The sequence below is a fragment of the Oncorhynchus kisutch genome, linkage group LG8, assembly GCF_002021735.2.
Source record: "Oncorhynchus kisutch isolate 150728-3 linkage group LG8, Okis_V2, whole genome shotgun sequence".
Classification (NCBI taxonomy): Eukaryota; Metazoa; Chordata; class Actinopteri; order Salmoniformes; family Salmonidae; genus Oncorhynchus; species Oncorhynchus kisutch.
The window spans coordinates 31,465,319-31,537,407 of NC_034181.2; the positions used below are offsets into that span (position 1 = coordinate 31,465,319).

At 40.3% G+C, this 72,089-nt stretch overlaps 5 protein-coding genes across 5 annotated transcripts; all 5 read right to left on the bottom strand.

Annotated features, from left to right (window-relative positions):
• Positions 1–6,124: 6,124 nt before the first annotated feature.
• On the bottom strand, positions 6,125–10,403 carry ankrd39 (ankyrin repeat domain 39). The gene is made up of 4 exons (XM_020489914.2): positions 9,769–10,403; positions 9,561–9,664; positions 9,241–9,444; positions 6,125–7,272 (listed from the first exon to the last, which is right to left on the bottom strand). The coding sequence occupies exons 1-4, from the start codon at positions 9,866–9,868 to the stop codon at positions 7,126–7,128; spliced, it is 555 nt and encodes a 184-aa protein (XP_020345503.1). The 5' UTR covers positions 9,869–10,403; the 3' UTR covers positions 6,125–7,125.
• A 139-nt stretch (positions 10,404–10,542) lies between these two features.
• On the bottom strand, positions 10,543–12,443 carry LOC109894901 (progonadoliberin-1). Its single transcript, XM_020488559.2, has 3 exons — positions 12,233–12,443; positions 11,993–12,115; positions 10,543–10,556 (listed from the first exon to the last, which is right to left on the bottom strand). Exons 1-3 carry the CDS (start codon positions 12,372–12,374, stop codon positions 10,543–10,545), a joined length of 279 nt encoding a protein of 92 aa, XP_020344148.1. The 5' UTR covers positions 12,375–12,443.
• A 794-nt stretch (positions 12,444–13,237) lies between these two features.
• kctd9a (potassium channel tetramerization domain containing 9a) lies at positions 13,238–19,339 on the bottom strand. Its single transcript, XM_020489913.2, has 12 exons — positions 19,135–19,339; positions 17,382–17,503; positions 17,234–17,277; positions 17,059–17,155; positions 16,868–16,926; positions 16,643–16,771; positions 16,412–16,479; positions 16,230–16,325; positions 15,975–16,124; positions 15,782–15,887; positions 15,545–15,678; positions 13,238–14,341 (listed from the first exon to the last, which is right to left on the bottom strand). The coding sequence occupies exons 1-12, from the start codon at positions 19,180–19,182 to the stop codon at positions 14,225–14,227; spliced, it is 1,170 nt and encodes a 389-aa protein (XP_020345502.1). The 5' UTR covers positions 19,183–19,339; the 3' UTR covers positions 13,238–14,224.
• Positions 19,340–22,448: 3,109 nt separating this feature from the next.
• Positions 22,449–27,050, bottom strand: LOC109895865 (beta-centractin). The gene is made up of 11 exons (XM_020489912.2): positions 26,848–27,050; positions 25,918–25,982; positions 25,722–25,797; positions 25,423–25,548; positions 25,126–25,250; positions 24,620–24,836; positions 24,390–24,482; positions 24,078–24,252; positions 23,894–23,955; positions 23,717–23,757; positions 22,449–23,627 (listed from the first exon to the last, which is right to left on the bottom strand). The coding sequence occupies exons 1-11, from the start codon at positions 26,893–26,895 to the stop codon at positions 23,525–23,527; spliced, it is 1,131 nt and encodes a 376-aa protein (XP_020345501.1). The 5' UTR covers positions 26,896–27,050; the 3' UTR covers positions 22,449–23,524.
• A 28,209-nt stretch (positions 27,051–55,259) lies between these two features.
• On the bottom strand, positions 55,260–70,416 carry LOC109895112 (neuropeptide Y receptor type 1-like). Its single transcript, XM_031830120.1, has 2 exons — positions 70,355–70,416; positions 55,260–60,196 (listed from the first exon to the last, which is right to left on the bottom strand). The coding sequence occupies exon 2, from the start codon at positions 60,021–60,023 to the stop codon at positions 58,905–58,907; it is 1,119 nt and encodes a 372-aa protein (XP_031685980.1). The 5' UTR covers positions 60,024–60,196; positions 70,355–70,416; the 3' UTR covers positions 55,260–58,904.
• Between the last annotated feature and the right edge of the window lie 1,673 nt (positions 70,417–72,089).

The window sequence follows — 72,089 nt, forward strand, 5'->3', positions numbered from 1 at the left end:
TTTGTAGGTCTGCCCCTGAACAGGCAGTAAACCTACTGTTCCTAGGCCGTCATTGAAAATAAGAATTTGTTCTTAACTTACTTGCCTAGGTAAATAAAAAAATGATTGCTTTTCTTTTTTTACATTGAAAGTTTATGCGCCAGCCATATCGCTGTGTCACGTAGGGATTGATGGCTCTAACCCGGGGTCTCATCCTCTGGTGGTGCAGTTCCTAAAGGCTTGCGTTGGCTCAGAGCAGTGTCTAAGCCTATGGTACCGTCCTGGGCTCGGTTTCCCAAAAGCATCTTAAGGCTCTGTTCATCATTAGAATCTTCGTAGGAGCCTCTTTAAATTTCCAAGCAGTTTCCCAAAACAGTCCTTATTAACATTGCAATCGCTTGTAATCTAATGCCTGCCTCAGACCACTCGTAGGACAGATAAGTGCATCATTTGATCACCATTTGCCCTCCTGCGTCACTTTACTAGCAGAAAATCTCTGTTAAATATAGAATGAAGATGTTTATTTGTCTAGCTTTGACCATTGAAAACGTATTTGTTGAATATAGACTAAAAAGTTTACAATGTTATAAACAAGCGAAGCAAGGACACATTTATTTGTATGAAAACCATATTAACCACATTATTTAATATCTAGATTATTAGGGTTGACATCACTTTCATGTACACTGAATGTACCAAACATTAAGGACACCTGCTCTTTCCATGACAGACGGACCAAGTGAATCCAGGTGAAAGCTATGATCCCTTATACGTTATGTATTGATGTCAAAGGTTAAATAAGGATTTTTAAGCCTTGAGACATGGATTGTGTATGTGTGCCATGAATCCGTAAGACAAAAGATTTCAGTGCCAATGAACGGGGTGTGGTAGTAGGTGCCAGGCACACAGGTTTGTGTCAAGAAGCTGCTGGGGTTTTCACGCTCAACAGTTTCCCGTGTGTATCAAGAATGTTCCACCACCCAAACGACATCCAGCCAACAGGACACAACTATGGGAAGCATTGGAGTCAACATGGGCCAGCAGTCCTGTGGAACGCTTTCGACACTGACAAATTGAGGCTGTTCTGAAGTCAAAAGGGGGGCGGATCTGAGCCGCTTCAATATTAGTATCTATTAGACCTTCATCTAAAAGTTCACACATTTCACAGCAGCCTAACCAATAACCTAAAGGTCAACATATTACATATATGGCAACATCGCTTAATTTGCTACTTGAATTATTTAATTGTAGAATATCTGTAGGCTTTACTTGAAGCCCAATTCTTGCCTGCCAATAGGCTACAATGATTTGTTGAGCAGTTACAAAAACCTCTGTCATCCTTTTTTTTAGGTCACACTGATATTTTCCATAGCGAACGAAGGAAAGCGCGACTGGCTTTATTAATTCTTGCTCACAGTTTACACAAACTGAATGCAGAATTTACATAATCAAACATGAAATACAAAATAGCATGAGAAAACCCTTAGAATAAATAACACATGGTAAACATATAATACAAACATTTAAATACACAATAGACTAAAGAACATTTCTCTTGGTGGAAAAACGGTATTTTGTCAAATAAAAATAAATAAAGATGAATTTAGTGGCCCCACAGGTCTGGTGGGGGAGTATTGTTTTCCTGGGGCCCAGAGTTTTTCCTAGGCTAACCTAACCAACTCCGGACCCTAGTTGTAGCGTATGACATAGTAATAAATCAGCTGTAAAAAAAAATATATATATATGGGATTTGATATGGACTATGATAGGAGCAGAATATTTTTCTTATCACGTGACATGGTAAAAAAAAAATCATCCTGGAAAACCTCTTGGCCCTAAGGAGAATGATAACATTAGAACCCGTTACACAGACAGAGACAACGGCGATTGGACAAAAATATACAACAAAACTAACAGGGCTGAACTCACTATATGCAGGGTTGCAATGTGTAGGCCTTCGCATCTGTAAAAAAAACTAAAAACTCTTACAGTATGACATCACAATTGAGTTGATTAATTCCAGTCAATCATTTTTTATTAAAAAGACCTCTAGGAAGCCTAGCACCCGAAGTGTGAATATAAATCAAACTTGATCACATTCACATTTTCTCAGAACACAAATAAATTGGTTCTTTTAGGCTATAAATACATACAGTGGGGCAAAAAAAGTATTTAGTCAGCCACCAATTGTGCAAGTTCTCCCACTTAAAAAGATGAGAGAGGCCTGTAATTTTCATCATATGTACACTTCAACTATGACAGACAAAATGAGAAAAAAAATCCATGCAATAATTTGCATGATATTTATAAAGATGAAGCCTGGTTTATTGTAATGTTGTAAAGTAGGCCTACTGTGCTTTTATATTCGTGTGAGAGGGTTAACCATTCATTTTTGATAGGCAAATGTTACTTGATGAAGACATGCTGTTACAGCAACACTGTGCTTTTATATTGAAGCTAAAATTTTATGTGTAACCTACAGACAAGAAAATAAACCCTTTTATTTATCTGCACATTTTTTCTACATTGTAGAATAATAGTGAAGACATCACAACTATGAAATAACACATATGGGATCATGTAACCACAAAAGTGTAAAACAAATCAAAATATATTTTATATTTGAGATTCTTCAAAGTAACCACCCTTTGCCTTGCTGACAGCTTTGCACACTCTTGGCAATCTCTCAACCAGCTTCATGAGGTAGTCACCAGGAATGCATTTCAATTAACAGATTTGCCTTGTAAAAAGCTATTTGCGGAATTTCTTTCCTTCTTAATGCGTTTGTGCCAATCAGTTGTGTTGTGACTTTAGCGGTGGAATACAAAAGATAGCCCTATTTGGTAAAAGACCAAGTCCATATTATGTCAAGAAGAGGTCAAATAAGCAAAGGGAAACGGAAGTCCATCATTACTTTAAAGACATGAAGATCAGTCAATCCAGAAAATGTCAAGACCTTTGAAAGTTTATTCAAGTGCAGTCGCAAAAACCATAAAGCGCTATGATGAAACTGGCTCTCATGAGGACCGCCACAGGAAAGGAAGAAACAGAGTTCTCTGCTGCAGAGGATACATTCATTAGAGTTAACTGCACCTCAGATTGCAGCCCAAACAAATGCATCACAGAGTTCAAATAACAGAAACGTCAAAATCAACTGTTCAGAGGAGACTGCGTGAATCAGTCCTTCATGGTCTAATTGTGGCAAAGAAGCCACTACTAAAGGACACCAGTAAGAAGAAGAGACTTGCTTGGGCCAAGAAACACGAGCAATGTACATTAGACCAGTGGAAATCTGTCCTTTGGTTTGATCAGTTCAAATTTGATATTTTTGGTTCCAACCGCCGTGTCTTTGTGAGACAGAGTAGGTGAACGGATGATCTCCACGTGTGGTTCCCATCGTGAAGCATGGAGGAGGTGTGAAGGTGCTTTGCTGGTGACACTGTCTGTGATTTATTTAGAATAAGGCACACTTAACCAGCATGGTTACCACATCATTCTGCAGCGATACGCAATCCCATCTGGTTTACGCTTAGTGGGACTATAATTTATTTTTTCAACAGGACAATGACCCAACACCTCCAGGCTGTGTAAGCGCTATTTGACCAAGAAGGAGAATGATGGAGTGTTGCATCTGATGACCTGGCCTCCACAATCACCCGACCTCAACCAAATTGAGATGGTTTGCGATGAGTTGGACCGCAGAGTGAAGGAAAAACACACAAGTGCTCAGAATATGTGGGAACTCCTTCAAGACCATTGGAAAAGCATTCCAGGTGAAACTGGTTGAGAGAACGCCAAGAGTGTGCAAAGCTGTCATCAAGGCAAAGGGTGGCTACTTTGAAGAATCTCAAATATTAAATATATTTTGATTTGTTTAACGCTTTTTTGCTTACCACATGATTCCATGTGTTATTTCATAGTTGTGATATCTTCACTATTATTCTACAATATAGAAAATAGTAAAAATAAAGAAAAACCCTTGAACAAGTAGGTGTATCCAAACTTTTGACTAATACTGTATATATATACATATATACACACACACACTACCGTTCAAAAGTTTGTCCTTGTTTTCCATGAAATCATGCATGAATTTCGTTGCAAAATGAATAGGACATATAGTCAAGATATTGACAAGGTTATAAATAATGGTTTTAATTGAAATAATAATTGTGTCCTTCAAACTTTGCTTCGTCAAATAATCCTCCATTTGCAGCAATTACAGCCTAGCAGACCCTTGGCATTCTAGTTGTCAATTTGTTGAGGTAATCTGAAGAGATTTCACACCATGCTTCCTGAAGCACGTCCCACAAGTTGATTTGGCTTGATGGGCACTTCTTAGCATGCGCTCCAGCAGGTGTATCTCACTGATCATCCCTAAAGCCAACACCTCATTTGGCCGCCTTTCGATCCAGTTCTCTGCTGCCTGTGACTGGAACGAATTGCAAAAATCGCTGAAGTTGGAGAATTTTATCTCCCTCACCAACTTCAAACATCTGCTATCTGAGCAGCTAACCGATCGCTGCAGCTGTACATAGTCTATCGGTAAATAGCCCACCCAATTTTACCTACCTCATCCCCATACTGTTTATATTTATTTACTTTTCTGCTCTTTTGCACACCAGTATCTCTACCTGTACATGACCATCTGATCATTTATCACTCCAGTGTTAATCTGCAAAATTGTAATTATTTGCCTACCTCCTCATGCCTTTTGCACACAATGTATATAGACTCTTTTTTTCCTACCGTGTTATTGACTTGTTAATTGTTTACTCGATGTGTAACTCTGTGTTGTCTGTTCACAATGCTATGCTTTATATTGGCCAGGTCGCAGTTGTAAATGAGAACTTGTTCTCAACTAGCCTACCTGGTTAAATAAAGGTGAAAAAAATAAAGTACCATATGGTCAAGTTGCTCCCACAACAGCTCAAGAGGGTTGAGATCCGGTGACTGTGCTGGCCACTCCATTATAGATAGAATACCAGCTGACTGCTTCTTCCCTAAATAGTTATTGCAGTTTGGAGCTGTGCTTTGAGTCATTGTCCTGTTGTAGGAGAAAACTGGCTCCAATTAAGCACTGTCCACAGGGTATGGCATGTCATTGCAAAATGGTTTGATAGTCTTCCCTCTCCAAGATCCACCAAAGCACCCCCAGACAATCACATCGTCTCCACCATGCTTGACAGATGGCGTCAAGCACTCCCCCAGCATATATAAATATTTTTTTGCGTCTCACGAATGTTCTTTGTGATCCGAACACCTCAAACTTAGATTCGTCTGTCCATAACACTTTTCCCCCCAATCTTCCTCAGTCTGTGTTCTTTTGCCAATCTTAATATTTTATTTTTATTGAGATATGTCTGAGATATGGCTTTTTCTTTGCAACTCTGCCTAAAAGACCAGCATCCCGGAGTCGCCTCTTCATTGTTTTGTGGGTACTATTTAATGAAGCTACCAGTTGAGGACTTGTGAGGCGTCTGCTTCTCAAACTAGACACTCTAATGTACTTGTCCTCTTGCTCAGTTGTGCACCGGGGCCTCCCACTCCTCTTTCTGTTCAGGTTAGAGCAAGTTTGTGCTGTTCTGTGAAGGGAGTAGTACACAGCGTTGTACGATATCTTCAGTTTCCTGGCAATTTCTCACATGGTAATAGCCTTCATTTCTCAGAACAAGAATAGACTGACGAGTTTCAGTAGGAAGTACTTTGTTTCTGGCCGTTTTGCGCCTGTAATCGAACACACAAATGCTGATGCTCCAGATACTCAAATAGTCTAAAGGAGGACAGTTTTATTGCTTTTAATAATCAATCAGACAACAGTTTTCAGGTGTGCTAACATAATTGCAAAAGGGTTTTCTAATGATCAATTAGCTTTTTAAAATTATAAACTTGGATTAGCTAACACAACGTGCCATTGGAACACAGGAGTGATGGTTGCTGACAATGGGCATCCGTACACCAATGCAGATATTCCATTAAAAATCTGCCTTTTCCAGCTATAATAGTAATCTACAACATTAATGTCTACACTGTATTTCTGACCAATTTTATGTTTATTTTAATGGACCAAAAAAAAGGACATTTCTAAGTGACCCCACATTTTTTTAAATGTAGTGTATATACGTTTTATTGTCACATACACTGGATAGGTGCAGTGAAATGTGTAATAAAGATTTTAATAATATAACGAGTGTTTTATTCAGTTTAATGAATGCTAGAGAGAGGGATGTTGGCCAAGTAGCTACTGCCAAGTCCAGACATATAAGATGGAATTTTTCCCTCTCATGTCCATAAACAAACATAAATCCATTAATTTAGACATTATACAAGTCTTATCCATCATAACTGATCAGAAAAAAATCGAGATTTTTCATAATATAAATAATGTATGTGGTCAAACTAAAGCTAACTCATTTGCTTGATTAATCCTATTTTTGTTGAGGCTGGCGCTATTTCCTTTGTCCAAGGAAAATCCATAAGCTGCAGAATTACTTCCTCCCCACAACACACTCATACACATTTCAGTCTCACACCATATGGAATGCCCTTCCACCATATGGAAAGCCTCTTCAGTTTCACGTTCTATGAAAAAACAGTAGAACAAGAAGCAAACTACTGCCAGATTCATTTTTTACCACGTAATCAGTTTTTCAGTACATCTTTTTCACAGACGTGCACTTGCTCTATGGCTCAAAGCAGCTAGGACAGACAAACAGGCGCGTGCTACTGCAGTTATCCAAGGGCCATCCAGACCTAGCAAATTCAGGGCCAGGATGTCAGGATCAGCATGCCATGGAATTTTGTGAGTGTGAACATGCAGAAACAGCTAGTTGACAAAGTAAACCAATTGCTGGTAGACTTGCTCCCCCTGCTGGTTGAGAAAGAACTACACCAGATAAAATCAATCCCTTACCAGCCAGTTTAGGTGTGGACCTTAAACCTGTCTAGGACATACATCCCGCTAGGGGAACGTTTGGCCGGAAATTGCCTGATATGTCATTATTAAAAGTAGGGGGGTAGCCTTAATAGGTTTAAGAAAACAAACACAAAACAGCAGAACACAAGTGACTGCCTCACAGATAATCTTCTAGTTAACCTGATAAGTAATGTGTTGTGTTGACTTTGGTTAAGCTGGGTGTCCCTGTGTTATTGTGGGGGTTCCAGGAGCTCCTTCAGATGTCCATCTGGTGCTAGCTGGTAAGGTACCTGGGACTTCTTGTTTGTGTGGCTCCGGAGGGAGGGACAGCACTGGAGAAGGAGTCTGCAGACATCTTCATGGCTCTGCTCTGCAGCCTGCTCCCTTTGTCAACACACACCAGCGTAAGTGATACAACTACAGCAGGGATGGGCAACTTTGATGGGGTGGGCCCCACAAAAGATCTGAACACATGATGGGCTGCAGTGGCTCACAAGTCTGTGTTCCCACATCCATAACCCCACATGCATTCAGAGCTAGCCCGTAGTTACATTTAGTTGGCGAGGAGAGAAAATAATTGTAGTTTTACAGCTAATTTCATGCAATTCTACATATTTTGACATATTTGCGGTTAATATCATATCTGAGTGACAGTGACGAATAAAATCAATGGAGGCCCCCTGGCCGGAAATAGCTGGCTAGACTAACTTACCAATCTAAAACCTGGGCTAATTGAGTGACTGTAAAGACTAATCTCTCATGGACAGATACACGACTTTCGTGGGAATTTTTATTCTGGGTAACCGAGATTAGTCAGTGACTGACATAAGAGAAAAATTGCTGATGCACAACAAAATTCGGTGTTCACATCTTATTGGATTTGCAACATTGCAGAAACAAATAGCATTTTGTCAACTTTATTTTCTAAATAAAAAATTATAAACTTAAGACAAAATGGCATAGACAAAGTGATTGGCACCGTGGAGCTAGTATTTGGTTGCGCATCTTTTGGTCAAGATAACTGACAACAAATGCTTCTTGTAGCCATCAAATAGCTTGCTGCACCGTACTACTGGCAATGTGGGCTACTCTTCAGCAGCAAACTGCTCTAATTCTTAAACTTCTATTTTAAGATCTCTCCATAGGTTTTGGATGTGATTTAGATCTGGACTCTTCGCTGGCCACTCCAGAACAGTCCAGCAGTTGGTAGAGGGACCACTTAAACATGACAGGTAGCCTAGTGGTTAGAGCGTTGGGCCAGTAAGGTTGGACTGTTCAAATCCCCAAGCTAACAAGGTAAAGATCTGTCGTTCTGCCCATGAACAAGGCAGTTTAACCCACTGTTCCTAGGCCATCAATGTAAATAAGACTTTGTTCTTAACTGACTTGCCTAGTTAAATAAAGGTTAAATAAAAATAGCTCAGGGGTGCCAATAATTTTGCCCATGCCCAAACTTAAGTTTTAATTTAAAAAATGTAATGTTTTTTTCAATGTTGAAAATCCATTAACAACGTACGGTGAAAAAACATTTGTTTTTCATTTCAACTTATTTGAGAAGAAATAGGAAATGATTTAAGTGCAAGGGTGCCTATATATTTGGCTCCAACTGTCCTCGGATGGGTCCACAGTGTCTCCTGACCCCTCCTGTCTCAGCCTCCAGTATTTATGCTGCAGTAGTTTGTGTCGGGGGGCTAGGGTCAGTTTGTTATATCTGGAGTACTTCTCCTGTCCTATTCGGTGTCCTGTGTGAATCTTAAGTGTGTGTTCTCTAATTCTCTCCTTCTCTCTTTTTTTCTCTCTCTCGGAGGACCTGAGCCCTAGGACCATGCCCCAGGACTACCTGACATGATGACTCCTTGCTGTCCCCAGTCCATCTGACTGTGCTGCTGCTCCAGTTTCAACTGTTCTGCCTTATTATTATACGACCATGCTGGTCATTTATGAACATTTGAACATCTTGGCCATGTTCGGTTATAATCTCCACCCGGCACAGCCAGAAGAGGACTGGCCACCCCACATAGCCTGGTTCCTCTCTAGGTTTCTTCCTAGGTTTTGGCCTTTCTAGGGAGTTTTTCCTAGCCACCGTGCTTCTACACCTGCATTGCTTGCTGTTTGGGGTTTTAGGCTGGGTTTCTGTACAGCACTTTGAGATATCAGCTGATGTACGAAGGGCTATATAAATAAATTTGATTTGAACTGTATTTATAAAAAAGAAAATCGAAGGAAAATTGATCCGTGGGCCACCAGTTGCTCATCCCTCTAATTACAGTATTGCCTTACAACATAATGCTGCCGTTATTGCTTTTGTATTATTTTCCTTTTATAGCCATTGACTAGTACTGCACCTTATGTAAAGGGGAGGATCCATCACCATCACATAGCTGGGGATCTGCCCCATGGTGAAGCAACAGCTGGACCACGTCCAGCTGTCCACAGTAGGCAGATCGGTGAAGAGGAGTGGCCCCACCTGGCGTCTGAGGGTTGGCACATGCCCCGCTCTCCAGAAGGAACTTACATACAGACTTATGCCCACTGCGGCTGGCATAGTGCTGAAATAAATCACAACCATTACACATGGTTGGTTAGGAGGATCAGTTCAACTCAGCCAAAATGTGTTACCAAATATAGGTGAAATTATAATTTTTGCCTTTTGAGACATCCTCACCAGAGCAGTGTAATTGGCTGAGTCTCTTAGGTTAGGGTCTGTACCCTTCTTGAGAAGTGATTTGACCCTCTCCAAGTCTCCATCCATTGCAGCAGACCAAATACCTGTAATATCACTCAGACTTCACTCATTACAGCTATATATCTGTTTTTTGATCCATTTAACCAGGCAAACTGTTAATGAGTACTAAAGTACCAAATATAGCTACCTCTTTCAAAGTCCATTTCATCCAATGTTTGGTGCGCACTGGGGGACGCAAGTTGGTGGGAACAACACCTAACGTTACATTGATGGCCTCCAGACGACATTGCAGTCTTCAGTGCAGTTGTTTATGTTCTTGTATATATAAAAAAACGCATTTGAAAAACAAAGCACGAAAATAGAGGAAACGTTGCACTCGGTAGCTGGCTTCCAAGTCCCACTACTGTACGTTGCTAACGTTAGCTAGCTAATGTTGTTAGCTACAGCTAGCTAGCTCTCATAAGTAGCTAACAGATGCTAGCGAAAACCGGACGATTGTCTGCAAACGTGTCCCTAAAGTAACCGAGCTTGAGTTAGCTATTTATCTGGACTCAAAGCTAATAATCTTGAACCACCACCACAGAATGTATACAAATACTTGTCTAACTAACCCGTGATGAACACGTGTACACAGGAACTCGACATTAAAGCCATGCTGTCAACATTTTCAAAATAAAGGTTTGCTACAAGAGTAGACAACGTAACTCATACTGGCAATCATTTGTTGGAATTTAGTTAACTAGGCAAGTCAGTTAATTAAGAACAAATTCTTATTTATGATGGCCTACCCGTCATTGTATTTTGACATCGTGTTACACTGTTTTAAAGCCATACCCTGTAATATGCGATCTAGCAAAAATTGTCCCCCAACAGACACCACAAAACACAATGATGGCACGGCAATGTTTAATAGAGTTAGCTAGCATACAGTTGCTATATATTATTGAGTCCACTTTGTCTGTCAGCGAGGCTTACCTAGAAAAAAGTAAATGAAAAACATTACTTACAATTTGGATACAAATTGTTTAAAACAAATTGTTTAAAACATTGAGAAAAAAAACACATAAAAAGTTGCAATATTTAACTACCAAAACAACCTCCCTTTATATTAAACTATTTTTTATTTATTTTTTATTTCACCTTTATTTAACCAGGTAGGCTAGTTGAGAACAAGTTCTCATTTGCAACTGCGACCTGGCCAAGATAAAGCATAGCAGTGTGAACAGACAACACAGAGTTACACATGGAGTAAACAATTAACAAGTCAATAACACAGTAGAGAAAAAAAGGGAGTCTATATACATTGTGTGCAAAAGGCATGAGGAGGTAGGCGAATAATTACAATTTTGCAGATTAACACTGGAGTGATAAATGAGCAGATGGTCATGTACAGGTAGAGATACTGGTGTGCAAAAGAGCAGAAAAGTAAATAAATATAAACAGTATGGGGATGAGGTAGGTAAAATTGGGTGGGCTATTTACCGATAGACTATGTACAGCTGCAGCGATCGGTTAGCTGCTCAGATAGCAGATGTTTGAAGTTGGTGAGGGAGATAAAATTCTCCAACTTCAGCGATTTTTGCAATTCATTCCAGTCACAGGCAGCAGAGAACTGGAACGAAAGGCGGCCAAATGAGGTGTTGGCTTTAGGGATGATCAGTGAGATACACCTGCTGGAGCGCGTGCTACGGGTGGGTGTTTCCATCATGACCAGTGAACTGAGATAAGGCGGAGCTTTACCTAGCATGGACTTGTAGATGACCTGGAGCCAGTGGGTCTGGCGACGAATATGTAGCGAGGGCCAGCCGACTAGAGCATACAGGTCGCAGTGGTGGGTGGTATAAGGTGCTTTAGTGACAAAACGGATGGCACTGTGATAAACTGCATCCAGTGTGCTGAGTAGAGTGTTGGAAGCAATTTTGTAGATGACATCGCCGAAGTCGAGGATCAGTAGGATAGTCAGTTTTACTAGGGTAAGTTTGGCGGCGTGAGTGAAGGAGGCTTTGTTGCGGAATAGAAAGCCGACTCTAGATTTGATTTTCGATTGGAGATGTTTGGAAGGAGAGTTTACAGTCTAGCCAGACACCTAGGTACTTAGAGATGTCCACATATTCAAGGTCAGAACCATCCAGGGTGGTGATTCTAGTCAGGCGTGCGGGTGCAGGCAGCGAACGGTTGAAAAGCATGCATTTGGTTTTACTAGCGTTTAAGAGCAGTTGGAGGCCACGGAAGGAGTGTTGTATGGCATTGAAGCTCGTTTGGAGGTTAGATAGCACAGTGTCCAAGGACGGGACGGAAGTATATAGAATGGTGTCGTCTGCGTAGAGGTGGATCAGGGAATCGCCCGCAGCAAGAGCAACTTCTGGGTAGCTTCTTGAAGGGAAATGTATTTTTAAAATTGTAAATGTCACTCATAAGTAATGCCCTCAGCCAGTACATTTCGGGATGAGGTGAGACATCAGCACAGCCAAACAAACTGCAAGATGTGTCTATCTTCGGAAGGTCTTCAGCCAGCTGTAGAATTGTCATTTTAACTAGATTTTACAATGCAACTATAGGAACATCCCTGCCATCATTGGATACTTTACCATCACAACCTTTAGGAAAAGACCTAGCTACTTTTGCTTCCATATTATGAATAGGTAAAGTACTTACATTGTCCAGGGTGTCAGACAGGCTGTCAGTAACTCTTTTCCCCCCTGGGTTCAAGCCATAGGACCAATGTTGACAGCAACCCTGTGACACTAGAGGCGCTACCAAAAGCAGCAGCAACAAGACCTTTTTCTCTTCCATTCTGCAAAGTAAGCCTTATTACTTTAGGTAAGCAACTCAGGTGTCTGAGGTTTTATAGGCAGCTTAGTTCCCATATGCCATACCCACCAGTTCCATCACTGCTGCAGGAGGACAAAGTGGATTACAGAAAAAGGCTCCACTCAAAAATATATTACAGAGCAGCTTGAAGCACCTCCACTTCAGGCACCCCTAATAGCCTTTTAAAAGATTAACACTTTGGGAATGATTGTGCACTTTTACAGCAGCAACGATAAAATTAATTAGGCACATGGTCTTGGTGTTCTTCTGGAAAGTTAGTGAAAACAGTATTTCATTTTTAATTACACAGTGGCTTTTGTTTATTGATAACAGTAATTTATTGAAATACATTTTTGTGCTTGAGTGCAATAATTATAGACAGGGGAGGAAGAGAAACACCCCCAGTCTTTAACTAACTTTCATTCCATATTTCGTCGATATGTTATATCAAAATAAATAACCATTGTTCTTTTCTACAAGGTCCTGAAACTGACGATCTCCACACTCAAGGTGCAATATTCTTTATGATTGCCTTCATTATCACGACAAAAGAGTACCTACTATGGAATAGAGTATAGAGAGAGAATATTGCATCTCAAAAAAGGTTTCAGCTACACCTAGAAAAAAATTCAGCAGCCTTAGACTGGTAAAATACAGTCTTTAAACATGCAAACATTTTCTTAAACAAACTGACAGATTTTAACAATCACAGTCCAGCAGTGATGTTTTGCTATCCTTATAAAACGCACAAGTTTTGTAAGCACTGGATTTAAAAAAATAAAATAAAAAACACTACAAGCACCACATTCAACTTTTTGGTGTCCTGCGAGTAAGTAAAACAGAAGTTAGTGAACAAAATGTTTAATTTAAGACAGATTTGTGCAAACTTCAAAACATGATTGAATTATATGCAATTCATTGTGATGGGAGTGTTGTTATACAACCATCTTCCTCATACAACTGGGTGATCCACAAGCTTGAAAATGACAGTAACACTATTAAAAAACAGCTTATTCACTTTGATTATTTGCGCATCATATTTGGATATGATGAATAATGGTTTTCATACAACAAGAGACAAAAAACACCATGAAATGCATGGAACTAGATATGAATCAGAAAGTGGTAAAAAAAAAAAACGAGGTAGATTCACAGAGAACACCAAACAAAACAACAGGCAGCTTCTGACTTCAGTGATTATCAATGAAGAGTACATTTCATTCTTGAAATTCTGTTTCATCAGCCACATTATTATAAGAAAAATGAAATCCACAGCATAATTAGGTGGTGCAATAACAGCAAATTCTTTTGCCATTTTTATCATGCTACAGTATGGCTTTGGCGTAGAAAAAACATTATCCTAATCATAAAGCCTATCTGACATAAAACTAAGTACATTGATAAGAATGTACAGTCACACCATGCCCTTCTATTGTTACTTTAAACCTTCATGCACTTATAGTTTAATAATCTGACTTTCAGAGATGTTGTGTTAAATAATCAAGAAAGTATATATACATCTAGAATTTAAAAGAATACTAATAAGGTAGGATTGAATCCAGACATAATAGTAAACATACATGAAATATTTTGGTTTTGGGGAAAAATAAGGAAAGACAGTTAAACAAATATCCCTGAATGTGCTCTAGTGCAAATTATTTAAAGCTAGTATATGAGCTGGAATGCCAGGGATGTGCATAAAACTACCTGTATTGCACAAGGGTCGAAGAAGCTTGATAGTAGGGGTGGGTGGGATTGGCTGGCAAATGAAGACCTTTGCCAGGCATCCATGAGATTAACCAGCCTGAACCCAGATGGAATGTGCAGGAGAGTTATCTAACACTCTGAGACATGTGCAATGCAGTCAGCATCTCTTCAAAAATGGCCCCCTTCACGTTGGACCCTCTCAAGTTGGCCTCTTGTAGGTCACAGCCAGACAGATCACAGTTCTGTGAGGAGTAAAACTAAACTCAACCGTCAGTATTCTTGGTACTAACCACAGTCATTATTCTTGGTACTAACCTTAACTGTTTTATTACCGTGACATCTATCTTAGGATGGACAACTTCATGCTATCTAACTGACAAACCTTTAACTTGTTGAGTTTACTGCCTACTACTCATCCCCAGAAGATAAGATATGCATATTATTAGTAGATTTGGATAGAAAACACTCTGACGTTTCTAAAACTGTTTGAATAATGTCTGAGTATAACATAACTTATGTAGCAGGCGAAACCCAGAGGAAAAACCATTCAGAATTTTTTTGAGGTCACTCTTTTCAATGGGTTTTCATTGGGAATCCAGATTTCTAAGGGACCTTCTTGCAGTTCCTACCGCTTCCACTGGATGTCACCAGTCTTTAGAAATTGTTTGAGGTTTTTCCCTTTGTGTAATGAAGAAGTAGCCCTGTTCAAAACGAGGGTCACTTCATGTTTACTTTTTGATGGAGGCAAGTGACCAGAAAAGTAGCGTCAGTTTGGTTTCCTCCTGTATTGAACACAGATCATCCCGTTTACAAATACCTAAAGTTGTATTACAAAAGTAGTTTGAAATGTTTTGGCAAAGTTTACAGGTAACTTTTGAGATATTTTGTAGCGACGTTGTTTAAGTTGGAAGCTGTGTTTTTCTGGATCAAACGAGCGAAATAAATGGACATTTTGGATATATATCGACGGAATTAATCGAACAAAAGGACCATTTGTGATGTTTATGAGACATATTGGAGTGCCAACAAAAGAAGCTCGTCAAAGGTAAGGCATGAATTATATTTTTATTTCTGCGTTTTGTGTCGCACCTGCAGGGTTGAAATATGCTTTCTCTCTTTGTTTACGGAGGTGCTTTCCTCAGATAATAGCATTGTTTGCTTTCGCCGAAAAGCTTTTTTTAAATCTGACATGCCAGGTGGATTAACAACAAGCTAAACTGTGTTTTGCTATATTGCACTTGTGATTTCATGAAAATTTAATATTTTTAGTAATTTCATTTGAATTTGGCGCTCTGCAATTCAGCGGATGTTGACGAAAATGATCCCGCTAACGGGATGGGTGTGCAAAGAAGTTAACAACTAACTTAAAATGATTACAAGAGTAGTCTAATTCTATTTGACTTAATTTGTCTCAAGATTAATCCTCTTAAATGCCCTCAGCTTACCTCAAGATCGGTTCCTGCCAAAGTGGCACCCCGCAGGTTACAGTTCTTCAGCTTAGCATTTTTGAGAGTGGCCACACGCAGGTTAATTCCGGTCATCTGACTTCCCTCCATGTCAACCCCTTTCAGATTGGCACCTAATAAGACAGAAATTAGATGTTCAACACCAGACGTTAAACAAGTGTTATCGGTTCCATGTTTCTCATTCCTCTTATCATAAAAATCAATTAGAAAGCTTACCCTCTAAGTTGGCCTTGAGTCCAGATGGGTCCTCAAAATTGCATCCTTTGAGAGACGCCCCCTCAGCATTTGAACAGAGCATCTTGACACCCTGCAAGTTAGCACCCTAAAACAGAAAGACAAAATCAGTCCGTACAAAATACTGCTAATTTCTGAAAGATTTCATAGGCTAGTGAAGGAGCTATGGGCTCACATCGAGGTTGGCCCCAGACAGGTCAGCGCGCTCCAGGTTTGAAGAGCATAGGTTGGCATGTGTCAGGTTGCAGCGACTCAGGTTGGCCATCTTGAAGTTGATGTAGCGCAAGTCGAGGCGAGAGAGATCAGCACCACTGAAATTAAGTCCCTTGTGGATAAAGGTATTATTTGTCAGGTTCACGTGTCATGTTAGTTAGACCGGATCTAATGTTCAACAGTGCGTTGTCCTTGTTGCAAATGTGTTGCGTTTTACCTGACAGCGGAGCTCTGATTTGGTGGGTGTAGCCAGCAGAAACCGAACAAACTCCTTACGAGAGATGGGAGAGTGGTCCTCAGGTGTCTGGTTATTCTGGAGAAAAGCATGGGGTGACATGGATCAATATGCTGTGTTGAAATGTAATAAATAATTTGAAATATGTAGCTGGAGTTCTTCACCTTTATTGCTACTTCCAACTGCTCAGCAAGCTGCTCAATTCCAAAGAAACGGGCCTCTTCCAAAACCCCTGAAATTCACATTTAATTTACTGATTTGAGCTAATATATTGTCAATATTTCAGAAATCTAAATACTGTATTCAACATGCACAAATTAAGTGTTCTCATTCATCTGTGAGCAGTATCATAGAATCAAGGTAATGAAAGTTCTGGCTGTAAATGCCATACATACCAAGTAAATTGATTCCTTCATTGATAATGAGCTGGCCATGTCGCAGGTAATTAAGAATAGGCTCGAAGTATTCTGGGCTGCGATCAATCAGGTAAGCCCCACATGCATCCTGCTTGTTACCCCATACAGCTGCAGAGCAAGGATAGAGGGGACATCATTATGGGTAAATCACAAAAAAAAGGTAGCAGGGTTAGTAGTAGATGTGACAGACTTGATTATTTGTACCCTTCTCCCGAAACATGTGAGCAAGCATGCTCTCTGGCTCCTTGCTGACCAAGGTGCTCCTGTAAAAAAAGATCAGTTTGTGAGGAAAGAAGTGACCAAAGGATAAAGTGGATGGCAATAATACTGAGAAAGATGTTCATTTGTGACTTCTGATGTTCACAGACCATGGAAATAACTCCTCCATTGCTTACCGTGTGGTGGTGAAGAGACGCCCTCCAATATTAAGCGTCAGCCAATCGGTGTGTGCCCCAGGCCGATCGTCTCTAGCCCTGACATCATTCTGTGGGTCTAAGATAATAACACTATTCAGAGGGATAACTCAAACCAAATGGTTTGCAAGGAAAGAATTAGAGGACACAAACTCACCAAAAAAGGGGTCTCCCTCTGAGACATACAAAACATCATCATCCCTATAATAAGAAGAAATTGTAGAGAAATTAATACTCAATATTGGCAGGAGTAAGGACCTTCCAAGTGCATGAAACTACAAAGTGTTGAAGGAAGTTAACAATACCTGATGAGCGCTATGTCATCTATAAGACCACCTTTTCCATTGTATAAATTACAGGCTTTGATTCCCAACTTATTGGTTGCTACAGATAACAGGTCAGTCAAGGTCCCATACACAGCTACAACCTAATAAAGGAAAACAGAGTTATTGTCATAAAACAGACTGATTGGGCAAACCCATTATTTCTTGCTTACTTAAATATAGACTCAGCAATATGACATGATGACACACAGCTAGAGCACTGCTTATAGACAGATAACAACAACAAAGTTCAAATCTACCAACACTGCCAGGAGTTAGCGACTTACCTTTAGTCAACTCTGAGTTCAGCTCGGGATAACTGGTCATACGAAAGTGGCTCACCTTTTGGTCAGGTACATTTCTATGGCAACGAATCCTTCAGAACTAACCTGCTCCGGGGCAGCCTAACTCCACTTACTCTGAATGAAATTACTAAGTCGCGAGTTAAGGAACAATGAAATCAGATTCTCTCCATCTTGCAAAGTCATCATCCCCTTCATTTGAGGTAGACAATGGATTCAATATTTTATTAATATATTTTTTTATTTTGTGTGTTAAAAATAGTCATGTTAAAATATAATCACATTACACATTTAGTAAACTTCACACAATCTAACACTATGTATGACTCAATAAAAAATAAATAGGTTTGGGGAAAAAGATGCTTGTGCAAAGCAGGGGTGGCAGGGTAGCCTAGTGGTTAGAGCAGTGGACAAAGTACAAAACTGTTGTTCTGACTCTGAACAGGAAGTTAACCCACTGTTCCTAGGCCATCATTGAAAATAAGAATTTGTTCTTACCTGACTTGCCTAGTTAAATAAAGGTAAAATAAAGAAGCACACCAAAGATGGCATTAATAAAATAAAGACTGAACTTATAAAAGTCAGAGCCTGCTGAATTTGCAAGACAACTTTTCTTTCATTTTGATTTTGAAATAAATGAAAATGTGGCACTGTCTCAATGAAGGGTTTGTCATTGAGAGAAAATTCTAGGTGGGATTCTGCCTTCTCCCTGCAGTTTTCAGCCATTAGCTTCACCCACGACTGGCTCATGTGAAATACGATCCGATGCTGTGTTTTAAGGTTTAGAAACGTCAATAATCATCGCTTGCGAAACATATAGCCCTTATCTTTCATCATGCCTCCTTGCAGCATGCCTAAGGCACGTTCACGCAGATGAGAAGGAATCCTTCAGATAAAAAATATACACTTACTGTGGCAGTTTTGCATAGAGTTATTTTTGTATAGAGTTATGGATGCCCCCCATCTGATGAAACTACACTTAGACATAGGTGTTTGGTGCATGTTATATATCTAATTATAAACTGGGTGGTTCAAGCCCTGAATGCTGATTTGCTGACTTTTATTTTTATTTCTTGCTGATATGTAAAATATCTGCTTTTATGTTTCATACTTTCACTTTTGATACTTAAGTATATTTAAAACAAAGTACTTTGACTTTTATTCAAGTAGTATTTTACTGGGTGACTAACTTCAATAATGTTCTATTAAGGTATCTTTACTTTTACTCAAGTATGACAATTGGGTACTTTTTCCACCACTGACGTTAGCTACCTACACAAATTATGGGCCGCATAACTTCGATGCAACTAAACCAGTTTGTTTGGACATTTGGCTGTTAGTGGCTTAGTTGCGTCGAAGATGAGGCTGTATTAAATTAGCTAGCTAGCTAGTCTAGCTAACGTTAGCTCAATAGCTAAGCTAACTGTACGCACCTTGCCATTTCTGGACGTCCCGTTCACAAAAACAGTAACTCTTCTCATTCTTAGTAATAAGCTTTAATACTAATTCTAGAACAATGAGCCCCAGAAGGATGCTCCAGAGGTAGCTAGCTAGCAGACTTGACAGTGGGACGAAACAGCAAGAAGACAACCTTGAACATTGGTTAACGCCAACCAACCAATGGAATGGGCATATTACTAAGGCATTAAGCCTCACACCAATCAAATGTTGAAACAGAAAGTAGGTGAGCCAATCAGGGGCCATCATTGGGTGCAATCGTTTTACAAGCCGGTGCGTGCGGTCAGTAATACTTTAAAGGTCCAATGCAGCCGGGTTTTATCTCAATATCAAATAATTCCTGGGTAACAATTAAGTTCCTTAACCTCTTTGTGATAGTTTCATTCAAAATGTTAAAAAATAAACAAAAATAGTTGACCAGCAAAGAGCAATTTCTCAAGCAATAATTGGTCTATTAACTAATTTGCATCACCAGGCAGGCCAAAACTCTATCCCACCAGATATTTCAGGCAGTCTTTTCAAAAAGCTCGTACACTAAAAGGGTATTATCATAATTTGATTTAGTTAATAAATGAAGTATATCTGGTGCTATCCACATTGTCCACACGCTCTGCAGTCCACACACCCATGGTAGTTACTATCTAGAATCATTGGGATATACCCGTACCTAAAAAAATTCAAATCAATGTTTATTGGTTGCGTACACAGATTTGCAGATGTTATCGCAGGTGTAGCGAAATGCTTGTTTTCTAGCTCTAACAGTCTAGCAACACACAATCCCAAAATAAATTGAGAAATATCAGAACGAGCAATGCCTCCTTATGCCTCCTTGCAGCATGCCTAAGGCACGTTCATGCAGATGAGCAGGGACTCTAGGCATCTTTCTTTTGGTGTTTTTCAGAATCAGTAGAAAGGCCTCTTTAGTGTCCTAAGTTTTCATAACTGTGACCTTAATTGCCTACCGTCTGTAAGCTGTTATTGTCTTAACGACCGTTCCACAGGTGCATGTTCATTAATTGTTCATTGAACAAGCATGGGAAACAGTGTTTAAACCCTTTACAATGAAGAAATTTGGATTTTTACTCATTATCTTTGTTTTTTTGTTTGTTTATATACTGTACCAGTAAAAATCTCAGACATCTACTCAAAGGTTTTGCTTTATTTTGACTAATTTCTACATTGTAGAATAATAGTGAAGACATCAAAACACATGGAATCATGTAGTAACCAAAAAAGTGCTAAACGAATCAAAATATATTTTAGATTCTTCAAAGTATCCACCCTTTGCCTTGATGACAGCTTTGCACACTCCTGGCATTCTTTCAACCAGCTTCATGAAGTAGAATGCATTTCAAATAACAGGTGTGCCTTCTTAAAAGTACATTTGTGGAATTTCTTTCCTTAATGCATTTGAGCCAATCAGTTGTGTTGTGACAAGTTGGGGTGGTATTCAGAAGATAGCCATATTTGGCAAAAGACCAAGTCCATATTATTGCAAGAACAGCTCAAATAAGCAAAGAGAAACAACAGTACATCATTACTTTAAGACCTGGTCAGTCAATAAGGAAAATGTTAAGAACTTTGAATAATTATTTTTCAAGTGCAGTCTCAAAAACCATCAAGAGCTATGATTGAAACTGGCTCTCATGAGGACCGCCACAGGAATGGAAGACCCAGAGTTAACTCTGCTGAAAAGGATATGTTTAGTAGACTTGTCAGCCTCAGAAATTGCAGCCCAAATAAATGCTTCACAGAGTTCAAGTAACAGACACATCTCAACATCAACTGTTCAAAGGAGACTGTGTGAATCGGGCCTTCGTGGTCGAATTGCTGCAAAGAAACCACTACAAAGGACACCAATAAGAATTGACTTGCTTTGAATAAGAAACACGAGCAATGGACATTAGACCGGTGGAAATGTGTCCTTTGGTCTGTAGTCCAAATTTGATATTTTTGGTTCCAATCGCCGTGTGTTTGTGAGACACAGAGTAGGTGAACGGATGATCTCCGCATGTGTATTTCCCACCGTAAAGCATTGAGGCGGCAGGTAGCCTAGTGGTTAGAGCGTTGGGCCTGTAACCAAAAGGTTGCTAGATCGAATGCCTGAGCTGACAAGGTAAAAATCTGTCGTTCTGCCCCTGAACAAGGCAATTAGCCCACTGTTCCCCGGTAGGCCATCATTGTAAAGAGAACTTGTTCTTAGCTGACTTGCCTAGTTAAATAAAGTATGGTGTGGGGGGGCTTTGCTGGTGACACTGTAATTTATTTAGAATTCAAGACACGCTTAACCGGCATGACTAACACAGCATTCTGCGGTAGTCACGCAGTAAAAGGCACATGACAGCCCGCTCAGAGTTTGCCAAAAGGCACCTGAAGGACCATGAGACCATGAGAAACAAGACTCTGGTCTGAATGCCTGCATGAAACTTGGCACCATCCCTTCGGTGAAGGCATGGTGGTGGCAGCATCATGCTGTGGGGATGTTTTTCAGCGGTAGGGACTGGAAGACTCGTCAGGATCGAGGGAAATATTAATTGAGCAAAGTACAGAGATCCTTGATGACAACCTGCTCCAGAGCTCAGACTGTGGCGAAGGTTCACCTTCCAAGACAACGCAGGAGTGGCTTCGGGACAAGTCTCTGAGTTGCCCAGCCAGAGGCCAGACTTGAACCCGATCGAACATCTCTGGAGAACTTCCCATTCAACCTGACAGAGCTGGAGAGGATCTGCAGTGAGAATTTTATTCAAAATCTTAAGTTACATCAATCAATCAATCAAATGTATTTGTAAAGCCCTTATTACATCAGCCGATGTCACAAAGTGCTGTACAGAAACCCAGCCTAAAACCCGAACAGCAAGCAATGCAGGTGTAGAAGCACGGTGGCTCGGAATAACTCCCTATAAAGGCCAAAACCTAGGAAAAAACCTAGAGGAACTAGGCTATGAGGGGTGGCCAGTCCTCTTCTGGCTGTGCCGGGTGGAGATTATAACAAAACATGGCCAAGATGTTCAAAATGTTCATAGATGACCAGCAGGGTCAAATAATAATAATCACAGTGGAATCACAACTGCAATCAACGCATGTTTACAACTTCCAAACAGTACACTTGTGGACTTTTTATGTACTACAGTGGACAGCCACAAGAGGGCGATGTCTACTGGCAGACAGGGCTTACATATCTGCTTTCTGAGTTTCCTAGCAACCACAGCAAAGCTGTGAGTGACTGTAGTACTGTGGATGAAGGTGTGGAAAATCATGTTGCTAATGTATTCAGCACAACAAAAATACATCCCAGCAGAGTGCACAAATTTATTGTAATGAAAGACATTTTTCTTTCAGCAATACTGTTAATTTTAGTGTTAGTATTTGCTTGAAGGAGTCATTATTCGAGCAGGATATGGTCACATGGTTCCTCTTGAAACAAAAATATACATATTTTGATATAAAATGAAGTCAGTAATTCCAATTCGGTTTAGATTGCAAATATCCAGCAGAAAACATGACAACCAACCCATTATCATGTCTGCATACGTTTTGGTGCAGTTTAAAAGTTTAGACTAATTAGAGGACGTAAACCATACCAGTTTGGATAATATTATCCAATGTGACAGTGCTTTTAACTCATATGGTCCACTCAAGATTTAATATTAGTCCCCTTACAATGTTGAGTTAAATGATGAACCGATCAAATATTTATTACAATTTAGATCCACTTGGGTTTGAAATAAGGGAAAGTTATCCTCAGAAATTGCAACATCTGTACATTCTTTTAATCCATCAGTGTCTCATCTTCAACAGTTAAATATGAAGCAACCCTTTTAAATGGAGTCGGTGTAAATTACAGTACACTGGATCATATTTTAACAATTCATTTAAACTGTCTCCATTCAGACTGTGGGAAATAAGGAGACAACTTCAACTAGTTCTTAAAGTATCTTTGCACACTGTTTAATGTGCCACAGTAACCACACCCAAAGGTAAAAACAAGTCTTAATTGAATCTATCAAAGTAAAGCAGAACATTCACCTTCATTGTCATTTAAGTGATGGATTTTATGGGGCATAACACACAGCAGAATAAATACAGAATTTGAATCAAGCAATGCAGCTTAGCCTTGAATGTGTTTAAACAAAACAAAAATAAAATCCACAATATCAAGAGATGCAACTTAAAGCCTTGTCATTGGGACAGGTTCTGGGTCTTTCTGGTAAATGCTGGTCAACACTTTGCCAGTCCTGGCCAGTTTCCCCGTCATATGGCGTGTAGGGGAGTCCGTAGAAGGCATGCCATAGGGAGCCATGGGCTCTCCCCATCAGGGGGTGTGGTGGACTAGTTGGTGGCAGAATAGGAGCACCACCAGTCTCTTCAGAAGGTCTTCCGATGGATGGCACGTGCTCGGTCTTCCTCATACTCCTTCTTTGACACCCACATCTTCTTGAAGGTGTCCAGTGACGCAAGGATGGAGCCCCTTAAAGCATACAACAGAGGATCATTACCGTCCATTACTCTGGAAAGACTGTTTAATCTAAGTGTGGCTGATCACATGACGTTACTTACCCTATCCACGTGGAGTAGAGTCGTTCTTGAGGTGCAGAGATCTAACAGAGAAACAGGGAAATAAACTGGCTGTGAAACAGCACAACTAGTTCAGAAATATGTTGCACCAACATTAAACATACTACATTGAAATTGCTGCTCATACATGGGTAAATACGGCGCCAAGGCAGCAAATACCTTTATTTTCACATCTTTAGGTGCCAACTTTTTTACTTCACTTAACAACCGGTCACCAAAACCTTTGGGACAGAAACAAAATTGTAAACAGGGAGAGTAATACAATTAGCCAATGCTGAAGGAGTGGAGTTTGTTTGCTACAGTCTTCAATATGTAATTGGTGGGACAGGACTCTAGTCCATACCTTTGAGGAGTGTGGAGCCCCCAGAGAGAACAATGTTGGAAAAGAGTGTACGTCGCAGGTCCATGTCAGACTTCTGAATGGCAAAAGCAAGAACTTCGTGGATTCCTTCACTCTCGTCCCCTATCAGGTCTGGACGGAAGAGGAGCTCTGGGGCTCGGAACCGAGCAGGGCCAATCTACACAGGGGATAACAAGCTGTCAATTCATCAGTAAAATACAACAGTTTATATGTTAATGTCAAAGTAAGTAGTAATATTTAACTTCCAGAACACTAAATCTTAAACATTTTGAGAATGAATCTAACATGACTCACATCCAATGTGCTGCCATCAGGAAGAGTGTACTGCACCTTCTCTGTCTCCAAGGTCTCATCTTTTTGTGGGTTCAGTGAGAGGTAGCATGCTCTCTGCAGAGGTAAACAATTAGGGTGACAGGCGTCAAGGACAAAGAATGAAACCAATAACAAGACTGATAGTGTCTTGAAGATTTATACAACTATTTGCCTTGACCCCATCAAAAATACAACAATTTCTTCATCCATACCTCTTTGATAGTGCGCACAACCTCAAACTCAGCTGAGGTGTGGAAGTCATAGCCTTCCTTGCGCAGTAGCAGGCGTAGGTAGCGTGAAACATCACGCCCAGCAATGTCGACCCGCATGATAGAGTGAGGGATGGCAAAGCCTTCATAGATGGGCACAGCATGGGTTACCCCATCACCAGCATCCAGCACCACTCCTGTTGTCCGGCCTGTGGCATATCTGCAATATCCAAAGAGACATTCAAAACGGTTGTTTTTGCTAATGATCATTTTCACAACACTACAGTTACTAATGCATTACATGTCATATTAACCTGGGGTTTCCTTAGTTGTCAGCCATAGCCTACCACAGCCTACCACAGCCATAGGAGGGGTTTTATGACCTATATGGCTGTGATAACTAGTGATGACCATTTTCCTCCTTTGGGAGTGAAATCTTTTAATGTACCAGTATGCCCAACATAAGGCTGGCAAACAAGAGAAGATATTGAGAGGAAAAAGAAACTCACAAGCTTAATACTGCCTGCATGGAGATGAAGAGCGCCGGTACATTGAAGGTCTCAAAAAACACCTCTGCTGCACGCTCCCGGTTTTTACTTGGGTTCAAGGGGGCCTCTGTCAGCAGCACAGGATGCTAAAGGACATTAGGAAAAATGCAAAAGAAAGTAAATGCAGTGAAACAGTAAAAAAAACACACAAAAAACAAAATTCATATTAACTTCAAGAAGCCCTGAGAGAGAACACCAGCTCTCATGATCAAATTAAAAGTACCCAGAATAAGTGTCACAGAAACCAGAGAAAAATACCTCTTCAGAGAAGGTCTGTAGTTGCTCCTTAGAGTACACATATTGCCAGATGCGCTCCATGTCATTCCAGTCCTTCACAATACCGTGCTCCATTGGGTACCGCACAGACAGGAGCCCCCTGTGTTCCTACAACCACATGGAGAGAAAGTATTGGGAATAGCAGGCAAAGTACTATATTTTGTTTAAAAATACAGATTTAGTGTTAATAACAGCCTACATATAGGCATACAGGCCCATAAAGCCCTTTACATTATCAGTGACACAGGGCCACAGACATCTGTCTTAGTAGAGCACTGTACCTCTGCTTTTGGGCCAATGAAGAGATCTCCTTCCAGAGCACCTGCCATCACCCGAACATGCTTTGGACGACCCACACTAGAAGGTAAACACATGGATCATTTTACATACACTTTTCATTCAAACAAAGCATTTCAGTCAAATACATTTAAGTATTTAATATTATAGTGTTGAGATGGCTGTAGTGTTTGATCTTACTAGTTTGGGAAGCAGTATTTGGGGATCTGGTCTCCTGCAAAACCAGCTTTAACAACACCGGAGCCCTGAAAGAGAAAGAACATGTAGGTCCTTGCAACGTCAGCTACATATATTAACTCATTTATTATAGGGACTGAGGGCGTCTCTGGCCACATCTGTTCATCCTGTTTGTACAGTGATATCAGTCAGTAGTCATGAGAGAGTGCTGAGGGGCAGCACACCGGCCTATTGTAAACTACTGTGTCAGACCCCATATCAGTAGTAAAAATATGCTGTTCCTTAATCTTGTACTCTAATGCCTTGTATTGATTACGATCAGCAACACAATAATGCATAAGTAAATGATTATTTATTTTATTTCACAATGATGCTGCTATCAAGTAGCCTGAAGAGAAAGCCTGTTAATAATCTAGCCTAACGTTAGATGATGCGCTAGTTTCCTAACTCGTCCTTTCTTTCATAATTAACGTTGGCTAGACTTCTTATTTATAGCTAGCTGGCAAACTAACCTAACTAGTTGAAAAGTAAGATACATTGTTTTACTCTGAACTCCCCATAATTCGCATACTGCATATGGATGGATTGGTTGGGGATGCAACCATCTAACGTGAGCTTGTTGTTAGCCTTGGTTATCACCCTTCTCGTCTCACAATGCTATGGTAGGTAGCTAACTAGCTACTGACTGAGTCGCAAAGCTAGTCAGTGGCTTTAGCAAAGATATTTGATCTCTGTGGCTTTAGCTAGCTAATATTGTTAGCTAACCATCTAGACAATAAGAGGGTTTGCAAAAGCATACTACTGGCTAATCAGCTAGCTAACTTTAGCTATAAACAAGACAACGACCACCACCCATTGAAAAGCAAACTAACGTTAGCGACTTTTCGGTTACCTTAGTTACCGTTACATTTACCAATGATGTTGGCTACTTACATTATCAATAACCACAGGCTGATTTGCTATTATATCGTAGGACTCCATGGTGATAACCTTATAGATATAGGTCCTTTATGAATCCTTTTGTCCTAGCATTGTAGTTAGCTGATTTCGCCTTGTTATGTGGCGCAACGATGCAGATATAAATGTATAGCTAGATAGGCTCAGCTATTATCCGCCCACTCGGTGCAACGATTAGAGGGTTGTTTTTGCGATTTCGACGTACAGCCACATAAGCCAATCGCAAGCCATTGGAAGTAAAACGGTGACGTATGAAGCTTACCTAGCAACAATAGGGTGCACGCAGTGGTGTAAAAATACTTAAACGTTCTACTTAAGTCGTTTTTGGGGGGATCTGTACTTTACTTTACTATTTATATTTTGTACATTTACTCCATACGTTTTCCCGGACACCCAAAAGTACATTGTGACAGAAATGGTCCAATTCACACACTTATCAAGAGAACATCCCTGGTCATCCCTACTAATTTACCTCTGCTCTGGCGGACTCACTAAACACAAACGCTTCGCTTGTAAATTATGTCTGAGTGTTAGTACCCCTGGCTACCTGTCAATAAAAAAAAAAAATGTGCCGTCTGGTTTGCTTAATGTAAAGAACATGAAATTATTTATACTTTTTACTTTTGATACTTAAATACATTTGAGCAATTATATTTACTTTTGATACTTAAGTATATTTAAAATCAAACACTTAGACTTTTACTCAAGTAGTATTTTACTGCGTGACTTCACTTTTACTTTAGTTATTTTATATTAAGGTATGTTTACTTTTACTCAAGTATGACAATTGGGTACTTTTTCCACTATTGGGTGCACGCACCCTGAAAATAAAAGCTCACCATTGAAACTGATCCAAATGGATACAAGTAGTGGAATAATGCCATATCTGGACCACTAGATAATGCTAAACGAGGTTGGAATGTTGTTACATAACTTAAAAACAATGCAATAATAATTAATTTGACAAACAGTATAAAAAAAATTAAGATCCCTCTGGATGTGTTAGACTGCATAATTGCATTGGGGGCATGCATATGTCCACTGTACAGCCAGCTTCACCTACTCGGTGACACCCACAGATTACAATTCCAAAGAGTTTACTCAAATATTAAGGTAATAGCTCTTAATGCAGGACCTGGTAGGCCTACCCTGTAGCAAACAAACAAACCTAATCATTTCCATAGGCTATGGACCGTACCTGTTTAACTTGTATTTTTTTCTTCTGAAGTGGCCTCTCTAAAAGCAGAGTGCATCAATGCTTCCCGTTGGAGCAAGTTTTTTTATTTTTATGTATTAACTTTTTTATTCTTTATTTAACTAGGAAAGTCAGTTAAGAACAATTTCTTAATTACAATTTATTTTATTTATTTTATTTTACCTTTATTTAACCAGGTAGGCAAGTTGAGAACAAGTTCTCATTTACAATTGCGACCTGGCCAAGATAAAGCAAAGCAGTTCGACAGATAAAACGACACAGAGTTACACATGGAGTAAAAACAAACATACAGTCAATAATGCAGTATAAACAAGTCTATATACAATGTGAGCAAATGAGGTGAGAAGGGAGGTAAAGGCAAAAAAAGGCCATGATGGCAAAGTAAATACAATATAGCAAGTAAAATACTGGAATGGTAGTTTTGCAATGGAAGAATGTGCAAAGTAGAAATAAAAAAATAATGGGGTGCAAAGGAGCAAAATAAATAAATAAATAAAAATTAAATACAGTTGGGAAAGAGGTAGTTGTTTGGGCTAAATTTTAGGTGGGCTATGTACAGGTGCAGTAATCTGTGAGCTGCTCTGACAGTTGGTGCTTAAAGCTAGTGAGGGAGATAAGTGTTTCCAGTTTCAGAGATTTTTGTAGTTCGTTCCAGTCATTGGCAGCAGAGAACTGGAAGGAGAGGCGGCCAAAGAAAGAATTGGTCTTGGGGGTGACTAGAGAGATATACCTGCTGGAGCGTGTGCTACAGGTGGGAGATGCTATGGTGACCAGCGAGCTGAGATAAGGGGGGACTTTACCTAGCAGGGTCTTGTAGATGACATGGAGCCAGTGGGTTTGGCGACGAGTATGAAGCGAGGGCCAGCCAACGAGAGCGTACAGGTCGCAATGGTGGGTAGTATATGGGGCTTTGGTGATAAAACGGATTGCACTGTGATAGACTGCATCCAATTTGTTGAGTAGGGTATTGGAGGCTATTTTGTAAATGACATCGCCAAAGTCGAGGATTGGTAGGATGGTCAGTTTTACAAGGGTATGTTTGGCAGCATGAGTGAAGGATGCTTTGTTGCGAAATAGGAAGCCAATTCTAGATTTAACTTTGGATTGGAGATGTTTGATATGGGTCTGGAAGGAGAGTTTACAGTCTAACCAGACACCTAAGTATTTGTAGTTGTCCACGTATTCTAAGTCAGAGCCGTCCAGAGTAGTGATGTTGGACAGGCGGGTAGGTGCAGGTAGCGATCGGTTGAAGAGCATGCATTTAGTTTTACTTGTATTTAAGAGCAATTGGAGGCCACGGAAGGAGAGTTGTATGGCATTGAAGCTTGCCTGGAGGGTTGTTAACACAGTGTCCAAAGAAGGGCCGGAAGTATACAGAATGGTGTCGTCTGCGTAGAGGTGGATCAGGGACTCACCAGCAGCAAGAGCGACCTCATTGATGTATACAGAGAAGAGAGTCGGTCCAAGAATTGAACCCTGTGGCACCCCCATAGAGACTGCCAGAGGTCCGGACAGCAGACCCTCCGACTTGACACACTGAACTCTATCAGAGAAGTAGTTGGTGAACCAGGCGAGGCAATCATTTGAGAAACCAAGGCTGTCGAGTCTGCCGATGAGGATATGGTGATTGACAGAGTCGAAAGCCTTGGCCAGATCAATGAATACGGCTGCACAGTAATGTTTCTTATCGATGGCGGTTAAGATATCGTTTAGGACCTTGAGCGTGGCTGAGGTGCACCCATGACCAGCTCTGAAACCAGATTGCATAGCAGAGAAGGTATGGTGAGATTCGAAATGGTCGGTAATCTGTTTGTTGACTTGGATTTCGAAGACCTTAGAAAGGCACGGTAGGATAGATATAGGTCTGTAGCAGTTTGGGTCAAGAGTGTCCCCCCCTTTGAAGAGGGGGATGACCGCAGCTGCTTTCCAATCTTTGGGAATCTCAGACGACACGAAAGAGAGGTTGAACAGGCTAGTAATAGGGGTGGCAACAATTTCGGCAGATAATTTTAGAAAGAAAGGGTCCAGATTGTCTAGCCCGGCTGATTTGTAGGGGTCCAGATTTTGCAGCTCTTTCAGAACATCAGCTGAATGGATTTGGGAGAAGGAGAAATGGGGAAGGCTTGGGCGAGTTGCTGTTGGGGGTGCAGTGCTGTTGTCCGGGGTAGGAGTAGCCAGGTGGAAAGCATGGCCAGCCGTAGAAAAATGCTTATTGAAATTCTCAATTATGGTGGATTTATCAGTGGTGACAGTGTTTCCTATCTTCAGTGCAGTGGGCAGCTGGGAGGAGGTGTTCTTATTCTCCATGGACTTTACAGTGTCCCAGAACTTTTTTGAGTTAGTGTTGCAGGAAGCAAATTTCTGCTTGAAAAAGCTAGCCTTGGCTTTTCTAACTGCCTGTGTATAATGATTTCTAGCTTCCCTGAACAGCTGCATATCACGGGGGCTGTTCGATGCTAATGCAGAACGCCATAGGATGTTTTTGTGTTGGTTAAGGGCAGTCAGGTCTGGGGAGAACCAAGGGCTATATCTGTTCCTGGTTCTAAATTTCTTGAATGGGGCATGTTTATTTAAGATGGTTAGGAAGGCATTTTTAAAAAATATCCAGGCATCCTCTACTGACGGGATGAGATCAATATCCTTCCAGGATACCCCGGCCAGGTCGATTAGAAAGGCCTGCTCGCAGAAGTGTTTCAGGGAGCGTTTTACAGTGATGAGTGGAGGTCGTTTGACCGCTGACCCATTACGGATGCAGGCAATGAGGCAGTGATCGCTGAGATCTTGGTTGAAGACAGCAGAGGTGTATTTAGAGGGGAAGTTGGTTAGGATGATATCTATGAGGGTGCCCGTGTTTAAGGTTTTGGGGAGGTACCTGGTAGGTTCATTGATTATTTGTGTGAGATTGAGGGCATCAAGTTTAGATTGTAGGATGGCTGGGGTGTTAAGCATGTTCCAGTTTAGGTCGCCTAGCAGCACGAACTCTGAAGATAGATGGGGGGCAATCAGTTCACATATGGTGTCCAGAGCACAGCTGGGGGCAGAGGGTGGTCTATAGCAGGCGGCAACGGTGAGAGACTTGTTTTTAGAGAGGTGGATTTTTAAAAGTAGAAGTTCAAATTGTTTGGGTACAGACCTGGATAGTAGGACAGAACTCTGCAGGCTATCTTTGCAGTAGATTGCAACACCGCCCCCTTTGGCAGTTCTATCTTGTCTGAAAATGTTGTAGTTTGGAATTAAAACTTCAGAATTTTTGGTGGTCTTCCTAAGCCAGGATTCAGACACAGCTAGAACATCCGGGTTGGCAGAGTGTGCTAAAGCAGTGAATAGAACAAACTTAGGGAGGAGGCTTCTAATGTTAACATGCATGAAACCAAGGCTATTACGGTTACAGAAGTCGTCAAAAGAGAGCGCCTGGGGAATAGGAGTGGAGCTAGGCACTGCAGGGCCTGGATTCACCTCTACATCGCCAGAGGAACATAGGAGGAGTAGAATAAGGGTACGGCTAAAAGCTATGAGAATTGGTCGTCTAGAACGTCTGGAACATAGAGTAAAAGGAGGTTTCTGGGGGCGATAAAATAGCATCAAGGTATAATGTACAGACAAATGTATGGCAGGATGTGAATACAGTGGAGGTAAACCTAGGTATTGAGTGATGAAGAGAGAGATATTGTCTCTAGAAACATCGTTGAAACCAGGAGATGTCATTGCATGTGTGGGTGGTGGAACTAATAGGTTGGATAAGGTATAGTGAGCAGGACTAGAGGCTCTACAGTGAAATAAGCCAATAAACACTAACCAGAACAGAAATGGACAAGACATATTGACATTAAGGATAGGCATGCTTAGTCGAGTGATCAAAAGGGTCCGGTGAGTGGAGAGGTTGGTTGGTGATTTAGACAGCTAGCCAGGGCATCGGTAGCAAGCTAGCATAGGATGGAGGTCTGTTAGCCACCCCTTACGTTCCGTCAGTAGATTAGTGGGGTTCCGTGTGGTAGAGGGGATTAATCCAAATCACACAACAACAACAAAAATAAAAACAATAGATATAGTTATAGAGGCCCAAGAAGAAAATATAATAATAATAATTTAAAAAATAATTTAAAAAAAATAATAATAAAAAAATTGTCCGATTGTCTATTCAGATAGCAGCCGGTAAGACAGCTAAAGGTTAGCTGATGGCCTACCCCGGCCAAACCAGGACAACACTGGGCCAATTGTGCGCCGCCCTATCATGGCCAGTTGTGATATAGTGTGGAATCAAACCAGGGTCTGTAGTGACGCCTCTAGCACTGGGAAGCGGTGCCTTAGACCGCTACGCCACTCGGGAGCTGCATTTCAAGGTCGCATGTACAGTTTCAGGATAAACAATGCATGTGCTTTGAATTCATGGCGATTTGTATGAGTAAATACGGTAGGCTACAACAACGCGCACAAGATTATTGATCATGCGGATAGCAGAGCAGAGAAGACCGTATGAAGTATGGGACAGATTTATACATTGCATATAATTTAACAGTTCCATTTAATGTCACACTGTTCCTTGCGGCTGGGAATTGCCAGGGACCTCACGATATGATCATGATACTTATGTGCTGATATGATATATAGCGATTCTCACAATTCTATATGTATTGCGATTTGACGTTCCAAACATATTGCTAACTATATGTCTGCTGCAGAAAGACGAGAGAGCAAATGAGTTTTGATCAGTTAGGGGGAAAAAGTGCTGAAAACAGGTTGGCTCCAACTAGCGCTAGCTAACGCTGCCTTATATTTTAAATATATTTTTACACACTGATATTTGTAGTCAAATAGCGGATGGGTTTGGGTGGGAAATCGTGGTAAATCTTGGTAACCTGGTTCCCACCCCAAAAATCCTAGCTGATACCACATTTTATGGATGCACACTATAGGTAAGTCTGTACAGTGCATTCGGAAAGTATTCAGACCCCTTGACTTTTTTCACATGTTGTTACGTTACAGCCTTATTCTAAAATTGATTCAATCGGTTTCCCCTCAATCTACACAAAATACCCCATAATGACCAAGCAGGTTTTTACAAAACTTAAATAATACATTTACATGAGTATTCAGACTCTACTCAGTACTTTGTTGAAGCACATTTTGCAGTGATTACAGCCTCAAGTCTTCTTGGGTATGACACTACAAGCTTGGCACACATGTATTTGCAGTGTTACTCCCATTCTTCTTTGCAGATCCTCTCAAGCTCTGTCAGGATGGATGGGGAGCATAGCTGCACAGCTATTTTCCAGTCTCTCCAGAAATGTCTGATCAGGTTCAAGTCTAGGTTCTGGCTGGGCCACTCAAGTACATTCCTGCGTTGTTTTGGCTGTGTGCTTAGAGTCGTTGTCCTGTTGGACGGTGAACCTTCCCCCAGTCTGAGGTCCTGAGCACTCTGAAGGTTTTCATCAAGGATCTCTCTGTACTTTGCGCCGTTCATCTTTCCCTCGATCCTGACTAGTCTCCCAGTCCCTACCGCTGAAAAACATCCCCACAGCATGATCTTGCCACCACTATGCTTCACCGTAGGGATGGCGCCAGGAACTCCTCTAGATGTGATGCTTGGAATTCAGGCCAAACAGTTCAATCTTGGCTTCACCAGACCAGAGAATCTTGTTTCTCATGGTCTGAGTCCTTTTAGGTGACTTTTGGCAAAATCCAAGCGGGCTGTCATGTGCTTTTTCCTGAGGAATGGCTTCCGTCTGGCCACTCTACCATAAAGGCCTGATCGGTGGAGAGCTGCAGAGATGGTTGTCCTTCTGGAAGGTTCTCCCATTTTCACAGAGGAACTCTGAAGCTCTGTCAGAGTGACCATCCAGTTCTTGGTCACCTCCCCGACCAAGGCCCTTCTCCCCAAATTGCTCAGTTTGGCCGGGCGGCCAGCTCTAGGAAGAGTCTTGGTCTTCAAGTATGATCAATGGAAACCAGATGCACCTGAGCTCAATTTCGAGTCTCATAGCAAAGGGTCTGAATACTCATGTAAATAAGGTATTTCTGATTTTATCTACAATAAATTAGCAAAAATGTCAACACTGTTTTCGCTTTGTCATTATGGGGTATTGTGTGTAGATTGATTTTGTAATAAAAAATAAAAAACGTTTAAAATAAGGATGTAACCAGTGTCGATTTTAGCATGTAAATCATGGTGGGGCAAACCATTTTTTCTTCAGAAAAGCCACTACACAACAGTAAACAATACATTAATTTATAATGGTGACAAGCAGTGCCCACAAACTGTTAGGGCCAACATAAAGCTGTCCCAACAGCAGAGCTTTCTTTCCAGCACAATGGAGTGAATCCTTACCAATACCTTTTTGCCCCACTGTACATGTATGCCCTCAATGCAATTATGCTGTATAATACATCCAGAGGGATTATTTTTTACTGTTTATTGTAAATGGTATTAATTATTTTATTCATTTGTAAGTTATGTAACAATCCAACCTTGTTTAGCATTGTCAAGTCCAAATATGGCGCTATTCCACTATTTGTTTCCGTTTGGATGTTTCAATTGATAACACTTATTTTGAAGGCGAACAAAAGAGACAACAACAACACAAAATGTCACTATCTCAATACTTGGATATCACTGTATGTTTCGATAAGCCTACACCACCACCAGAGGGCACTGAAATACAATGTGGAATGTTGGACTTTACAATCAGGATAGTCTCTTCCTACAGCCGCTGTGGAGTGCCATACTTTCTTCTGGTGAGCAAGACTACAAATGGGATGTTTCACTTTTCCGACATGCAGATGTATCATTCAGGCCATTATATTGGCAAATAATATAAGCCTACTTTGAGAAATTTAGAGGAGATTATTATTAACTCTAAGAATATTTTTCTTAAACTTGCTATATTAAGAGTCCAAATGGCATGGTTATGCTCTTTCAGTCTGACTGACAGATTCAATTTACTTTACATAAGATATTATTTCTACTCTTCACATTTTACATGGACCAATGCACTCAACCTGCTTTTCCTCTCAACCACCACATGTAAATAGTAATGAGATAGATACATGTTTTTCTGTAAGTAGAGGCGCTAGAGCAGTTGGTACAGTAGGAGAGAATATCTGTATCATATAGTGGACACCCTATCACTAATGTGCTAAACCAATCTCTAAGTACAGAGCTAATAGTCATGGTCAGAGAAGCAACAAGGAATTGTCACTTTAATAATGTTTACATATTTTTGCTATACTCATCTCATTTGTATATACTATATTTTACTTTTAGGTTGTGGCGCCGGGGGAAGAAAGCTGACGTTTTACGTGTTTATTTTGCGTTGTTTGTAAAAAATATATTACAAAAATTCTACATAATGTGGCCTCTACCGTCGCTGACTGAAAAGATCTTCTGGACACGATTACTCACCACGAACTGGCAGAATCCTTTTCTTCCTTTAACGAGTCTAACGAGCCCGATGTGAATGACATACTGCTTTCCGGGAAACAGGCCCAGATCCCCGTCATTTGCGCGAAGAGAAGGCAGAGAAAAAGTGGCCGGAGGGCGGGCTGCCTTCTGAGAATTCGTAGGCGCTCAAATAAAACCCCACTACCTTCCATTCTACTAGCAAACGTGCAATCTTTGGAAAATAGAATCAATCACCTACGCAGAAAATTTAACTACCAACGGGACATTCAAAACTAATATCTTAAGCTTCACGGAGTCGTGGCTGAACGATGACATTATCAGCGTACAGCTGGCTGGTTATACGCTGTATCGGCAGGATAGAACAGCAGCGTCTGGTAAGACAAGGGGCAGGGACTATGTATTTTTGTAAATAACAGCTGGTGCACCATATCTAAGGAAGTCTCAAGGTTTTGCTCGCCTGTGGTAGTTTTTTTCATGATAAGCTGTATTGTTTAGGTTGTGGCCAAGAGTTTTACCTAGAGAGTATTTTTCGTAGCTGTCTGCAAACCATTACAGACTGAAGCTGGCACTAAGACCGCACTCAATGAGCTGTATTCAGTCATAAGCTGTCAACGCTGGTATAAATGATTCGGGAGACAGGCGCAGGAATGCGTAATAGTTTTCTATTATACCCAAATTACGGCGTGACATGTAAGGGCATGGGGACGAAGACCAAACAAACAATATACAAAACACAGGGTTTAAACCCAAACAAAAGAGCAAGGAGTACCTCGAATAAATAACACAAGCGCACAATGAGTAACACGGGACGAGACCCGTAATCACCTGAGCAAACCACAATGGCATGAAAGCCAAAACACACAGCACAGGTACTCAAACGCACCAACGGATATGAGAACAACAATCAACAGGACAATGGTAAACCAAGGACACACTTTTACAATTACTAATCACTGGGAATAGAGGCCAGGTATGCGTAATGAAAGTTCCGGAGGGATCCGTGACATAAACAAACAGGAAAACGCTCACCCAGACGGGGACTAATGCAGGGAAACTTAAATCTGTCTTAACAAATTTCTATCAGCATGTTAAACATGCAACCAGAGGGGGAAAAAAAACTCTGCACCACCTTTACTCCACACACAGAGACGCATACAAAGCTCTCCCTCGCCCTCCATTTAGCAAATCTGACCATAATTCTATCCTCCTGATTCCTGCTTACAAGCCAAAACTAAAGCAGGAAGCAGCAGTGACTAGATCAATAAAAAAGTGGTCAGATAAAGCAGATGCTAAGCTACAGGACTGCTTTTCTAGCACAGACTAGAATATGTTCCGTACACCACATCAGTCATTGGCTTCATCAATAAGTGCATTGATGATGTCGTCCCCACAGTCACCATACGCCATGGATTACAGGCAACATCCACACTGAGCTAAAGGCTCGAGCTGCCACTTTCAAGGAGCGGGACTCTAACCCGGAAGCTTATAAGAAATCCCGCCATGCCCACAGACGAACCATCACACATGCAAAACATCAATACAGGACTAGGATCGAATCGTAATACACCGGCTCTGACGCTCGTCGGATTAGGCAGGGCTTGCAAACCATTACAGACTACAAAGGGAAGCATAGCCGAGAGCTGCCCAGTGACACGGGCCTACCAGACGAGCTAAACTACTTCTATGTTCTATTTGAGGGAAATAACACTGAAACATGCATGAGAGCACCAGCTGTTCCCGGAAGACTGTGTGATCATGCTCTCCGCAGCCGATGTGAGTAAGACATTTAAACAGGTCAACAAGGCCGCAGGGCCAGACGGAATACCAGAACGTGTACTGCGAGCATGCGCTGACCAACTGGCAAGTGTCTTCACTGACATTTTCAACCTCTCCCTGTCCGAGTCTATAATACCAACATGTTTCAAGCAGACCACCATAGTGTTCTTGGGCACAGGGACTAAGGTAACCTGCCTAAATGACTACCAACCCGTAGCACTCACATCTGTAGCCATGAAGTGCTTTGAACGGCTGGTCATGGCTCACATCAACACCATTATCCCAGAAACCCTAGACCTACTCCAATTTGCATATTGCCCTCACATATCCACAGATGATGCAATCTCTTGCACTCCACACTGCCCTTTCCCACCTGGACAAAAGGAACACCTATGTGAGAAGGATATTAATTGACTACAGCTCAGCCTTCAACACCATAGTGCCCTCAAAGCTTATCAATAAGCTAAGGACCCTGGGACTAAACACCTCCCTCTGCAACTGTATCCTGGACTTCCTGACGGTGGTGGTAAGGGTAGGTAACAACACATCCGCAATGCTGATCCTCAACACATGGGCCCCTCAGGGGTGCGTGCTCAATCCCCTCCTGTACTCCCTGCTCACTCATGACTGCACGGCCAGGCATGACTCCAACACCATCATTAAGTTTGCCGATGACACAACAGTGGTAGGCCTGATTACCGACAACGACGAGACAGTCCGAAGGGAGGAGGTCAGAAACCTGGCCATCTGGTGCCAGGACAACAACCTCTCCCTCAACATGATCAAGACAAAGGAGATGATTGTGGACTACAGGAAAAAGAGGACCGAGCACACCCCCATTCTCATCGACGGGGCTGTAGTGGAGCAGGTTGAGAGCTTCAAGTTCCTTGGTGTCCACATCACCAACAAACTAACATCGTCCAAGCACACCAAGACAGTTGTGAAGAGGACACGACAAAACCTACTCCCCCTCAGGAAACTGAAAAGTTTTGGCATGGGTCCTTAGATCCTCAAAGGTTTTACAGCTGCACCATCGAGAGCATCACTGCCTGGTATACCCAAATTGGTATACCCAACTGCTTGGCCTCTGACCGTAATGCACTACAGAAGGTAGTGTGTACGACCCAGTACATCACTTGGGATACCAGGCGGTGTCAGAGGAAGGCCCTAAAAATGGTCCAAAACTCCAACCACCCTGGTCATAGACTGTTTCCTCTGCTACCCCACGGCATGCGGTACTGGAGTGCCAAGTCTAGGTTCAAGAGGCTTCTAAACAGCTTCTACCTCCAAGCAATAAGACTCCTGAACATCTAATCAAATGGCTACCCAGACTATTACATCGCTGCTCTCTCTGTTATCATCTATGCATAGTCACTTTAATAACTCTACCTACATGTACATATTACCTCGACTAACCGGTGCCCCCACACATTGACTCTGTACCGGTACCCCACTGTATATAGTCTCGCTATTGTTACTTTACTGCTGCTCTTTAATGACTTGTTACTTTTTATTTCTTATTCATATATATATATATTTTTTTTTAACTGCGTTGTTGGTTTGGGGCTTGTAAGTAAGCATTTCACTGTAAGGTCTACAGCTGTTGTATTCGGCGCATGTGACTAGTAAAATTTGATTTGTGAATTGTTAGATATTACTGCACTGTTGGAGCTAGAAACAAGCATTTCACTACACCCGCAATAACATCTGCTAAACATTTGTACAGTATGTGACCAATACATTTGATTTGATTTGAATTCTACAGCTGTGGAACATGTGTTTGTTTTAAATTCCCGAAGCTATGGGCAAACTAAGTAAGAGTACATTCAGTTGTATTCATGCAAGACAATTGACAATGAGACAATGCATGTAATATCCTGTTGACAACTGAATAGGTTGGTCATATTCTTATCTCCAATAAAAAAAATGTAACACTCAATGTGTTTCTGTGTCTGCCACCCTGCTCATACTACGCAAACACACAAACCAGATAATCACCACTATGGGCTATCTTGTTGATGTAATTGAAAGTACCGGCATTGAACATACTCCACATAGTGTACAGGGTATTATTCTTTATGAAATAGATTTGATAAGGTATTAAAGGGTACTAAAATGGGTAAATCTAATCCTCTTCTGAATATAAAACTATTGTAAAAGATTAATACTGTTCACTTTCAATTTAACAAGACAATTGATCTCTCAGATTTACACAGGTTGCAACTGAATGTGTAAAATATCAAATGAAGATACAAAACAATGGTTTTAATAGATTTTGTAAACATGGGACAAAACCTTAGTGTGGGATACAGTTACAACACAATTATTATATTTCGGACTAATCTTGGACATTCAGACTATAGGTTTAGCTGGATAGGGTCTTTCAGGGTCTTTTTTTAGGGGATATAGAAAAGTAGAGCAGGCTGTAGCCAGAACTGACTTGCTCACACCCTCGCTCCAGCGCCTGCGTCACTCTCTTCCACATGACCTCAAACTGCACCATTTTATTTCTCTCCGTTGCCCAGACCCTTTCAACATGTTGGTAATAAAGCATTTGACCTTTCCATTGTGTTAATAATGGAGGATTGGTTGATTTCCAGTTAAGTATGTTTTTTTCAAGATGATTGACGAGAAAGGTATCGTACAACCCATTGGGTACCTCACTGTACCCTCATTTGCCATGTCTTGAAATATGCAGACATACAGATTAAAAGTTGCTTGTAGGAATCTAGAACAGGTTTTCACACAGGCAGAATGGCCCTTGTCTGAGACTTCTCAGAGGGCTTTCATCAGTCTGTAATGTATTTTGTGCTGTTTTAACACCATCTACAGTGGGAGGATGTAACCTAGTCTAGATGAGACTAGCAACACAGTTTGTAAAATAACCTTGGCCTAGAGATCATTTGTATAGCTTTGAAACAACCAGACACTGTTAGAGGTGATTTCTGAAGGGACAAATATAACCTGCCTATTCCCCTCCCCAATATCCCAATTTGAGCCACACATGAAAGAGGAACCTACATGCCAAGTATATAGCATATATTGTGTTCCCTACAGGTTATAGAGAAGAGCAGAAGCGCTGAAGACCCCAGTCGTATAGTAGTCACCCTTGCCATTTGCACAATTTCTTTCAGAAAACTGTAAATTAAAAATCTATTTGGTATCCACATTTGGTTTGCAGCTGGAAAAAAAAATCTGAAAAATTTACCAAATCTTAGCTTATTCCACAAAGAAATCCTAAAATGGCCCAGACAATATTATAGGCACCTTCTAGAAGTAGTTGCAAATAATTAGATTTCAAGCAGCTGATTGTCCTTTACTTTGGAATTGAACTCGCATGTGGTGGTTGCAGGTGCCTGCAATATGAAAAGCATGCATTCAACCAGTTTGAATAGAAAAAAGGACTCATTCTCCTGTTTTGCGTCACTGTGTATACTGCAATGAGCATGGAGAAAAGAAAGAAAACCAGAGTATTATCTGAGGTGGTCAGACACAAGATTGTAGCCAAGCATGGACAATCTAAAGGCTACAAGTCAATCTCCAGAGACCTTGATGTTCCTGTTTCCACCATGTCATGACGTTGGCCTGGGGGTAGGTTTATGACAGTCATAAATACCTCTTCCCCCCTTTTTCCTGTCTCTACCCTACTGATGTTACATTTGCAAACCCCTTGGTTAACATAGAGATTCTGGTAACATCAGAAGGTGGAGGGAAATGAACTATATTCTGGTAATCCGACCAATTGAACATATGCGGTGGTACTTAATGAATATGATGTCAGTTCGGTTGTCATCTGAGACATTCTCATCGATGATAGGATGACAAACTCTACAGTGGAATGTCTACACATTAGAGTTATCGGATTCACATGGAATTGTTGTTCAATTTAAATGTTTGAATATAAAATTATTGGTGAAGAGATGAAAAGTAATTTTAGCTCTGCTCAATCAGTGGCCTGTCCCTGTGAAGGGACATGGGTTGTAAAACTTCACGCCCTCCTCTCCCGTCCTATATAAAGCCTTGACGACAATATAACCTCCTGTTCCGAGGATGTGAGGACGACGGTCGGATGTCAGAATGGTCCAGATAATAACTACAGAACGAAGCAAACATCAGCGTGAGCTTTGGTTGCGAATGGTATGAACTTTGAACTCTTATTCACTACAGAAGTGATACCTCCTAGCCGTTGAGTTAGCAACAGCAGCTGCAAACGAGGGTTAGGAAGGAACAGTCAGAGTATCCCATCTATCACACAACGATGTTACTACAACGTATCCAATTGACCACCAGAGACATCCTTCAAAGGACAAAGGCCTCGGTTTGGCAACACGGCCTTCCATCTACTGAAGCGCAGCTCAGAGTAAATATTTATTGCATTTTCCTTTTCCAAATGGGCGGTAATTTAGAATGCATAAGATACTGTATTTACGATAGCACAGCTTCTTCCGTTGTTACTCAGTCTTCCCGCTCTTTCACTCAAACCCAGCCCTTTTCTTTTGTTTAACAAGCTGTCATATCTGTTGTTTTCCTTTATGACGTCAATTGTAATCAAGTTATGATTAATTATGTGTATGTGGAATTCTGTGTGATTAGTTAGGTATTTAGTAAATAAATAATTATACCTAATTTTGTATTGCTGATTCAACTTGTTAGCCAGGGTTCGTGAAGATAACCAAGAATTTACAACTTTCAGATGAGACTGAATTAAGGTGACGATTAATATTGACTGCTATTGATGTAAAATATTGCTAGGTCTTTAAGAGTTTATTCGGAAGATAACAGCTCTATAAATATTATTTTGTGGTGCCCCGACTCTCTAGTTAATTACATTTACATGATTAGCTCAATCAGGTAATATTAATTACCGAGAAATTATTTTATAGAATAGCATGTCATATCACTTAATCCGGCATAGCCAAAGACACAACAACCATTTGTAATGTTATCAAGAAGTTTAAGGCCCATGCCACTGTAGCCAACCACCCTGGACATGGCCGCAAGAGAACACTTGATAGAAGATTGCAGCGAAGGATTTGAATGGTGGAGAAAACACCTTGATCACTTGCCACACAGATTCAAGCTGACCTTCAGACACAAGGTACGACAGTTTCAACTCGCACCATCCATTGCCAACTCAATGAAAGGGGGTTATATGGTAGGAGACCCAGGAGGACCCCACTGCTGAGAGAGATACATAAGAAAGCCTGACTGCAATTTGCAAAAACACACCTGAACATGCCAAAATCCTTCTGGGAGAATGTCCTGTGGACAGATGAGACCAAATTATAGCTTTTTGGTAAAACATCTCTATGTTTACAGAAAACTAAATGAAGCCTTCAAAAGAAAAGAACACCTTCCCTACAGTCAAACATGGAGGTTCAGTGATGTTTTGGGGTTGCTTTGCTGCCTCTGGCACTGGATGCTTTGAACGTGTGCATGGCATCGTGAAATCAGGAGAATACCAAGGCTTTTTGGAGTGCAATGTCGGACCCAATGTCAGAAAGCTTGGTCTCTGTCGAAGGTCATGGGTCTTCCAGCAGGACAATGGCCCCAAACACACTTCAAAAAGCACACAGGAATGGTTCAAGACAAAATGCTAGACTTTACTTAAGTGGCCAGCAATGAGTCCATATCTAAATCCCATTTAAAACTTGTGGAGAGATTTGAAAACCGCAGTTAAAGAGAAGGCACCCTTCAAATATGGAAAAAACTGGAGCAGTTTGCACAAGAGGAGTGGGCCAAACTGCCAGTACAGAGGTGCAGGAACCTCACTGATGGCTATAGGAAGAGCTTGATTGCAGTTGTTGACCAAAGGCTGTACTACCGAATATTAAGTAAAATGTCAATAATTTTGTCAATGTCATTTCTATTTATGTACTGATTTAAATTAATAGATTAAGTTCTGGATCAAAACAAAGTTTCTAATATTAACAGTGAAATAAAGAATTGTGAAGACCAAATACACTATATATATACAAAGTATGTGGACACCCCTTCAAGTGACTGGATTTGGCTATTACAGCCACACCTGTTTCTGACAAGTGTTTAAAATCGAGCACACAGCCATGCAATGTCCATAAAACAGTGGCAGTAGAATGGCCTTACTGAAGAGCTCAGTGACTTTCATCGTGGCACCGTCATAGGATGCCACCTTTCCAACAAGTCAGTTCTTCAAATTTCAGCCCTGCTAGAGCTTCTCCAGTCAACTGTAAGTGCTGTTATTGTGAAGTGGAAATGTCTAGGAGCAACAACGGCTCAGCTGCAAAGTGGTAGGCCTCACAAGCTCACAGAACGGGCCTGCCGAGTGCTGAAGGAGCATAGCGTGTGTAAAAATAACCTGTTCTCGGTTGCAACACTTACTACCAAGTTCCAAACAGCCTCTGGAAGCAACATCAGCACAATAACTGTTCGTCGGGAGCTTCATGAAATGGGTTTCCATGGCCGAGCAGTCGCACACAAGCCTAAGATCCCCATGCAAATCTGCATTTGGCGAATGCCAGGAGAACGCTACCTGCCCCAATGCACAGTAAAGTTTGTGGAGGAGGAATGGGGATGAATTGTAGCAACTGTACAACTGTACCTACCTACAGATTATGGACAATTTACTCTTGTAGTATTTCTCCAGTAGGTTTCCTCAAGGAGAAAGCCTCCATAAACCAGAAACACTATAGTAAATAATACAGGCACGTCTGCAAAACCCTACAGTTCACAAAAACACGACTTGAATTACTACAGTATATTTTTTTACATTTGAGTTATTTAGCAGACATTCTTATCCAGAGTAACTTTCATTAGAGAGTACATACATTTTCATATTTGTTCATGCTGGTCCCCCATGGGAATCAAACCCACAACCCTGGTGTTGCAAGTGCAATGCTCTACCAACTAAGCCACATATGACCACATTTATTTTACTACAGTATTTATACTATAGTTAACTGTAAACACTACTATACATATTACAGTATTCATTGTAGTGTTTAAAAAAAAAACTGTGAATAAATACTACAGTGAATACAATTTTTTTTTTAAATTGGGGGGCCAGATCTAACAACTTCTAATTAATCTTGTAAATGTTCTAACCTAAATTGATAATATTGCGGGAGGATGAGCTGCATGATGCTTCTAGTCCTGATGGCTCCACAGAGAGAGATATGTGGTAGAACAGTGGAGGTACACAGATCACTGTCATCACTGGACTAGCTTTTCTGTCAGAGGGTCCAATGAGAGAGGAGGCAACAAGGCAACCCACTGGAAGCCCTGTGGAAGCAGTAACTAGGCAACCACAGCTACATTCCAAGGTCTATCTCTCAGTCCCACTCTCATGATCAAAGAGAGGGAAAGGTCAGATGGAGAGGCCACAGCTTAAATATGAAGGCAACCATGGACACTGCACTTTACCAATACAATTAGATCACAATATGACAAGAGTCGTAATTCACCAGTTTATTTTTATTTACTAGCTTCATGTATTATTTTTCATTTTGCTGACTGCAAACTTTCTTTCCCTTGTAGATGGAGACATTATCAGTATACAAATACGTGTGTTGAAAGCACAGGTGGTACCCACTGCTGTTACCAGCAGGTGTTCTAGAGGAGCTGGAAACATCACCAATAGACAACAGCACCACATAAATTAATCAACAGGGTTGCACGGCTCTGATGTTCATTTTAGGCAAAAAAAACGTGGTAAATAATGCATGGTTTAATCTGCCAGTTAAATTAGAAAATAGAATACAGGTGAGAAAATGGCAGATCTATATAGACAGTGGTGAGATGCTGTGGCACAGTGGTTTGGGGTGGGGATAAATGTCATAAAAAATGTCATATGAGCCTATTCACTTGAGCCACTGTGTTGTTTCTTACTTGGTATTCATTAGTAAAATTACAATAAAGTACATTGTTATAGACGTGAGAATGTAGGCTGTGCAAATGGCATAAGAGAAAGGTACCACTTTTCTTTCCATATTCAGTCTCATTTTTGCAGGAGGTGGGTGATCATTGGATGGCTCAGTCATTCTTACCTGTGAAGATCCATAAATGAAGGCCAAGACCTGCTATTACAGTCAAATGACACCCCCGTGGGGAAATGAGACTCATCAAGTGGCAGCTGCAGCTTTCTAGAACAGCTCATTTCAACTGTCATTACCCCTAACAATACAACAACACAAAGAGACAAGACAATTTTGACTAATCGATTAGGTTTATTAAGATTTTGTGTTTGCGGAGACTTTCTGCTACCGCAGTCTTGAGATGAGTGTGATCTCTGAAATTGATTTCTGTGGCAGGTGGAAGGAAAGCAAAGGTTCTCTTACAAATGTCCCTGTGTTCCATTCATCATAAACCATCTATTGGACACACTCTTTCCCAAGCAACTAAAGCCATCAGAGCAGCCAGGGCATAAGGGCATCAGGAAATGCCTAATAAAAAGATATGGCATTAGGACAACTCAACAGCAAGACAGATTACCTGGTAAATATTGACTGAGCCAATATGCGAGTGTGACCCCAGATGACTGTCTCCATGTTTCAATGCAGTCACATGTTTTTGCATGTATAATACCAGGATTAGAATTCAAGAGGCAGAGCTGCTTTATGACCTCTTCAATTGCCAAAGACAAAGGAGAATACACTTCAAATACAGTGCCTCTATTTGTCTTACACAGACGTTAGGTTACACACAGGCCAATTTGACTTTACTATGTTACCACAGGAGATATTATTGAGAATTCATTAACATTTGAGATTAAGGCCTATGACTGGACGATCCCTGCTGTTTCAGACTTAAGGATGGGTGGGCTAGTGCAGGCCTCCTACATCCCATTCCTCGTGTGTTTACGTATTTCTCATGCTGGGTACCTGCTTCAAAAAGGAAAACAGACGGTGTGGTTATGTTTCATCGCTTTACTTGGTTTCAAAATACCCACATAACCCTGTCATTTAACATACACACACTTGCCATAACTATCCTTGACAGTCCGTACAAAACGTCTTCATCTCAGCAAACTGTTTACAGGGCAAATGCAGATCAGGCTAATTTGGTAAGTATCCATAGTGGCCCCAACAGGATAAGTGATAAGAAAAACAATCCCAAAAATGTATATAGATTTCTATTTCTGGGACTCTTGAATAAGTATGTCAAACTCAACTCTGTAATCATATCACTGAAGAGCACAGAATGTGGTTGATTTCTCATCTGTGAATTATGCATCATTTATGAATAATCTTAAAAGCATATGTTGTCTCATGAGAATTGTTTAGGTGAAGGATTGACAGTGAAAGGAGTAAGGAGGAGGAACAGAATGCTTGAGAGTCATAAAATAGTATTCTAATATTCTAGACTGTATTTGTGACTGGTGAGTGACAGGGAAAGGAAATATAATAGAAATGGATACAGTATACAGGTTTTGGGCACAGTTTTACTGCTTGGTCACAAATAGTCAATAACATCCTGCATACATTTATTTTAATTTAGAAAACACTTATCTACAGTACCCCCAACATTATTATTAAATAGAATAATAAGGTTGGGTGGAGCCGATTTACAGATACTTCATATTCTTGTAGTTCTGTATTACAATGAAGTGCTAATAAGATAGCTTGAAGTGCTAGTAGAAGTGATGATGGTGACCCTAAACAGACATTCTAACCTTAGAGGAAGTGCTAGTAGAAGTGATGATGGTGACCCTAAACAGACATTCTAACCTTAGAGGAAGTGCTAGTTGGTCAGCAACACAGCTGAACTGTTCAGAGGTAACATAACATTTTGTGAAACTCTGGAATATTTGTTTGGTATTTCTCAGAGCTGATTATAAGGTAGGGATGATGTATATACCTGGAGTGGTTTTGGTACTCTGAATGCAAATGTAAATATGACTGGGCAAAACAAAGTGTCCCTTAAGTGACTATTTAAAATGTTTGTTGCTTTACATTCTCATTTGCACATTGATTTCTACTCTTTCATCCAGGCCTATAAGTAAACAGGTCAAAACCTTAATTACACACATGATCTGATCCATGTCTGGATATTTGCTCCTGAACTATCCTGTACAGAAACCATGACATGTATCACTTAATCTGTGTAGCCTCTTGATAACAAGGAAAAGTACACAAATGGGGGTCTTGGAATTTCATTATAGTCAACCTTCCCATGGTTACTGATATTAATTTACAGCTATGGGTCTCACAGTCTTACTTCAACACAGACTTCTCATCCGACATTTAAAAAATGATATTATACTATGGTCTACAATATTTATATACTATAATATTCACTGTAGTGTTTTTCTTGACTTTACTGTAGTACTCACTAGTGTCCTGGCCAAGATAGGCAGCACCAAGTCATTACAAAAATGACAGACAAACAACATGAAAAACTACAAGTAATCTAGTAAAAACCATAGAATTCACAAGAGTATAACAAAATCAAACACAGCAAATTAAAAACATTGACATGTCAGGGAATCAGTCTCAAGATCATTCATCAGTGATTTAAAAATACCAATCGGGATTTACCAAATACCAAAGGCGTTCCAAGACGATGGCGCAGAGTACATAAAAGCCCCTTTACCAAATTCGGACATTTGGAACAGTTAGCAGGATAAAGTCCAGCGAACGAAGAGAGTACCCACCACATTTCTGAACAATAAAAATGCCCAAATAAAAAGGTAGTAAACCCAAAATGGCTTTGTAAATAAAAGTATACCAGTGCCTGAGCCTACGAGTGACTAGAGAAGGCCAGCCAACCCTGGCATACAGAGTGCAGTGGTGCGTAAGGGTTTTGCAGTTTAAAATAAATCTCGAAGTGCCATGGTAAAGGGTGTCAATCTCAAACACTGAGTGGAAGCATTCATATATAAAATATCCCCATAGTCTTGTAAAGGCATAAATGTATCTGATACTAGCCTCCTTCTTGCTTCAAAAGAAAAACAGGCCTTATTCCTAAAATAAAATCCCAATTTCAGTTTACATTTTTTTGTCAGTTGTTGAATATACAATTTAAAAGAGAGGCCGTCATCAATTCAAATTCCAAGATATTTACATGAGGTTACAACCTTAATCTCCTTGCTCTGACGGGTAGTAATAGGTGAAAGGTTCAGAGGTATCTACTGTAGGACTCCTGTTAAAGAGCAGGCAGAGGCAGAGATGCAGTTCACATGGCAGGGAATGATTGACAGTTGTTGACATGAGACTTGGTTGGTTTTGTATGGAGTATGGTTGACCTAAAATCAGACAAAGGTACAAATAACAGGCAATAACAGCAATGAACATAAAATTAATCAGCTGTTAATGGCTATAATCTATTACACCATTGATTGCAACTGTTAGAAGCATATAAATTGATAAAACAATTCATAAATATAGCAACAGTTAACAATGAATGGCCAGAAAGGTGGCGCAATAGCATGCTGCATGGTAAAGCTATAGCAGGCTAGTTTATCAATGGCTACATAGCAGAGCAAACAAACAAATATAAAGCTAAGAAAAGTATCAATAGCCATAACGCAGACCTAGTTAGCATAACAAAAGCAATGCACAAAAAAGTGCTTAACACTGGTCAACACTACACTACCAACACTACCAAAGAGAACAGATCAGTAGGCTCAAAATGGCTGTTTGACTGAGCCATTAGCAGGGGCGAAACTTTCACTGGGGACGGGGGGGGTCTTGTACCCCACCCCACATTCTGAAATGGCATTTTGTCCCCCCCAGTTTTGTCATTAGAATGTGATACAAAACGAGGCAATGATGTGCTTAGGACCATGCGGACGCCTCCGAGCGGTCGGGTTGACTGTTTTAGAGTGTTTATCCAACTGGATTAAAAAAATGTAAAAAAAGTTATGTCCCCCCCTCTTCTAAAATGGCGCCCCTGGCCTTTAGTATTTCGCAGCCGATATTAACTATACAAAACAAACAATGGTGAGAGAGTCCTCTTCTTATCCTCTTTTATATTATAAAAGGCTTGTACTCACATTTCAATGACGCATACTGGTTGTTGTTTGTGTCAGTAGTTTCTCGTACTCAACTACTCAGCTCTGTCTGGGTGATGGACCCGTATTGAAAGGAGGCGCCCACTTCATCTTCTTCTTTAAATTTGCATTGGATCGCAACTAACTGAAAGGTGCATACAACACCACCTACTGTAGTAGAGTGTGAGGCCGGTGACGGCCTCCCTATGAATCTATTTCTCTTTTCTAGCCCTGTGTTTCCTCCTACTGTTCTGGAGTGTGAATTCATTACACTTTGTGACACAACAAGGGAATGGAAAAAAGAAAGGGGGAAAAAAGGCCCTACCAACAAATCCTACACCCATTAAAACTTCACCACTCTTCCACTACTTGGCCTATCTGATCCTACACCAGGCCGGCAGCCTGGGAGGATGGGGCACTATCGTTCAACACACCTTGTAACTTCTGCAGTAAAATCCTGTACACCCAAGTACATCTCTCTGCAGCTGGTACAACAACATCTATTTATTTGATTTATATTCTATTTCTGCAGTACAGCTGATAACCATGGCTATGAATGCTAAGAAACCAACCTTACTGCAGTTCATGTTATTCCTATCACTCCATTGGCCTCGGCTTACTCACAGGAATCATATGACACCTTCTATACTATTCTAATCCCGGCGACATCACCCTGTCTCTCTCAGCGGACACTTCTGATCTCCAGCACTAGGGGTACCCCTTACAGTTTACACACACAACTTTTTCAACCAACACTATACATTCCTTACATTCCTTACATTCCTTTGTCTCATGCCCTCCTGCACACTTCTCACATCTAGGAATCTCCCTCCTACACACTGCTGGAACATGACCATAAGCTTGGCAGGACAAAATCGGGACAAAATCTCTCACAGGATAACTGACACATCCTAACTTGACTTTGTCGGGTAAAAACTGCGTGAAAAGTCAGCAGGACAGACAGTGTCTTCTCTGTTTCACCCCTCTCTCTACCCGGGTCTGCGTCGCATCAAACGGCCCGGCTTATTAGACACCGTAGATCTTCAATATCAGTTCACCCTCCTCAACACTTAACGTCACCCTAGTTATCAATCCTTTCAATGGCGCCCTGCTCTGGAGAGCAAAGAAAGTCACAGTTCTTGTCCCTAGGCACGTGGTGTGGAGTGCCCACTCCCTCTGGACGGAAGAAATGCAAAAAATGGTCATGAGTCCACTTTGAGTCAGGTTCACCGACCCAACAGTCCCCAACCTCTTCTCCAGCCATCCTGACACCACATATTCTGTTCAAAGATGAAAAACCAACTGCCAGTTCCTTTTGGCTTTACAAGTATAAATCATCAACAATCCTAGGACAACCAATAATAAATACATACCCAGAAAGTGGCTTTCTTTACTCTGACAATTATAAATATAAGGACTTCAAGTCACACATCATATCATCATAGATGATCATTTAAAATACATTGCATATTTATGATTGTCTGAGTAGAGCAGTGCCTTTGTTAAGCTAACTTGGCCTGCTTTTTGTCTGTGCTTGCTACTTTTGTTAGCTTAAATTGTTTGTTTTCTTGTCATGCTATTTTATGTAGCCACGGATAAATTAGCTTGCTATAGCTTCGGCCTACCTGGCTCAATGTAATGGAACTGAGAGTCATGATCACAAATCTCAGTTCCATTACCTTACACATTAGAGTCATTGGACGAAGATGTCTTCTGTACGGGTGAGTTGTGTTAAGAGCCCCCCATATCTCCATGTTAGAGCTCTTGTTTATGGAAACCAGAAGGAAAACAAGAGGCAAGCTGTGCTAATTAGCTATATAACATGATCTATATAACATGATCTGAACACCTGTGTCTAAGCGTAACTCAGGAAGTGCAGCGGAATTGTAGTTTCGTCAGATGGGGGCACCCATAGCTGCATGGATCTGTGCAAAACTGCCAAGGTAAGTGTATATTTTTTATTTGAAGGATTCTTTCTCGCTGATGAAAGACAAGGGCCATATGTTTCGAAAGCCGTATCACAAGCAACGATTGTTTATGTTTCAAAACCTTAAAACACAACATCGGGATTGTAGTTCACATGAGCCAGTCGTGGGTAAAGCTTATGGCTGAAAACTGTAGGGAGAAGGCAGAATGCCACCTAGAGTTTTCGCCCCCTTTCTGGCCATTCATTGTTAACTGCTGCTATATTTATGAATAGTTTTACCAATATATATTCTTATTGCGTTTGCATTTTGTTATTGCTTATTGCTATTAACAGCTAATTAAAGATGTATGTTCATTGCTGTTATTGACCGTTATTATTTGCACCTTTCTGTGTCTCCTTTTAAATCAACCATACTCATGTCAATCATTCAATCATTAGGGGGCCTCCCGGGTGGCGCAGTGGTTAAGGGCGCTGGACTGCAGCTCCAGCTGTGCCACCAGAGACTCTGGGTTCGACCCCAGGCTCTGTCGCAGCTGGGAGGTCCGTGGGGCGACACACAATTGGCCTAGCGTCGTCCGGGTTAGGGAGGGTTTGGCCGGTAGGGATATCCTTGTCTCATCGCGCACCAGCGACTCCTGTGGCGGGCCGGGCACAGTGCGCGCTAACCAAGGTTGCCAATCTTAACACTACATGCTCGGCCACGAAACCCAAACAGTTCTTGTACCAATGACATTCTAGACAATTCTGTGCATCCAACTTTGTGGCAACAGTTTGGGGAACTGAAATGGCCGTTTCCTGTTTCAGCATAACAATGCCCCGTGCACAAAGCGAGGTCCATACAGAAATGGATTGTTGAAATCGGTGTGGAAGAACTTGACTGGCCTGCCCAGAGCACTGACCTCAACCCCATCGAACACCTTTGGGATGAATTGGACCGCGGACTGCGGGACCAATCGTCCAACATCAGTGCCCGACCTCACTCATGCTCTTGTGGCTGAATGGAAGCAAGTCCCCACAGCAATGTTCCAAGATCTAGTAGAAAGCCTTCCCAGAAGAGTGGAGGCTGTTATAACAGCAAAGGGTGGGTCAACTCCATATTAATGCCCATGATTTTGGAATGAGATGTTCGACGAGCAGGTGTCCACATACTTTTGGTCATGTAGTTTATCATCTCCATTACCTGAATCTATAAAGACTTAAACTGAACTGCATCTCTGCCTCCGCCTGCTCTTTACCTTGAGTCCCACAGTAGATGGGCATCACCATAACCCTCACCTAAAACTCAATCACTTACAATCTTGTAACTGAGGAATATTATGTGACAAGCTCGAAACCAAACCAAGTTTTGGTCAATGTTTCACTTGGCACCCCTATTAGGGAGGACATGTAGGAAATGTATAAAGCACCCCGTGGTCATTTTCAGGTGAGAGGACATTTTGGGGAAAGTGTGTGCAGGAGCTATAGTGTGAAACGCTGTCATCAAGGCAAAGGGTGGCTACTTTGAAGAATCTCAAGTATAAAATATATAACACTTTTTTGGTTACTACATGATTCCATTTGTTCATAGTTTTGATGTCTTCACTATTATTATACAATGTAGAAAATATTCCAGAAAATTAGTAGCTGTGTCCAAACTTTTGACTGGTACTGTAGAGTTAGATGGCGGCGCAATTTTGTTTCGCCCCATTTCCCTTTTCTTTGTGAACAAATGTGCAATGCATTTTCCAAACTGTGAAAGGCAGCAATATGCAACATAGCATCTAGTCTGCCGGAAGGCCACACGAAGAAGTTCCGGTGAGAGCTTTGTACCGGGAAGGTCCTTTGTGTGTGTAAGCTGCACGGCGTCGTTGCTGTTGGTTTATTTCTGTGGCCAACCACTTTGACCATGCTGTCTTGAAATGTTTGGGGTGTGGTCGATTTGTTCTGAATGGTACGTGTTGAGTTGAACCATTAGTGAGTTTATTCATGTGTGACAATATTCAAGATGTTTATTATGTAAAGCCACTGCAATAATATCCTTTTGTTTTCAGTTGGTTTGTTTGGATAGGCTATTCAGGTTTGAGGTCCAAGCAGTTTATTGGCAGCTCCCTCCTCCAATAAGGTGACTGTCTTTAAGTAAAGTAATTTGTATTTCTGGATTTCACAAGACTGGGCAGGGGCGCAGTCATGGGTGGGCCTGAGAGGGCATAGGCCCACCCACTGGGGGAGCCAGGCCCACCCACTGGGGGAGCCAGGCCCAGTCAATCAGAATGAGTTTTTCCCCCACAAAAGGAATTTATTGCACAGAGAAATACTCCTTAGTTTCATCAGCTGTCCGGATGGCTGGTCTCACAGGTGAAGATGCCGGATGTTGAGGTCCTGGGCTGGCGTGGTTACATGTGTTGTGAACAAATTTGTGCACAGCATTTGAGAAAAATAAGCTTTTTGTGCATTTGGAACATTTCTGGGATATTTAATTTCAGCTCAAGAAACATGGGACTAACACTTTATATTTATGTAAATGCAGTGGTTAACTGTTTATTTTCTACCATCAGAAGTACAGTATTGTTTGTCACTGTTTTTGGTCATTTTGTGAAATTGGTCAGCTGAATTTCCGTGAAAGCATGTTTGTATTTCAGAAAGCTATCTAGTGGAAGTAACAGATCTAAGTCATTTTGGGGTACTCTTGTTAATGCGTGTTATTTATCTGTGTCAAACAAGCAGCTAATCCTCTAAGCTTTAATAAACATTGTTTGTTTTGATATCTGCCTCTGTACCTTTTCCCTTTTAAAGCTACAATTTTTTGGGATACCTGACCAAATTCACATAGAAATGTCAGTTATAGATCTTTCATTTCCATTGAAAGCAAGTCTAAGAAGCGGTAGAGTGCTATTTCTATGCTTCCAAAGTTTAGTTGTCCATCTTTTCATTTCGGTTTTGTACACCAGCTTTAAACAGCTGAATATACTATATCTTTGGTTATGGAAAATATATCTCACAGCGGTTTAGATGGTACAATGATTCACTACACAATGACTGCTTGTTCTGTAACAAACTAAAATTAGGTGATCTATTAGAATTTTTGCAACCAGGAGAGGTTGCATTGCTTGTTGGCAACCTTGTTATTTACAAAGTTTTTGGAACAGATTCCTGTTGGAACGTTCCACAAATTAAACCCACCCACCAGGAATCGTCGGAGTGTTTCTGCATAGTGCATCTTTAAGAGTGTTGGGCCAATAACCAAAAGGTCACTGGTTTGAATCCCCAAGCCAGCTATATGAAAAATCTGATGTGCCCTTGAGCAAGGCACCTAACCCTAAATGCTCCTGTAAATGTAAAACATTCTAAAGTAAGCACTACATTATCAAGAGAGACTGTAGTATACTAAATCATTCTATAGTAAGCACTACATTATCAAGAGAGACTGTAGTATACTAAATCATTCTATAGTAAGCACTACATTATCAAGAGAGACTGTAGTATACTAAATCATTCTATAGTAAGCACTACATTATCAAGAGAGACTGTAGTATACTAAATCATTCTATAGTAAGCACTTCATGATTGAGGGGGATACTACAGGGTGTAGTATAGAATTCTCCAGTATACTACACAGTACTATAGTAAGTACTACACAATTGAGGGATAATACAGTGTATAGTTTTCTCAAGTATACAACAAAATTCCAAAGTAAGCACTACATGATTGAGGGATACTACAGTATTGTATTCTAGTATACTACACACTTCTAAAGTAAGTACTACACATAATAAAGTTTGTAGTATTCTACTGTATACTACAAACAGTCTATAGTAAGCACTACATGATAGTAGTATCCCTCAATGTGGAGTATAGAATTCCATAGTAAGTACTATAGTAAACTGAAGTATTTTTTTATGTGGGACGTTTAAGCACTACCACTCTCTCTCTGGGATGTGGATATAATTGAGTAAACTGCTGTAAAACCTGTATTTGGTGAAGGAGCTGTATTTTGTAAATGATTCACACTCTAAATCATGGTGAAATACCTTGGAAAAATAAGAATGCTAATAAACATTTTACATTACTTTGTTATATCTAAGAGCACCTGGAGAATGGAAAACTCATGAAATGCAATACAATATCACTTTTTTATTAACTTTTTATTGAACCTTCGTATAGCTACTGTAACATCTATTGGTATTGTAACTTTTCATTGTAAAAGATTATCGCTGTAGAAAGGAATACAGATAATGTAGAACACTTCATCTTGCTTCTAAAAGCTCATTGCTAACTACGCAGTAGACAGAGAACGTTCTTTGCACATTGGATAACATTATGCAGAGGCTAAGAGCCATATATTTAAATTTACATTTTTTCATAATAGGAAAACAGAAACGCAGCTATCTTACAAATGTTTAGACAAAATATGGCCTGATATTTGCACTACTGTATATGGCAAACTGGACTTCATTTTACCTTGCAAAACTAGTAATAACTAAATATTGCACACATTCATGAATGAGTTCCAGTTTGATCATTTTGAATAATCATTCTTGCAACTGCCAAAAGGTAATGGATGAAAATCTGTTTACGAGAGTAGATTAGAGGGAGAACAGATGGAAATGTTGAATGATTGATTCCAAATTAATATTATAAACCAATTGTCCCACATGGCAATGCAAGAGACATATCGAGTTCAATGCAGACAATGCATCTAAACATGGCACCAGGTATATTACTGTGCATACAAAGACTCAGTGGACCTCAGTGAGAGAGCAAGGATATACAGTAGGATATTGTTCCATGTGCTGCATTCATAAAGTACAGTGTATTCATTTACTGCTCTCTTTCATTTGTTATATGGTGCTTGATATATGGTTGTTGGATAGCACATTTTTTTATCAAAGTCAGCTGCTTAGACAGTAATATATTTAGCAGTAAACCTTGGTGGGTAGAATGTCTGTGACGGGCACTCTGCTTTAAATCAGTAGTTCTCAATGTCAGTCCTTGTCAAAGTCTTTCCTTGTTGAAACTCTATAACTCTGTTCTGTTACATTGGTATGTTTACAAACCAATTCTGAGGACTTCATTGACATGATGTGATCTTAGCCAAATCATTTGTCATTGTAAAGATCACATTATTCATATCTATGAAGGAAATCATTGACAAAACTATCCCATTAAACCCTCATCAATATCACAAATTGACCATTGGAAGTGGTTGGCACTTGACATCCCTTAACATGCATATTCCATGAGTCTCGGAATGAGGGATGGAATTACACAAGGTGGGCTGGAAGGATAGTGTGAGCTGGATAATAAAAGCAAATTCTGTAAAAACATTGAGTAAAAGCACAATCTCAAAATGACACATTATTCAAACATCCTACTGGGCACAAACTGATGGAATCAACGTTGTTTCCACATAATTTCAACCCCCCAAAATCTGTGATGACATTGAATCAACGTGGAAAATTTTCTTGGAATTTTAAAAGGTCATCAACGTAAGAGCATTTAGTAAATTATTCAACCAATTTTTTACCTAAATCCAATGACATGGTGATTTTTTTTTTGATTTCACATTGAATTCACGTTAGTTGACAACTCAACAAAATGTAAGTCAATCCTAGGCATTGAATTGATATCTGTACCCAGTGGGATGGCTTTGTGAGTGGACCGCTAGAATTCCTTAAATTATAATGTGCTGCAACGCAAGTTTAAATATTACAACACATCTGGTTACACTATAGCTCTGGTATTCAGACGTTTTTCACAGGGCACATTTTATTTGCCAAAATGTCTGTAAATTTAGATTTTTACATCAACAAATCACCTTCAATTCATTAGATTTCCCTCTCGCTTATCAAACTTTAGACAACCAATAAAATACTGTGTTTCTAAATAAAGTTCCATACAATATTCTGTACTCATATTTTTTTTATGCCAAAAACAATCCCCCACGACCCCCTCCCAACTTTACATATTCTATAGAGACCTAAATAATACATTGAAATATTATGTTGGTGTAAATCCACATCTTTTACTCCACAGTGTTTGCACTGGAGAAGACCTTTGCACCTTCATAAACTCATCGACTTCCTCTAAGGCAGGGGTGTCAAACTCATTCAATGGAGGGCCTAGTGTCTGCTGTTTTTTCTTTTTTTCCATTCAATTAAGCCCTAGACAACCAGGTGACTGGAGTTCCTTACTAATTAATGGCCTTAATTAAACAATCAAGTACAAGGGAGGAGCGAAAACCTGCAGACACTCAGCCCTCCACGGAATGAGTTTGACACGTGCTCTAAATTGTATAAACACATACAATGGAATACATTTTTAAAAATCTCACCCATCTAAACACAATACCCAATAATGACAAAGTGATTTTATTGAAAATGAAATACAGAATACAGTGTCTTTCTGGGTAAGTCTCAAAGAGCTTTCCACACCTGGATTGTGCAACATTTGCCTGTTATTCTTTTCAAAATTCTTCATGCTCTGTCAAATTGGTTGATGATCATTGCTAGACAACCATTTGTAGGTCTTGCCATACGTTTTCAAGCAGATTTAGGTCAAAACTGTAACTTGGCCACTCTGGAACATTTACTGTCGTCTTGGTAAGCAACTCCAGTGTAAATTTGGCCTTGTGTTTTAGGTTATTGTCCTGCTGAATGGTGAATTAGTCTCCCATTGTCTGGTGGAAAGCAGACTGAAGCAGGTTTTCCTCCATGATTTTGCCATTCAGTTTATTTTTTATCCTGAAATACTCCCCAGTCCTTAATGATTACAAGCATACCAATAACATGATGCACCCACCACTATGCTTACAAATATGGAGAGTGGTACTCAGTAATATGTTTGGGTCAAATCCAAACCAATACAACACTTTGTATTCAGGACAAAAAGTGAATTGCTTTGCCACAATTTTTGCAGTATTACTTTAGTACCTTGTTACAAACAGGATGCATGTTTTGGATTTTTTTTCTTTCTGTACAGGCTTCCTTCTTTTCAATTAGGTCAGAATTGTGGAGTAACTATAATGTTGTTGATCCATCCTCAGTTTTCTCCTAACACAGCCATTAAACTCTAACTGTTTTAAAGTCATAATTGGACTCATGGTGAAATCCCTGAGCGGTTTCCTTCCTCTCTGGCAAATTAGTTAGGAAGGACACCTGTAGGTTTGAAGTCATTAAAAACATGTTAAACACTTTATATTACTTGTTAAGCAATTGTTTACTCTTTTCACTCCTATTTTGGATTGCCATAACAAAGGGATTGAATACTTATTGACTCAAGGCATTTCATCTTTTCATTTTTAATTAATTTGTAAAAAATTTGAAAAAACATCATTCTACTTTCATATTATGGAGTAGGCCAGTGACTAAAAAAATCTACATTTAATCCATTTAAAATTCAGGCTGTAACAGCACACTCCTTGACTTTTTCCACGTTTTTTTGTTTTACAGCCTGAATTTTAAAATGGATTAGATTTCTTTAATCACTGGCCATGTTTTGTTAATACTTTCTGAATGCACTGTATCTAATTGAGGACACTGTAAAATCTATTTTAGGTCACAGTGTTCTTACTTTTCCATTTCTCTCCATGCCCACCGAAGAGACCAACCATTGATTGTTAAGACACAAAACAATCCCCTGTGACTAATTTGAACAACTCCAGCCATGTCAACCCTTGCTCCAGCATTAAGCTCAACAAGTCAACCTTCAATGGATGGTTAAGACAATGGGGATTGAAGTTCTATACTTTCTCTCTCCTTTTCTGAATGGGTCAGGACTGTACATTCATGCTCATTGATCCTTTGCTCAAGGTTGACCCCTTAGTGACCTCTGTGCTGACAATAGAAAGAGGGAAGCTCTCATAACTCTCTGGTGACCCCCAGCAGCGGCAGTGGTATAGGGTAGATTTTAGCTCTTTCTGGAAGTTACTGTTGAGAAAGCCGTAGATTATGGGATTGACACAGGTGGAGGCCATGGCTGTGAGGTGGCAGGCAGAGAAGATTATGTCATGCTGGCAGGATGGGATGGCCTGGTGGTTCCAGTCAAACAAGGTATTGAAGATGTTGAGCGGGAGCCAGCAGAGGGCAAACACTACCACAATGGAGGACAACATGGCATTGATCCTCTTTGACCCCTTGGCTTTTTTCTGACAGTTGTCCCTGGCTCGCTCCACCATGTATTTTCTCTGTCGGAGACGGAGGAAGATGCGCAGGTAGCAGACCAGGATGAGGATGAGGGGAAGGCAGTACTGGAAGAGCAGCAGGGAGGTGGTGTAGGCCAGTCGGTTGTGCTCTGAGGGCCATCGCTCCATACAGATTAAGTGGTCAGTGAAGAGATTGAACGGGAGGCTCATGTTCTGGAAAGGACTGTTGTCGAGGACGTTGAAGAAGAGGAAAGGAAGAGAGATGAAGCAGGCCACTAACCAGGTGATGGCTACAGCCAGGTAGGAGTGGCGCACCATGGGCTTCCATCCAGTGGGGTGGATGATGAGTTGGTGGCGCTCCATGGCTATGAGGACAAGGGTGAAGATGGAAACCGTGACAGAGATGCACTGGACAAAGGGTGTGACCTTACAGAGTGCCTCCCCCAGGATCCAGCGGTCCATCAGGGTGTAGATGATGGTTACAGGCAGGCACACAATGCACATGAGGATGTCAGAGATGGACAGGTTGGCGATGAAGATGTTGGTGACATTCCGCATCTCCTTCTGCCGTGTGATGACAAACACCAGGCAGGTGTTACCGATAAGGCCAACCGCGACCAGTGCGCTGTAGGCAACTATCAGGAAGGTGGTGCCACTCCAGAAGGAGGTGCACTCGTCTGTGTCGCCCCAAGGCATCTCTTTCCACCAGGCGTGATGACTGCTATTGTTCACATGGGACACCTCCATGCTAGAAGTCCAAACTTATTTTTTTTAGACTGGGATCCAAATGTATTTGTATGTTTCCCTTCCACTTCAATATATTATCTAATGTCTTTATTGTATGTTTGAGTTTGCGGTGGTTTTAATCATACCGGTACTCTTAGTAATGGCTGGAACATTGATTGCAGTCTTTTTGCCGTCTGAAAGAGAACACAACAATCAAAAGATTAAATCCTTCACCAAGCTGATTTCCCAAATGCGAATGCAGCTATTTAATAACCCTAGGAGAAATAAAGGACTTGTCTTTGCAACCATGTTAACTCCTGTTCTGAAAACTGCTGCCTGCAGGAAAATACTCTACTTTAGGATCCACTTTAAGTAAAAAAGTAAAACAATATTAAAATGTAATATAATCTTTGCTTTCTATAATATCAGGTTCAATAGTTTCCACTTTGGTGCATACACAATATAAATTGAAATATAAGAGAGTGAGTAGATACGCCAATATATTTGAAATTGTTCAAAACAAAACTTAGCCTTGGCTATCATTGCAGTATTCATTCATGTTTGTTTTGGCTCTTGAGGTGCTTGTGTAAGCACTAAAATCCATTTCTTAGAGTAGACTATTGCAAAACAGAGGAGAATGATGTGAGAGGTTCAAGATGCGGTGACTGAAAAACATGCAGATGTACAGTATATCTCTGTCTACTTGAGTACTAGCAATTATAACTAAGGATGCAGCGTATCATCAAGTAAGCAGCATGGAGGAATGCTGAAATGTGTTATTATCAAAAGGCCTCATGATATACAGTAAATCATCTCAACCCCCAGAGCAAAGACAAGGCCTTCCACAGGCGGTACATTTCCGTGACAATAACCGTGTCAATGACTTGCCATCAGAATAAAACATGAGAAGACATTTAAATGAGAAGATACTTAAAGGATATAATCCTGCTGGGTAGCATATACACAATGGATATACAGCATTTCTTCCTCTTTCACAATCACAATTTAGCTAATAACACTGGAGTGATAGATGAGCAGATGATGATATGCAAGTAGAAATACTGGTATGCAAAAGAGCAGAAAAGTAAATAAAAACCATTTGGGGATGAGGTAGGTAGATTGGTTGGGCTATTTACAGCTGCAGCAATCGGTTAGCTGCTCAGATAGCTGATGTTTCAAGTTAGTGAGGGAAATATAAGTTACAGGGATGTTCAGCACAAGGCTACAACATTGCTCCTGAGAGCAATTGAATTTGATTAATTTCACATCTTGGGAGCTAGCAATTCAGGATAAGATCAGCATTCCATTCCAAAATCAACTCATGTTCTTTTACTGCAACAATATCAATTTCATATTTCAAAGCACAGCAACCTCTTGATTTTAATTGAAATAAGATATGGTCATTATTATTATGCTTATCCTTATTGACACTCTTATTACAGTGACATTTCCCAAGCATCCATTGTGGATAAATGCACCTTTGATGTTAAAAAGGCTGTTTCAACACCCCTTTTCTAGTAGTTTGTTGCCCAACATCCCTTATTTTCACCATAGTGGTACCTACAAGTCACCCAACTTTCTCAGCCAATCACGGCTTAGCTATTCCAATTCACTGCCCCTCTATGTCAGGGTGAGCATCCCTAAGTTTTCCTACGGCTTGACTATTTGTGTGTGTGCGTGGGTTCAAATACAAAGCCTTGTCTCATACACTAGATATAACATCCGTGGTGTAAAGTACATAAGTAAAAATACTTTAAAGTACTACTTAAGTTGTTTTCTTTTTGGTATGTGTATTTTCTCCCCAATTTCATGGTATCCAATTGGTAGTTACAGTCTTGTCCCATTGCTGCAACTCCTGTACGGACTCGGGAAAGGTGAAAGTCAATAGCCGTGCGTCCCCCGAAACACAACCCAGCCATCCCGTACTGCTTCTTGACACAATGCCCACTTAACCCGGAAGCCAGCCACACCAATGCGTCAGAGGAAACACTGTACACCTGGCGATTGTGCCCATTGCACATTCCGAAAGAAAATAATGTTCTATTTACTCCATACATTTTTTCTGACACCCAAAAGTATTCGTTACATTTTGAATGCTTAGCAGGACAGGAAAATGGTCCAATTCACACCCTTATCAGGAGAACATCCCTGGTCATTCCTACAGTTTCTGATCTGGCGGACTCACTAAACACATGCATCATTTGTATATGTCTGAGTGTTGGAGTGAGACCCTGGCTATCTGTAAATAAAAAAAATATTAAAATGGTGCCCATCTGGTCTGCTTAATATAACGATTTTGAAATTATTTATACTTTTACTTCTGATACTTAAGTACATTTTAGCAATTACATTTACTTTTGATACTTAATGGACCATTATATCTGGAATAAACCTGCTCTAAAGACTTCTGGACAGACTTATGGCGGCTGAACCATATACACTGGCACCTATTGCCCATTATTTATGGTCCTCCCGTACCAGCCCTTTGAATTTAATTAGCTCATGAAAAATATTATCTCATGTTAATGTATCTGATTTTATTTGAGCTCAACAGATTGATTGCTATTCAGTGAGAAATTAAGTTATTTATTCATCTAAATGAAGTAGCCTTGAATAAACCACTTCCACCTGGGGTTTAACCAGGGTTGTTTCAAATGATTATGGTGACAGTCACACTGTAGATTCTGTGATGTTATATAACCCTGATTGAAATTGAATTCCCAAATGGATGGTGGTTCATGTAGGAAGTATTGGTCCCACGTTTCATGAGCTAAAATAAAAGATTGCAGAAATTTCCACACGCACAAAAAGTTTATTTCTCTCAGATTTTGTGCAAAAATGTGTTTACATCCCTGTTAGGGACCATTTGTCCTTTGCCAATATAATCCATCCATCTGACAGGTGTGGTATATCAAGATGCTGACTAAGCAGCATAATCATTACACAGGTGCACCTTGTGCCACTCTAAAATGTGCAGTTTTGTCATACAACACAATGCCACAGACGTCTCAAGTTTTGAGGGAGTGTGCAATTGGCTTGTTGACTGCAGGAATGTCCACCAGAGCTGTTACCAGAGAATGTAATGTTAATTTCTTTACCATAAGCCACCTACAACGTTGTTTTAGAGAATTTGGCAGTACGTCCAACATGCCTTACACAGACCATGTGTAACCACACTGCCTCCACATCTGTCTTTTTCACCTGCGGGATCATCTAAGACCAGCCACCTGGACAGCTGATGAAACTGGGTTTGCACAACCAAAGAATTTCTGCACAAACTGTCAGAAACCGTCTCAGGGAAGCTCATCTGTATGCTCATCGTCATCACTAGGGTCTTGACCTTACTGCAGTTTGGCGTCATAACCGACTTCAGTGGGCAAATGCTCATCTTTGATGGCCTCACGCTAGGAAAGTGTGCTCTTCATGGATGAATCCAGGTTTCAACTGAATTTGGTAGATGGCAGACAATGTGTATGGCGACGTGTAGGCGAGCGGTTTGTTGATGTCAATGTTGTGAACAGAGTGCCCCATGGTGGCGGTGGGGTTTAGGTATGGGCAGGAATAAGCTACAGACAATGACCACAATTGCATTTTATCATTGGCAATATGAATGCACAGAGATATCGTGACGAGATCCTGACGCCCATTGTCGTGCCAGTCATCCGCCCCCATCACCTCATGTTTCAGTATGATAATGCATGTTCCCATGTCTCAAGGATCTGTACACAATTCCTGGAAGTTAAAAATATCCCAGTTCTTCCATGGCCCGCAAACTCACCAGACATGTCACCCATTGAGCCTGCTTGGGATGCTCTGGATCAACGTGTCTGACAGCGTGTTCCAGTTCCTGCCAATATCCAGCAACTTCACACAGCCATTGAAGAGGAGAGGGGCAACATTCCAAAGGCCACAATCAACAGCCTGATCAACTCTATGCAAAAGAGATGTGTCGCGCTGCATGAGGCAAATAGTTACACCAAATCCTGACTGATTTTCTGATCCACGCCCCTACCTATTTTTTAAGTTATCTGTGACCAACAGATGAATATCTGAATTCCCAGTCATGTGAAATCCACGGATTAGGGCCTAACGAACTCATTTCAAATGACAGATTTCTTTACATGAACTGTAACTCAGTAAAATCTTTGAAATTGTTGCATGTTGCGTTTTATATTTTTGTTCAGTGTAGTAAGGAGGGGATGGTGTGGGTGACTGACTGGTGTCTGTTGGGGGTGGGTATTGTGTATTGTAGTTAGCATGATCTATTGACACAAGAGGGGTGGGTTGATATAGTACCTTGTTTGAGTGTGTGTTGGTTGGGACAGTAGTAAAATGACATACACTAGTGTGATGACCTTGACAGAAGCTTTAGTAGTACAGATCCTGTAGACTCAACATCATCTGACCCGGAGGAGGTAAATACTGCATGGGGCTGGCAAGAGCCAATGTGAAGTTCTGCCAGAGCAGCTGCCATTGTCGAACACAAGATGAGGTTCACTAGCTGAAGAACATTGAGGACCTGCCTTGAACATTCAGCCAACACAACACCCATTGTGAGTTAGACTGATGTTGTAGTATAATATAGAATGCCTAGTATGCTTACAACTGCATTGTGGTATATATGTACATATACACACTTAAAAATATATATATATCTTTATTATTCCTGCAAACCCTACCACCCCTCCCCCAATTGGAGTAACTAATAAACAATAACACTTAGGCTTCTACCTTCAGTTTATACATATTATACACATTTTACAGACACAATCTATTTTACAATAGTTATATTTTGTTTGTTTTTAATCCATCTATTTCTGATGCCCATCCAGTTTGATTTTTATTTGTAACTGTGCTATTTAACAACATTTCTAAACCTATTGTCACGTTCGTATGACCATCGTTCGTATGTGTTTTCCTTGTTTTAGTGTTGGTCAGGATGTGAGCTGGGTGGGCATTCTATGTTGTGTGTCTGGTTTGTCTATTTCTATGTTTGGCATGCTATGGTTCTCAATCAGAGGCAGGTGTTAGTCATTGTCTCTGATTGGGAACCATATTTAGGTAGCTGCATTTTGGTCCGCCTCTCTTTCCCCAGAGGAAAACCCTTACACCTATACACATTTTACAGACCCTGTATGTTTTGCATTGGTTATCTTGTTGTTATTAGTCCCACCTTTCAGCTCCATTCAACCCCTCCCATCTATCGCTTAACACCATCCATTTTGGATTTCTATTTGCCCATGTATTTTTCAACTGTGCTGTGATGCTTCACAAAAGTACTGAACCTTTCTATTCTCATAGATTCTACAGATTGTGAATTAAAGATAAACATTTTAGCTAAAATAATTATTATATTATTGATTGATTGAATATGACTTTTCAAATCACCCAGTATGGCTTTCTGCAGCGTTAGTTCTAGATAAATGTTGCAATTCTTCATTCATTCTTGGACCTCTGACCAAAAATGTGCTACGTATGGACAGTACCAAAATAAATGATCTAATGACTTTGCCACCTTGCAGGAACATCTGCAGAGCTTGGGAAGATTATATCCCTCATATTTATAACCTTCTACCGGTTGCAAGAATTTTGAATAATAATTTAAATTGAAAAATTTGAAATTTTGAATCTGGCATTGTTATGCGTGTTAGTTCATAAAGCATGTGCCATGGAATGGGTACATTGAAAATCTCTTCCCAACTATTGCACTTTATATGGCACAGCTGTCAATGTTTTGGTCCTTAAATTAAATTGGTATATGTTTTTATTTATCACAATTTTCTTTTACCATTAATTGTCTTAAATGTAGGGCTGACAGACAAGTTCCTTACTTTTCTCCCCTTCTACTTGCCTCTTCCATTTCTGTGGTGATGCTGCAATTAGTTGGTTGTAATTTTGGTAGAGCAGACATTTAAACTGAAATTGCAACTAACTTTCTAAAGCTTGTTTAAAAAATATCTATATTTTCGAGATTATTTTGTTTTCAAATAACCGAAAGTAAGCAGTTGTAATCTGAATAAAGAGAAAAAGGCCATTCTTGAACAGGGGTTGAGACATTCTTACTAATTTACTAGAGAACCATTTCAGATTTAAGTATAACTTTTGTATTACTGATGCCTTTAGTGCGAGATCTAATGCTTTAATATTTAATCATTTCTGCCCTCCGAATTCATATTTGTTATATAAATAGGCCATTTAGATTTTGTCTGGTATGCCATTTCACATAAAATTGAATATTTTTTGGTTGATATAATTTTAAAAGTAGGTCACTAGGTGTAGGCAAAACCATAAGCAAATAGGTAAACTATGATATGACTAAAGAGTTAATCAGCGTTATTTTTACACAAATAGACAGGTATTTTTCTTTCCATGTAAGCAAGATCTTATCTATTATCTATTTCTATAAACATTTATTGGAGTGAGATCATTTCTTTCTTTTGGGATTTGCATACCGAGTATGTCCACATCCCCGTCAGACCATTTTATTGGTAAACTACACGGTAATGTAAAAGTTGAATTTTTGAGTGATCCAATGCATAATATATATATATTTTACCTTTATTTAACTAGACAAGTCAGTTAAGAACAAATTCTTATTTTCAATGACGTCCTAGGAACAGTGGGTTAACTGCCTTGTTCAGGGACAGAGCGACAGATTTTTACCTTGTCAGCTCAGGGATTTGATCTTGCAACCTTCCAGTTACTAGTCCAACGTTCTAACTACTAGTCTACCTGACACCCCATAGTACACTTATCATAATTTGGTTTTAATCTAGCCTCTATGAGGCTGTGGAGGGATTCTAATTGTGGTTTTAAAAGAAAACATGAATCATCAGCGTACAATGACACATTTGTTTTTAAGCCACGGATTTCTAATCCCTTAATATTATTGTTGGATCTAATTTTTACAGCTAATATTTTTGATGGCAATAATAAATTGATATGCCAATAGTGGACAACCTTGTTTTACTCCTCTTGACAGTTTAAAACCTTCTGAGATGTAGTCATTATTGACTATTTTACACCTAGGACTACTATACATAACTTTAACCCATTTTAAGAGATCTTAAGAGATTCTCCAAAATGTAAATATTCTAGGCATTTATATATGAACTCCAGTCGTACTTTATCAAAAGTCTTTTCAAAATCAGCTATGAAAACCAGGCCTGGTTTCCCCGATATTTCATAGTATTATATTGTTTCCAGTACTTGTCTTATATTATCTCCAATGTGTCGTCCATGTAAAAAAAACTGTCTGACGAAGATGAATAATATCTGACAATACCTTTTTAATTCTATGTGCCAAGCATTTAGCTAGGATTTTTGCATCACAACACTGAAGTGTAAGAGGCCTCCAATTGAGGTTAAAACATGTTAATAATGGTCCTCTGAGTATATAAAAACATTGGTATACTTCTACTAGTATGCCATCCAGCCCTGGAGTTTTCCCAGCCTTAAAGGCTTTAATTGCATCAAGAAGTTCCTCCTCTGTAATTTGGCCTTCACATGAGTCTTTCCATACAGATGTTCATTTTACATTATTAATAGGAAAAAAATCCATACAATTAGCTTCGGTTAGTGGAGATGGAGGAGACTGAAACAAAACGTATTCTTAAAGTTCTTCCTTTACTTCCTCTTTCAAAATATCATTTGGTGAACCGTGTGTGACTCCATCATTTGTAACATGTTTCAATACATTTTGTTTGGTAGCATTTCTATGTTGAAGATCGAAAAAGAATTTGGTATATTCGTCCCCATATTCCATCCAGTTCGCTTTATTTTCATAATATATTACACTGGATCTTTCTTGAATAAGTTCCTCCATTTCTTTTTGTTTTTCCTCTAACTTATTCTGTGCCTCTATGGTACCGTTTTTATTTATATCTAACTGTACTGTTAGTCCTTTTCCTTTGTTAATATGGATTATTTTGATTTAAATTGCTTTTGTTTTATTGAGGAGTACTGAATTGCATGGCCTCTAAAGGCACATTTAAAAGTGTCCCATATAATAAGGGGATCTGCTGTACCTATGTTATGTCGGAAAAATAAATTATATTTAAATTATATATTATACAGAAGTTATAAATTCTTCTGTCCTAGTTATAAACAAGTTATCATCCAGTAGATTTGATTAAATTTACAATACCCTTGCCTATATGGAAATTCTGCAAGAGTAATATAAACTCAGCAAAAAAAGAAACGTCCCTTTTCAGGACCCTGTCTTTCAAAGATAATTTGTAAAAATCCAAATAACTTGGATTAACAAATCAAATGGCGAGACCGGGGGCCGAATACTTTCGCAAGGCACTGTATCTGTACCATGATATTTGCATTTCTACTAAGTAAACCTCCAATTGGTCCCCACTATTCCACCTGCTAAAACCCCTCCTCATCCCGAGTTGGGTTGTGATCCCAATGCCCGCCATACCACCCCCGACCCCCCGGATCCCATAGCCCCGAAGAGACCGGGACCCATCCTTCGAAAAGAGCACAGAGTGCCACCCACAGAACAGAAGGAGATCAACCGCCAAATGCATTTCCATCGCCCTCACCTCGATTTGTATTATATATGGCCATTAAAAAAAAATATATATATTTTTTAAATCCTGTTTATCTTATTTTCTATAATTAGCTATTAATATATTGTAGTAATGTAGGCAATTTATGCAAAGGATTTTTACCTCTCACCGGTCTCGCCATTACCAAAATTACATTATGGCAAGCAATTATTATATTAGCAATCAATTATTGGGAATCATCCTGTATTGTCCCTAACATCTTTTACTCCCTCGCAACAGTTGTGAGATACACACTCATACACACTCATACACAGTCAACCCCTTTCCCCAACAACAACCATAGACTCAGATTCTCAACAGTTGCACCACTTTGCAGTTCTGGAACTAGCTAGCCAACTATACAAGTAACACAATCACTTCAGACTGAAGCTGGAAAGACAGCAAGATAGTTTTTCTATTGACATGCCGTTGTACAGTGTATATACAGTATATATCCATAGAAATTGTGCTGATTCATGATTCATGATTTCGACTGTTTGTCTTATCTCCACTTCTTCATTACTATGGGACACAGTGGGGATCGAATTTCAATATTGCAACATTGTTGCAAACGTTGAAGATAATGTTTTATATGCTTTTCACAGTGGAGATTAAGTTTCTAAATTGAATAGCTGGGCAGTGGATCTGCCCAGAGAAGTAGTAGTAGTAAGTGTGTATCTAGGTAAAGACATAAACAATGGCACTTTTTATTAATGTACTGGCCATGTGTATGTTGTCTAGTATATCATGGGCTGGATAGGCTCTAACAATGGAAATTCTAAACCCCCCGTTGTATAAAAAAGTGACTTTACTATGTACATATTCAGCCACTTCCTGCAACATTGTATTGCATTTGCCACCACATGATGCCATACAGTCCCATAAATGTGTGTTGAATCTCTCAACTAAATTTTATTATAGCCTGACTATAGATACCCAAAGAGCGGATATCTCATTGAACTAAAGCAAATACAGACAGGGGGTAATGAGGGGTGTCATGATGCAGATGAAGTTCTTGGAACCGTTTAGCTTAGACACACAGAGTGAGTTAGCCTGCATCATACTCAATACAGAGTTGAACATCAATAGGGAATATTATTGTTTTTGAGGCATTAATTAACGCATTAGTTCAGTAATTGCCTTTTTCACCGTTTCCTAATGTAATATATCCCAACAAATATAACAATAGCCTATTATGTAGGTCCTCAAAGCAATTGTTTTAGCCAATCTGTATAGGCTAAGCATAGCCAGTAGTTTATTGTTCGACCTAATATGAGAATAAAAGTAGAAAAGTCTGATTCTAACCCGCTTTGCTGAACGTTTCTCTACATCTCACTGAGATTTCCCTTGGCTCCCATTGACTATTCGTAAGCTATAGTCTACAGTTCCGTCTCATCTGCCAAATGATGCAGACGCACAAGGAACGTCTCCTTTTGAACATTGAAGGCACAAACAGTGTGACAGTATAATAAATCATCACCCCACTCCAAGTGTAATCTAAATAGAGGGGAGAAGAAATTGGCTATTGTCTAATTTAGCAACATATTAACTGTAGTTCAATAAAGGGCTTCAACATCTTCTGAGCCTATAACAAATAGCGTATCCCAACCATGATACATGTGCTTAGTCCCTTCGACTACACATCTGCCCACAGCTGGAGAAAACCATCTGAAGACCTAACTTCGGTCTCTTTACTTTGCCATTCACATTCCCATGGTTTAATAAATCATTCCTGGCGTAATTACAATGCTATAAAAATAATAATGCATTGCCAATAGGATATTCTAAGCTTACCTTTTATTGTATCCCCCTTTCCCGAACTTCACACTCAAGGTCCGGTTTGCAGGAGGAATGAATATTGAGAATCTCCACAGAAGATTTTATCAAGCATGCACAGGAAGGTAGGAGGTGGCTTGTCGATATCAAACATAGCATGGTGATCTCTCGTAAAGCGTTAAAGCGACCATACAGTGAGAACTAAACAAAGGATCTGATTTCTAGTGAAATAATTTGCCCATCTGATAGGCTGATGTAGAAGTTTATTCTCTGTGATAATGTGACACTTATGTTGTTGTTTTTTTTTACATAAAACTGACACACCATGGTCAGGATCATTTGTGAGCAGACACTAAAAATATATGGTCTGTATCTTTTTAAAGTGAATACTGTATACACAGCAAAATGAAAGCATCTATAGCAACATCATGTCATGAAAGTTGAGTCTCCTCTCCTCATTCAAAGCTAAGCAATAGCATGGATATATCGTGAATGAGTTAGAGGCTAGGAAAAAAGTATAGGAACAAGTGTAGGCTATCACACACTCTCAACTGGTGAAAGTCATCACATCCCAGAAAGTTTTGTAAGAAGGTGAGTGATGAAAAGAGTCCCTTTGTGGCCATTCTATAAGGAATTCTGACCTCTGTTCAAATCAAATTTAATTTGTCACATGCTCGTAAACAACAGGTGTAGATTAACAGTGAAATGCTCACTTACCAACAATGCAGAGAAAGAAAAATATTTAAAAAACACATAAAAAATAATAACACAAGTAATATACACAATGAGCAATCATACATGGGGTACCAGTACCAAGTTGATGTGCAGGGGTATGAGGTAGATAGTAGTGGTAAAGTGACTAGGCAACAGGATAGATAATAAACAGTAGCAGCATTGATGAGTCAAATTAGTGCAAAAACGGTCAATGCAGATAGTCAGGGTAGCTATTTGGTTAACTATTTAGTAGTTTTATGGCTTGAGGGTAGAAGCTGTTCAAGGTCCTGTTGGTTCCAGACATGGTGCATCGGTACTGCTTGCCATGTGGAGGCAGAGAAAAGAAGCATTGTATGTGTGTGGAACATATTCATTCCTTAGTGATGTGTTGACCAAGGAAGTTGGAGCTCTCAACCCACTCCACTATATCCCTGTCAATGTGGATGGGGAATCCGTTACCTGTCATCCACAATCAACTCCTTTGTCTTGCTGACATTGAGGGAGAGGTTGCTGTACCGGCACCACACTGCCAGGTCACTGACCTCCTCCCTATAGTCTTATTGTCGTTGGTGATCAGGCCTTACAGCGTTGTGTTGTAAGCAAGGAGAATGATTGTGTTGGAGATGTGTATGGCCACACAGTCGTGGGTGAACAGGGAGTACAGGAGGTGACTATGCACGCACCTCTGAGGGAACCCCATGTTGAGGGTCAGCGTGGCTGAGGTTTTGTTACCTACCCTCACCACCTGGGGCAGCCCGTCAGTAAGTCCAGGATCCAGTTGCAGAGGGAGGTGTTTAGTTTCAGGGTCCTGAGCTTAGTGATGAGCTTTGGTGGGCACTATGGTGTTGAACTCTGAGTTGTGGTCAGTGAACAGCATTCTCACAAATGTGTTCATCTTGACCAGGTGGGAGAGGGCAGTGTGGAGTACAATAGAGATTGCGTCATGTGTAGATCTGTTGGGGCGGTACACAAATTGGAGAGGGTTCATGGTGTCTGGGATGATGTTGATGTGATCCATGACCAGCCTTTCAAAGCATTT

Coding starts and splice junctions, on each gene's coding strand:
- ankrd39 (XM_020489914.2), bottom strand. CDS start 9,868: ATGTCGTCTGGAGGCCATCAATGTAACGTTAGGTGTTGTTCCCACCAA. Junction 9,445..9,560: donor CAGCCAATTACACTGCTCTG/GTGAGGATGTCT, acceptor GATTTATTTCAG/CACTATGCCAGCCGCAGTGG. Junction 7,273..9,240: donor GATCCTCCCCTTTACATAAG/GTGCAGTACTAG, acceptor CAAAGGGAGCAG/GCTGCAGAGCAGAGCCATGA.
- LOC109895865 (XM_020489912.2), bottom strand. CDS start 26,895: ATGGAGTCCTACGATATAATAGCAAATCAGCCTGTGGTTATTGATAAT. Junction 25,798..25,917: donor AAATACTGCTTCCCAAACTA/GTAAGATCAAAC, acceptor TTTACCTTCTAG/TGTGGGTCGTCCAAAGCATG. Junction 23,956..24,077: donor GGGCTCCACACTCCTCAAAG/GTATGGACTAGA, acceptor TCTGTCCCAAAG/GTTTTGGTGACCGGTTGTTA.
- kctd9a (XM_020489913.2), bottom strand. CDS start 19,182: ATGAGAAGAGTTACTGTTTTTGTGAACGGGACGTCCAGAAATGGCAAG. Junction 16,480..16,642: donor TGAAGGAATCAATTTACTTG/GTATGTATGGCA, acceptor TGTGAATTTCAG/GGGTTTTGGAAGAGGCCCGT. Junction 15,679..15,781: donor ACTCAAGGCCAACTTAGAGG/GTAAGCTTTCTA, acceptor CTGTCTTATTAG/GTGCCAATCTGAAAGGGGTT.
- LOC109895112 (XM_031830120.1), bottom strand. CDS start 60,023: ATGGAGGTGTCCCATGTGAACAATAGCAGTCATCACGCCTGGTGGAAA.
- LOC109894901 (XM_020488559.2), bottom strand. CDS start 12,374: ATGGAAGAGAAAAAGGTCTTGTTGCTGCTGCTTTTGGTAGCGCCTCTA. Junction 12,116..12,232: donor TGACACCCTGGACAATGTAA/GTACTTTACCTA, acceptor TGTAAAATCTAG/TTAAAATGACAATTCTACAG.